This window comes from Salvelinus namaycush, chromosome 14, assembly GCF_016432855.1.
Source record: "Salvelinus namaycush isolate Seneca chromosome 14, SaNama_1.0, whole genome shotgun sequence".
Lineage (NCBI taxonomy): Eukaryota > Metazoa > Chordata > Actinopteri > Salmoniformes > Salmonidae > Salvelinus > Salvelinus namaycush.
In genome coordinates this window covers 5,718,716-5,789,632 of record NC_052320.1, presented here as the reverse complement: position 1 = coordinate 5,789,632, position 70,917 = coordinate 5,718,716, and the positions used below count along the sequence as shown (strand labels likewise).

The window sequence follows — 70,917 nt, the reverse complement described above, 5'->3', positions numbered from 1 at the left end:
CGTCTAGTCAACGAGACAAGGCTGCATAAACTCTTCCCTTTACTTGTCTGGCTTCCTATATTGATACTGATTAGTGAGAAAGGTCCTGACTTGTCAGCTCACAGGTCTGGCAATGTAAGCACATGGTCCAGCATGCTGTTTCAGGCCGCTATCTTGGGGGACCCAATGAGGCGGGTGCCCTGCTACCAGGCCGTGTACTCCACTTGGTACAACTAGATGATAATCAAGTAGCAAACCCATAGAAAGAATCCCAGAAAATAATTGAAAACGACTTTAATGACAAAATGTAATGCAACTGATAATTGACAAATGTAACAGTTTAACTTTATGGCATCCCCTCGCTTGACTCGGGCGCGAACCAGGGACCCTCTGCACACATCAACAACGGTCGCCCACAAAGCATCGTGACCCATCGCTCCACAAAGGCCGCGGCCCTTGCAGAGCAAGGGGAACCACTACTTCAAGGTCTCAAAGCGAGTGACGTAACCGATTGAAACACTATTAGCGCGCAGCACCGCTAACTAGCTAGCCATTTCACATCCGTTACACAAGCTATATACAGTACATTTCAGTTCTGTTTGAAACTAAATAAAAACATAAAACATCTGTAAATTCCACAATTTACAGTCACATTTCCAAATCGTTCAGAAAGCTTCCGTTTCTTTGCCCGTGGGAAAAAAATTAAACCACAAAAAAAAAATCTCTACGGTATTAAGTATCAAAGAAATTGTATAATACCTGTATTGATTCAATACAGAATGTGAAAACATACCTCAACGTCAGGTGTAACCGCAGCGAGGATCCCAAATCTTTCTTTCCGCTTCTTCAGCTTTTCATCTTCCTCAACCTGTAACACACAAGCATTTTTCTACACCCACAACAACATCTGCTAAATGTGTATGTGACCAATAAAATGTGATTTGACATATGGTCTTAAATATTTAACTTGGAGGTGGCTTAATCAGAAATGCTGAAGTGTAATAATCACAAGGTTTCAATTGAGTATTTCTTTCAGGATGCCCTGTAGTCAAAAATACACACTATACAGTTCATTAGGTAAACCACCCCATTCACGAAAATGGATCGCCCCTACAGACAGTGTGTTACTTGGCTGTGGCTTGTTATATAAAGCAGGCAGAGGCATTCAGTTACTGTTCGATAGAATGTTAGACTTGTCAAAAGGAGTGATCTAAGCAACTGAGTGTGGTATAATCTACGGTGCCAGGTGCACCGGATCCAGTATCTCAAACTTCCGCACTCCTGGGCTTTTCAAGCATGACGGTGTCTAAGGTTTACCAAGAATGGTGCAGAAAACAAAAAAACATCTGGTCAGCAGCACTCCTGTGGGTGAAAACATGTTGAGGTTAAAGGAGAATGGCAAGAATGGTGCAAGCTAACAGGCGGGCCACAAACAGGCAAATAACGGCGCAGAACGGCATCTCGGAACACACAACTCATCAATCCTTGTCACAGATGGGCTATTGCAGCAGACGATCAGACCGGGATCCATTCCCATCGGCTAAAAACAACAAGTGGCTCCAGTGGGCACGCCATCAAACACTGGACAATTTGAGGAGTGGAAAAACATTGCATGGGACATGACAGCGAATTCAGTTTACTTGAGTGGCCTGCGCAGTCCCCAGACCTCAACCCAGTAGAGCATCTTTGGGATGAGATGGAAAAGGCTGTCCGCAGCATGAATGTACCTCCGTACAATCTGCAACAACTGCGTGATGCTATCGCACTAACATCCCTGTGAAATGTTTCCGACACCTTTTAGAAAGCCCTGATGAATTCAGGCTGTTCTGGAGGCAAAGGGGGGGTCTAAGGCAGTACTAGATAGGTGTACCTAATAAGCTGTCCAGGGAGGATAGAAGCTGCCCTATCCCTAGGCGCTCACCTTCTTGGAAACTGAAGAAACGTTCCCGCCAAATCGCTCTGCTCGCTTTTTTAGCTGTTCAACGCTGACCGCCTACACAGAACATAGAGATAGATGTTTGATTAAATCTTCTGGGTCACTTATGGTTACATTATGTAAATGAGGGGAGGTCACTGTTTATCACATATTTGGATTACTCACAGTGGATTTATTCACAGTAACACCTTTGATAGAGAGAAACACTCATTAAAACCAGAGTGCAAATGCAGGAGAAAACATAATTACTTGTGATAATGAGGTTGTTCAACCCTTGTTTATAAACTGACTGCAGGTTATGGTTCTTGGATTTAAAAAAAAATAAAACCACACATGAGAACTGTGAAAATGACTGGAAGATTCACACTGACCTGGGCTGGAAGTTGGAGGTGCAGCAGCGGGCAAACCAAACCTGAACACAATACATATTTAATCAAATCAAAGTTTATTTGTCACGTGCGCCAAATATAACAGGTGTAGACCTTACAGTGAAATGCTTACTTACAGCTCTAACCAATAGTGCAAAAAAGGTAAAGGTAAAGTAAAAAGACAGGCTATATACAGTAGCGAGGCTACATACAGACAGGTTAGTCAGGCTGATTGAGGTAGTATGTACATGTAGATATGGTTAAAGTAACAATGCATATATATATGATGAACAGAGTAGCAGTAGTGTAAAAGAGGGGTTGGCGGGTAGTGGGACACAATGCAGATAGCTCGGTTTGCCAATGTGCGGGAGCACTGGTTGGTCGGCCCAATTGAGCTAGTATGTACATGAATGTATAGTTAAAGTGACTATGCATATATGAGAGTAGCAGCAGCGTAGCGTAAAGGGGGGGGGGGGGGGGGGGTTGGGGGGGAACACAATGCAAATTGTCAATATAGGTTAATAGATATGCCCAATCAATAGTGTGGGGAATATTTGTGGGATACTGACCGGGCAGCACGTATGGCCTTCTTGTCATCAGCTGACGCAGGGACATTGAAGCGTTCTGCTCTTTTCTGTACCCTCTGGGAAAACAGGATAAAACATTTTAATTATAAGGTTAGCACACCACCATTGCATTGAAAACTTGTCATGACTGGTGCAGCAAGCATCATATTACCTCATCCACAGACGCTGGGGGTGTGATTTTTACCACTTTCTTTTCAGCCGTCCTGAAACACATTAAAATCACATGAATAACATATTTCAATAGGGACATCAGATCATCAGGAAAATGGAGAGAAAATGTCACTCTTCAATGTGTGTTCACATAAAAGGAAAAAACGTACTCCTCAGACACTATGGGTTTCTTGTCATTATCCTCAGTGATGGCATCCTCTTTCGTGAGGTCCTACATGTTTAAATGCATAAAGCATCATCAAGAAATGCACCTACGATTTTACATTTATTTTCCTAGCAGATATTTCACCAAAGCAATTGCAGCATGTACAAAGTGACTTTATACTGTATGATCAAAATTCTACTGGACATGGTGGAACCCATCTAATCCATACATGAAGTGCCATTGCTGCTATAGTGGTTTAAAACCAGGCTTACCTCTGGCTCTTCTCCCAGAACATCATCTTCATTTAGGCCCATGTCATCCTCTGTTTAGGATGAAAATCAAAACAGACCTTTAAGCAATCCATACTCAGTGGGACCCAAAACACTGAGAAATACGTCTGCTTTCTTTTCATCTTTGATTTCATTTGCAGCCAGCCAACGCTCAAAACGCTCCAAATAGGAATCAAAATCCTCTTTTGTATTCTCAAACTCGGGTACTCGACCAATGGTTGCCATTTTCACAGTTAATTGTTCCGTTTCCTTATTCCTTAATTTTCATCTAATTCTTCACTTCAGAAGTTTCTGAAATTACTTCATTCACTGCACTCATTTGTAATAATGTACACACCGTGTTACGTTCCATCTTTTTCTTCACAAGATTTCTCCACTGAGATCGCCTAATTTCAATGGGTTCAATGAGTTTTTATTTATTTAACCACCAGAGGGCAGTGTCGCTATTCTGGACTCCAATAGTCTTGCTACTTGGCAGCTCCTGAACACTGTACCTGCTAGCAGTGCTTAGCCTTTTTTTACTGGCGAAAGAAAATAAAAAAATAACTGACGAATTAAATAATTATTTTGAGTTTCATTACTAACGCAACATTCTTCCCTTCAAGCAATGTCCGTTAAATAAGTTTAATCACCTCGTCGCCACTGTAATATTTGTGTTGTGGAGAAATGACCAGGCAGGAGACGGGAGTACAGTTAGTTTTCGTTAGTCAAAACCTCTCAAGCTCTACAGTTCCCGGGCACACTAGTGCGCATGTGCATTTCCTATTTGGTGTAGTAGTAACACTGTCGTAATACATCACCGCTTACTAACAGCATAGTAACTAATATAAACAGATGTAGATCCCAGATACTACATGAAAGAGCCGATAATTTGGCTTCCTGATTTGCATAGCCTACTGTTATTGCTTTTTGAGCCCCAGAATCCAGATATCGATTATCTGCTGACAAATTATAAAAATATTCACTGAAGATGGTAATTGCTCAGTGCAGGAACAATCTAGTGAGGAGCCTCAGTCTAGTTCGCGCTCATTTTTTCAGTGCATTACATTTCTTTCTCAATTTGTTTTTGCAGGATCTAATAATCTGGTCAGGTAAAAATGTATTTGAACTCAAATTTCACGATGTGGTAGGCAACTTTTTATGATTTAAATTATATATTGACAATTTTATCATGGTTTTAGGTCAATTCCTAAGAACTACTGAACGAAAAGCCCGTTGGGAGCAAAATTAAATGATACTAGTAACCGAAAAGACTCGGAATGCCCGTTACGACGATAATTAAATGCGGAATCTGTTTCATCCATCAGAAATCGACCCGTCTGCTTCTTCAGTAAAATCCCAACCGCTTTGAGTTGGTACATTGCTATCATAAATCTTTTTTTGTTTTTGTGTGTTAAATTCGTTGTAACTTTAGTAATTTGCTTTGACACAATGAAATGTATAGCCCAGTTTTTCATGTAAAATATATTTATTGATAGGCCTAAATCGTTCATTATATACATTGATCCTTACTCTTTTTATCCAACAGATTTAGAAGGGAAAAATTAAACAATGTGACTCCAATACATGCGGTATAATCAATGGAATTTCGGATATGCCAATGCGTTGCGTCACAGATGGTACAGTATTCTCACTACATTATGATGCATATGTATTGACAAATAATCATGTTCAGAGGCATTTTGCTCTTTACTGTCATGCTGTGCAATGGAGAACGACGTTTTTAAAAGCTGTCAGGTAAACACTTTTGCTTTCACCTTTGCATTTTGCTAAACTTGTAAACAATTGTCTAGCCTAAGTATTGTGTAATTGAAAAGGTAAAATAGATGATTCTGTACTCCAATAATATGAAGTCTGAACATAAACAGTAGGACTATGTGAATCAAGCCTAATTGTCATCAAAGTTTACAAGTCCCATGCTCTGAACTGAGCTACAAAGGACTACAAAGTGAACTATTCTTGTGTGATGAGTAACCTTGCCAGAAATGTGTGTTATCTGTCTGAGCTCATGCCTAGATTTAAGCTCAGTGGGCTAACACAGTCTTGTGACATGCAGATTGACCTCGATTCAAACCCAGTCAGTCTCATGGTTGATGCTAGGCGGTATCCTTGTGACATCCTATGGATCCGACCCCTGGCAACAACCCTCTGGCCAACACACACAGTGAGGGAGTTCTATTACGCTGGCCCGGGTTGAACCAGGCAATGGCCAGTCACATCATTGGGTGAAAGCAGGGAGGAAGGAGCACCCTTCTCAATACAACAGTAATCTGCGCCAGTCGGTCATGTTGTCAACAAGGCAGCATGGTGCATCTTCCAGAAACACATCTCTTTTGCATAAAATAGATGTTTGAATTTTCAAACTAGTTTTCATTGGAAAGGCAGATAAAGCGTTTTTATCAAAGCAATCACTTTTGCATGTGAAAACACATAATCCTACTCATCACTCCATGAGCTTAATAATTACGTCACTTTTGTTTTGAGCCGACTTCGCCTTCGGCCAGAGCGGGGCACCTGGCTCACCCCCGGGAGGCGGTGCGGTTCCAAAACGAATGCAATCACTTTTCACCCAGTTCAAACTCCTCCCACCGAGGTAACCCGGGCCACATAAACTAATCCCCTCAGTCTTGTGGTGTGGATATGATCTGGGTTCAATCACAGTCAGTCTCATTGGTGCCATTGGACCTTGATCGCACAGTTGATGTCGATCAGCTACTGGGGTGTTGTGAGAGGAGGTCAGGGGAGGGGTGAAGTGTAGCGGTGGTTCCGTGAACAGAATAACCTTGCCTAATACTTGAGCTGGAGCCTAGGCATTCGCTCAGCAGCATATATCCATAAACATCATGCCAGCTGATTCGTGATTTTGACTGGCTGAGAAATGCTGTCTGCCTCTCTCTCTCGTCCCAAAACCCGACCCCTACACGTTCATTACTATGGGACAGTTGGAGATCAAATTTGAATATTGAAACAATGTTGCAAATGTCGGAGAGACAGACAGCAAGGTTTATACAAATCTCTGCTGTTGAAAACTCACTGTTAGTATAAAATAATTGTTAAATAATGTCTAGATGCTTTTTACAGTGGAGATCAAGTTTTAACTTCCCTGCCTGGACTGACGAGACAAAACCAATCAGCATTCAGGATTAGATCCAGCCGTTGTATAAAGAGCAAATATCACAACATAGGTTGTAATATGGCTTTTTTACTGTCTTGGCTTTGTCGTGGAAAATCGTTTTACAAATATAACACTTACAAGAACTTGTGAATTCAATAAAGGCTTTTTAATACAAAATATCAGAAGTCGTCTCAGTCCGCGGAAAAGACCAACTTCCATAAGCACTGGCTCTGTTCTTATACACATACATCAAATGAGTCCATCCCACATGCAAATGAAGTTCCTTCCCTTAGTCCATCTGCCACCATTATCTTTCAGTTTAAACTTCCTGCTTGTTCACGCCCAATAACGCTCATATCTGCTTTCAGTTAGGTTATAATGGTGGCAGGACCCCTTCTTGTCCTAAAAATAATATATGTCCATCTATCCTATGGGCCTATGTCTTTGGCCTTCGTACTTATGTTTAGCTTGGTGTGCTCTTTGGTATGTTTGCCCTTATTAGGATCAGCAGACTATGTGTCCCTCTAACATTAGTGTGTCCAGCTGTCCTATACGCCTATGTGTCGCCTTCTCCTCCTGTGGTCTGATGTACAAATTTATATCTGTCCCTATATGTACCATTTACTCCCACAGCTTCCCCAGTGATTTTACACATGCACCGCTACTGGTCAGACACAGGTCACATAATTAGAATCTCTGTGGCAACAGTAGCCTGGGCCCAGATCTGTTTGTGCTTTTGTCAACTTCATTGCTCTTATAGCTAAGCCAAAAATCATATTTGGCATGACAGTGAGTGGCAGGGAGTTGATATAAAAACAAATAGACTGGCACTCAGGCTATGGCAACAGTAGTTCATTGGGCGTCAACCTATGATGACATATCAGGCTCGCCGCCATGTCATAATGGTCGGATGAACTATCACATGTGAGTTTGTAAGAAATACATTATTGCTATGTTGCTGTTTTCAGGAGAAGACCTCAAAGCCCCTGTGTCAGATACCCTCGCGATCAGAGAAGCAAACTCGTCCACTGAAAGGGAAGCCTCCTCAGATCATGATAGAAACAAAGCCGTCAGTGAGCAGCAGATTGCCTGCCATGACAAAGCTTCCGGTCCTACCTGGGGTCGCCTTTAAATTTCATAGAGCCAGCCTGGGTAAAAAGGTAAGCAGAACATATATTTAACAGGATACAGTATAACATTTTTTAAAAGAACATGCATACAATAGAATGGTGCAATAGAATAGAAGAAGGGTCCAGTAGAATGGTGCAGTAGAATAGAAGAAGGGTCCAGTAGAGTGGTGCTTTAGAATGGAAGAAGGATCCAGTAGAATGTTTATTTTTTTTGTTTATATCCTTGTTCCTTCAGTTGTATCAGCCTACATCTGATTTCAACCTCAGTGACCCAAACTGTCACATTATGAGGCCGACGTACAACAGCTTGCATGACCCAAACCTCAATGAATACTACCATCAGAAGGAAATGCATGAGAAGTTAAAGAAGCGAAACTTCATCACTAAAGAGGACAACGTAAGTTTGAAGTTAATATTATTGTTTCTGAACAGTGTAGTAGAAGACTGTAAGCTTTACCGATAGTTAACTCCAGGAGTATTATAGCAGGAAACATTTTGATTCTCTCTCTTCTCAAGGTTGTATGCTCATTAAAGGAGTATAACACATACAAACATTACCTGGATACGGTCAAGACTGACCATCATAAAACGTACAGCAAAAAGTTGGTATGTGGGCAGTATGACTGCGTTCTTAAATGTGAACTTCTGTGAAGATCACACGTGTGATTCATCACTCTAAAAACAATGTAACATGTATTTTATTAGGTAGATAAGTGTTTAAAATGTACAACATTTTTATTTATCCTATTTAAGAAGGAACAGATACTGAGAATGGTTCAGTTGCAAGAGGAAGGACATATACCTAAGGACGTTACCCTGGAAGATATGATAGAGTACTTACTGAATAAAGGAGCACAGAACCTGAAGCATCTGCAGTCAACCATTGGTTCCAGGTAGGCAAGAAGTGCATGAGGTAATAAAGTAGAGTTATATAGGCCTACTCTGTGTTGGCAATGTCATGACTCATCTGTTTAATGTATTGATAGGGACAGGGGACAGAAATATGGCCTGCAAACTGCGTTGTATGACCAAGAGAGAGAGTTTAAAGAGGATTGGGTTTCTAAGGAGCGATCTAGGCTGAAACTCATTGAAAAGGATGTGAGGCACGATTTGAACAAGGCCAAGTATATGAAAGAGGCCAAAGAAAAGCGCATCAGAAAGGTACAAATGTCACACTTTCATCATACTTCACAAAACTACCCACAATTATTTTCAAGTTTGAATAAATCATGAAAATTAAGAAATAATTTTACCTCAACTTTTGTGGATGCTAAGTTGCTATTTTTGGACTCTATGTTCTTCACAGAAAATCTGCATTATGGAACAAAAACAGGCTATTCAGTTGAGGAAAATGGAAGAGGAATTGAAAAACCTCCAGGAGTTTGAGAGGTTGAGAGAGGCCTCTATCAAACCAAATAAGCTGCTGGAAGAAATATTTGAAAAACCAGGTAAGATTTCATTTGAATTCATCACACAGTTAAGTAATGTTTAAATGACTATGCCAAATGCAACCTACAAGGAGCAGTTGAATGTGTTGTGCTGTATATCATATCGTATTTTGTATTTAAAAAATTTAAAAATCTATTATAGCATCTGCTCAGCCTGCTCTCAAACCTGCTCACTCCAAAACTGTAAAGAAAACAGTTTCTCTGTCAGGTAAGAACATTTCCTTACTAAAGAACCATAATTTCATTACGAAATATCTTTCAGAGTATGTTCATAGCCAGTGAATGCTATATTAAATCAAATTTTTAAAATGTGTGTGTGTTATTAATAGGGAAATCTAAGGACAAGCCAGCCATGCTACAGAGGAGACCAAGCCTTGCACCACTCCAGAGGAGACCATGCCTGGATGGTCTGGCACCGCTGAAGGGTTTCCAAGAACCTGTTTTTAGGATCTTCAAAGCCATCAAGGGACAAAGCATCCCAGACAGAGCTCAGCTGAAATCTGTCATCCTCGACCACTTAGGCTCCAAGCTTGTCAGGAAGCAGCTGGCGGAGTCAATCAGGGATGAGGTCAAACTGACGATTCCAGGGACTACACCAGCGGCACAAAGGGCTCTGAGTGCCAGAATTGCTTACGATGTGTTGAAGTGCGTCTCTCGAGCGGCCAATCCTAGCAATGAACCTGCCTGCAGACTCCGTGGGGGAAACACAATCAAACCCAATGCTCAAGCAGATGATCCAGAACCAGAGGGGCGGATGGCCAACGGAGAAGACATAAACACCTATGTGACAACGTTGATCACTGACGTTCTGGAGGAAGTCCAGGAGCAGGTTATCGTAATGATCCGAGAAGACTCCCCTACCCAATTCAGAGTTGTCTCTGCAAAGGCTAGCCAAACAGCCATTGATGTGGTAAGCAATGTTTTGGAAGACATTAGACACTTATTAAATGAGGAAAACATTGAAGAGCTTGCACTAGACTGTGATGCTGAAGAAGGCACCTCAGGTATAACAAACATTCAGCCACCTATATTGACTGCATTAAAAAAGGCAGACACCGAGAACCGCAGAGATTCCTGTTCAAAACTAGAAATTGTCGCCTGTGACCTTATTAGCACTGCATATGACAGCATCCTATTCGAGCTGGCTTTTCCTGAGCTTCAGGGTGAAAGAGATGAAAAAGCTCTTTCCCTGACTCTGGAAATACTTCCCTCGAAGCCAGTGATCTCATCTTTATCCAACTCTCCCAGTTATGGAATGGTGTTTTCATCTGACACTTCAGAGGTTGCAGAAAACAACAGTAAGACAAGCAGCTCAGAGACCTCCGCAGCTGCATCAACCTCGTCCCAGGAGACGACTGTGATGGCCAGTGTTCCATGTTCTTGTACTACTTCCAGAGCAGATATGGAAGGAATGCTCTCTGAGGCAACAGGCGAGCACCCAGCGAAATCAATGGCCTCTGCAAAAGTTGAGTTGATCGCTGATGATTTAGTGGAAGATGCCATCGATATGTGCAGTGAAATGATTTTAGATGACCAGCCACTAGCCCTACTACATGACGATCCTGAAGAAGGTACATCAAATGTTGTTGTTCCTGGACCAATTCAGAGCAGCCTGTCTGGATTTGATGAACGCCACACAAAATCACAGGTCCTTGCAGTAAAGATTGAAGACCATGAGGTAAAGCCAATTTTGATCCAAGACACAGCGCTCATATCTCCAGGTGAGAAGAATACGGATGAAAAAAGAGTCATTAGAGTAAGTTATGTCTTTAACTCATCCCCTAGAAGGAAAGCTCACCAGGCCACCAGAAGCACCTCTTTCCCTAACCTCTATGTCACCCTTGTGGATGGAGTTCTGGACCAAATTAGCACAGAACCTTTCAAAGAAACCCTGGCCCAATCTGTGAGGAATGAGGTAAGACATTCTGTCTCTTTGCCTCAATTTGGATCGGTGAACCTCAAAAGCGAGGACTGCTCAGAGAAAGAAATGATTGAGGATATGTTGAAAAGTGTATCCAGAAAACTCAGTAAAGACCAGGCCTGTCAGCTGACCGGGAAAGCCAGTGAGACCATGAATGCCAACGTAGATGCCATTTCACTTACCCCCAAACTACAGTCTACTGCCAAAGACCAAATCATCAAAGTTCTGGAGCAGGTCAACACTAAAATAATCAATATGATTAGACAAGATTCTCCCAACAGGACGATTTCCCCCAAGGCAAGCCAGACTGCCATCAATGCTGTCAGCAACATTTTGGATGCTATGGGAACCTCTCTCAAGGCAAGCAACACACCATTTGTTCCTAATGTGGCTGGACTCCAGCCTGACCTAGATGATGTAGCATCTTACTCAACTGAAGCTTTTGAGGGATATCCAGGGATCTGGATGTCATCCCTGAAGATAAAATATATTGCCTCAGGCCTCATGGACACTGTCTGTGATGACCTACTGGATGAGGATGGTTTCCTCAGACGGAGCGCTGGTGCAATATCCTCACAGGAAGACCTTGATCTTCAGAAGGTAATTACTTCAAAACCAGCATCCCCAGTCAATTGCATGCCCGTCAAAGGATGCCTGTCAATGTCCTACCTTGATGCTTTGAAGAATCCTGAAGACATTGAAAATGCTACTCACCTCAGTAGAAGCATTGACTCTCTCTCCGTAATTGGTGTGCCTACTTCGACCTCAAAGGAAGTTTCATACGGCACAGAATTGAAACTGACACAGTTGCAAAAGGATGTCTCTGCATCATCCTCACTTTATGCCATGAGCAACTGTCGGAGCTCATTGGAGTTTCCCTCCAGTCGATCCGATATCCCTATTGACAAAGAGGCCCAAAGGATTTCTTCCACAGATGAAGAAGACAGTCTGTCCAAATCCCTCCTGACCTCTTCCAAATCAGTCTTCAATGTCTCTGGCCTCGTCCCTACTCCTCCAGAGGGAAGGCCAAAGGTGAGGCTGCCACGGCACCCAGTGCTTCGCCTTAGGAAGGTTCCAGAGGAGCCCCCCAAAAAGATGCACATTACACAGTTTGCAGGGATGCTTTTCATTCCCAACTGAGGACAATGCGATTGACCAGTCCATCATCATTCGAGGGAGAATTCTCAACTCCAGAGTCCCAGAGGCCAAGGTAATACTGTCTTTCTCATAGTCCTAATCTGAAAAGCTTTTTAACACTTAGCCCACTGTTGATATTTGAACAGCCTTGATTCTAAATGTTTTTATTTTTGTAGAGCTTTCGTAGAGCTTTGAGAACTCTGTTATGAAAAGCGTTGCACAAATTAAATGTATTTTTTATTCATTAAGAGCGGTGGACAGCTCAGACAAGGAGTCTATCTTTAATATAGACTCATCCAAAAGACTCGTCGCAGAGATAATGCTGTCTGTTCGGGAGGACGTTGTTGAGGCAAAGCAGAGAGAGTTGGCCGCACATCTGGCTGCGCTGTCGTCTGACAATGAGATGCTCAGCACTTTGGCTCAGAGTGGGACACCCCGCGCCGATTCATGAACTGCCTCCAACACCTCTCCTCACAGCGAGAGTGATAACTGAAGAGAGATTCACATGTTTACTTGGACATACATGGTAGAAGCATTTGCTTACAATATTTTGAATCACATTGAGCTATTAAAGAATGCATTTATTTTCTAAAAAAGACAAAAGCATTTATTTACAATGTGTAGTTTTTCTTAGATGTAAGTGTTAAGTTAGGAATATTAAATAGAAAATTAGGAGAGAGTAATTATATATCTTTGCTCTGAATGGTGACATTGTTTAAACAGTCTCACAATTTGACCATAAAATATTAGTACACATTTTTTTTTACACTGACTTTTATGGTTCTAAAGGGAGAGAGGACAAAGCTGCGTGAATTTAGGAGTCACAAGCGCCCCAGTAATCTTTATTAACTTTACATTCCTGCCATTTTTCCTGCTTGTAAGTAGTCTCTCTTAACAGCATTGTATGACCTGTTGTTCTGTTGACACAGAAACGCTTCACTAATCAGTACAACTTCCTCTGTATTCCAGTTATTATACCTCAGATTGTTGAATTTATGCATCAAGAGTGTTGTGGTATTTTATTCACTGTTTATTCTGGCAAGATTTGATCATTATTGCTCGGATTGTCAGAATATTTTAATATTGAATAGCCTCATAGAATAGAGCTGCAACTATTTGAGGGTAAATCCCAGAATCATTAGGACTACTTTGGGACATATTGTGTCCAGATTGGCCTAAATGCAATGGGTCAGGTTGTATTTTAAGATGGCTATTCACTTATTAGCACGAGTTTTCACACGTGACTCTGTAATCACCAATGATTTATATATAGGCTATACTAGATGACTAAGGCGTTTTATTGTATTGTAAAAAATATTTTGGAAGCAATAGAAATTCATTTATTAATGACTACATTTGTTTATGACACGTTTATCATATTACAGACACCTTAATGCATACTTTTAAATTATATTATGTGAGCTAAACATACAAAACCATTTTTTCCCTGAAGTATAATTTTTTTAGAGATTACTGAAATCTATGTCCCCACTACAGAATACTTAAATACATGTCATTTAATTGAAATACTGTAGAATTCCATTCATTCCTATGGAGGAATGCTTTTACCCGGGGAGTACCAATATGGCCGACTGGTGTTTTCAACGCCTCTCAATAGCCAATACATAGCAAATACCAATCCAGGGTTTATATACATCACTGGTAATTACCCAATTTTAATAAAAGCTAGTAACATTCTCAACACTCCAGCAGTTTCACTAGACTTCTTACAGTATCCTATAAGAAGTACATCTACTGTACACACCATAGTAGATATTTAGTGGCGACTTTAGCATGTAAATCTTGGTGAGGCAAACTCCTGTCATGACGTTGGCCTGTGGGTAAGGTTTATGACCCCCCAAATAAATACCTTTCTCCCTTCCCTCTCTTCTCTCTCTCTCTGACTCTACTGAAGGACTCTTGAATAGCCTTTGTTAAACATAGAGAGTCTGGGAACATCAAACAAGTGGGGGGAAGGAACCATATTTCGGCAATAGAACCAGTTAAATATGATGTCAGCCGTTGAGAATGCTAATTGAAATTTCGATTATTATGGATTTATCGGTGGTGACCGTGTTACCTAGCCTCCATGCAGTGGGCAGCTGGGAGGAGGTGCTCTTGTTCTCCATGGACTTTACAGTGTCCCAAAACTTTTTGGAGTTAGAGCTACAGGATGCACATTTCTGCTTGAAAAAGCTAGCCTTTGCTTTCCTGACTGACTGCGTGTATTGGTTCCTGACTTCCCTGAACAGTTGCATATCGCGGGGACTATTCGATGCTATTGCAATCCGCCACAGGATGTTTTTGTGCTGGTCAAGGGCAGTCAGGTCTGGAGTGAACCAAGGGCTATATCTGTTCTTAGTTCTGCATTTTTTGAACGGGGCATGCTTATCTAAGATGGTGAGGAAATTACTTTTAAAGAATGACCAGGCATCCTCGACTGACGGGATGAGGTCAATATCCTTCCAGGATACCCGGGCCAGGTCGATTAGAAAGGCCTGCTCGCAGAAGTGTTTTAGGGAGCGTTTGACAGTGATGAGGGGTGGTCGTTTGACCGCGTACCCATAGCGGATACAGGCAATGAGGCAGTGATCGTTGAGATCCTGATTGAAAACAGCGGAGGTGTATTTGGAGGGCAAGTTGGTCAGGATAATGTCTATGAGGGTGCCCATGTTTACGGAATTAGGGTTGTACCTGGTGGGTTCCTTGATGATTTGTGTGAGATTGAGGGCATCTATCTTAGATTGTAGGACTGCCGAGGTGTTAAGCATATCCCAGTTTAGGTCACCTAGCAGAACGAACTCTGAAGCTAGATGGGGGGCGATCAATTCACAAATGGTGTCCAGGGCACAGCTGGGCGCAGAGGGAGTTCAATAGCAGGCGGCAACAGGGAGAGACTTATTTCTGGAGAGATACATTTTTAAAATTAGAAGTTCAAACTGTTTGGATATAGACCTGGAAAGTATGACAGAACTTTGCAGGCTATCTCTGCAGTAGATTGCAACTCCTCCCCCTTTGGCAGTTCTATCTTGACAGAAAATGTTGTAGTTGGGTATGGAAATCTCCGAATATTTGGTGGCCTTCCTAAGCCAGGGTTCAGACACGGCAAGGACATCAGGGTTGGCAGAGAGTAAAAGAAACTTAGGGAGGAGGCTTCTGATGTTAACATGCATGAAACCAAGGCTTTTTCGTTCACAGAAGTCAACAAATGAGGGTGCCTGGGGACCCGCAGGGCCTGGGTTTACCTCCACATCACCCGAGGAACAGAGGAGGAGTAGGATGAGGGTACGGTTAAAGGCTATCAAAACTGGTCGCCTAGAGCGTTGGGGACAAATTTCTGGGCGTGGTAGAATAGATTCAGGGCAAAACGTGCAGACAGGGGTATGTTGGGGTGCGGGTACAGTGGAGGTAAGCCCAGGCACTGAGTGATGATAAGAGAGGTTGTATCTCTGGACATGCTTGTTATAAAATGGTTGAGGTCTGTAGCTAAGAAAGTGTACTGTAGCTAAGAAAGTAATAATTTAAAAAAGTAAAATCATACTGACCTCAATCCTATAAAAAAAACTTTGTGGGCAGAACTGAAAAGGAGTGTGCGAGCAAGGAGGCATACAAACCTGACTCAGTTATACCAGCTCTGTCAGGATAAATGGGCCCAAAATTCACCCAACTTATTGTGGGAAGCTTGTGGAAGGCTACCCGAAACGTTTGACCCAAATTAAACAATTTAAAAGGCAATACACTCAATTAGTATTTGGTAGCATGTAAACTTCTGACCCGCTGGGAATGTGATGAAAGAAATAAGAGCTGAAATAAATCATTCTCTCTACTATCATTCTGACATCACATTCTTAAAATAAAGTGGTGATCCTAACTGACCTAATTAAGGGAATTTTTACTACGATTAAATGTCAGGAATTGTGAAAAACTGAGTTTAACGTATTTGGCTAAGGTGTATGTAAACTTCCGACTTCAACTGTATGTAATGTGGTAGAGAACACAGTATCCGAATATTGCAGTCTTACTTAAGAGGGTCCTTGTGGTTATTGTCAATGCTGTCAGCTTCACTGTCTGGTCAAGAGCGAGTGGTCCCTGCTCACCCTCACTCTGTAGATGAGGACAGCTGGACAGACAATCCTCATCAGCTCCCCTGGACTGTGACTTGGCTCAATGCAGTGGAGGAATGTACAGGAATGGGACCATGCACTTAATAGTAAATGCTCCAATTTACCTGGAATAGCAACTATTATAAAAAAGAACAGCTATCAGGACACCGGAGAGTAAAAAATGAGCTGTTAAATATGGTGCAACACATTTTGTTGTGCATGGTCTCCGATAAATAAAATAGGAGGTTAAAATATGTTGCCAATGCATATGTGTAGAAAGAAAAAAGATGGTGCAGAAACATTTCACACCTAGGATGAGGCTGGCTTCACTGCGGCCACTGTCCTGTTTGTAAGTCGCTCTGGATAAGAGCGTCTGCTAAATGACTTAAATGTAAATGTAAATGTCCTGCTCATGGGTCTCAGTGCAGTTGTATCCACTGAGCAGAGATAGGAAGGCCTCAGGAGAGGGACCAGATGAGGCCTTCCTCAACTGGGCCTGGAGAGCCATGGCATTCCACCTAAAGTGCTCCACGCAGAAGGTCACCCTGAACGTAGACATAAGAGTCACACTTCAGATAAGAACTAAGGTCACAGAGAATCACAGATGGCGCAGATATTCCCAATGTATTTATGGCAAACAAACTTGAAAAGGACTCTTCATTGATACACTTCAAGGGATTTCCCCAATTTAAGCCTACATACAACATGTAGTTGTTGTTTTGAGAGCTGGATAGAAGACATTTATATCCAAATTGCTTCACTCACCATTCTTTATTGTCAACCTTAGGGCTGCATTCGGGAAGCGCTTGCCATTCTTGTTAGACACATAACGACACTGTCTGTAGGGGCGTTCTTGTCCTCCAGGACGTGTTTTGATGCAGAATTCCCACCAGGCGGGGCTGGGAGCAGGGCCGCTGGGTGAAGGAACAGGCCTTGGGCTCTTGGGTACGGGCAGTCTGGGACAAACGGCCCCAGCTTGACGGCAACACGTGGATCCTTATCCTGTTCATTAGTGGTTCTGGAAGGGAAATACATACTTTAGGTGAGCAACAGGTGCTGAAGCAGCAACGATACAGTTAAGCGTCAACATGGTTAGTCAGCTGAGACTAGGGCAAAATATGTGATGGCAAGCAGAGAATACAGGGGGCACTAGAGTGCATCTTGCTACTACCACAGTACAGTAAACATGGGACATGTAAAGTTGATTTGTGTGTGTTGTTCACGGACCTGACCTTAGGCTTTTTTAGGGCATTTCACACAGTTTGACTATGAAGACTTTAAATAAATTTGAAAATTTGTAGCTACTTTAAGTTAATAACTTCAGTCAACACGTTAAGAGATAAAGCAGATTGCGTTCATTGCACCTGTCACATGACGAAGCTTACCGTAGTTCCCCAGAACAGTTGAGCCAGTCATGTGTGTTTGTAAACAGCACAACGGGAGAAAACGAGCTGGTGAGGCACAACCTGTGAAAGAGAATGTATTGGAGCTATGTCTTTTTCACAAAAGATATCAAGACCACTTCAAATGTTATCAAGAACTTTAAAGTCAAGTTGCATGAAATGTTATTGCTCCGTTTCTTGCCAGAACTTGTATCAAATAAAGCAATATCTAATCAAAAAAATAATAATCATATAACACCAACAGCCTGCAAGCGGAGAAATCAATATCAAACAGTTATGATGCAACTACCATCATGCATATTGACACAAGTACGTACTTTGGGTGTTTAAAAATACCAAAAAGGTAGAACACTGGATCTACACAATCAGTTTGTGGTCAGAGGATCCCACTGCAAGTGTCATAGTGAGTTTGAAGTGGAGTGGTCAGACCATGGAGACTTACATCACTGCGGACGTCTGGTGAAGGGTCCTGAGGGTTGAGGCATGCATGGGTCACCTTGATAACATGCTCCAACTTGCGGGGCTGTTCCTCAACCTTTGCAGCCAGGAACAGTGTTGCTGGAGCTATGACCTAGGGGTAAAAAAAAAAAAGTTGTACATTTGATCAAAACTGGTGTCTTGTTAGTGCTACGCATTATGCATTTATGCTGTCCATGGCCTGACAGAAAAGTAAATGCAAAGGGCCTACAATCAGCAGACAAGGGTGAGTTAATCTATAACATATTCCCGGTTTGGACGTGGGATAAAGAATATCGCCTCGTCTGGGGACTGTTTTGTATTATTGCAGGTGTGGTGGTCTGGTCGCTTTTACAGTCGCGGAATAACCACCCTTCAATCACCCTTCAGTAGTGGATAATTCAGCCTACCAATTGAGGAGCTGTGAACGTCAGACGACCATGTCCCCTATGAAGAACTCCGGGGCCTGCTGTGGAGTGTTTCTACCTCCCTGCCTGGCTGTATCAATGCTCCCTCCGCTCAAGATAAAGCCTTTCTGAACGGCCCATCTGAAGGTGTGGAAGACGTCGCCCAATAAATCACAAATATTTGTTTCCATTTTAAAAGCGACCGAGATTCTTCTTAGAAATTGCTATTTAAAATAAATCCATTACTATTCTTATTACTACTCAGCAGAATGACCCAATACTCACAAACCAACCCGGTCTCAGGACATTTCATATTATCCTGTATGTAAATCCGAGTCACTTGGTGTGTATTAATTTGTGGATGTCCATCATACATTTTATGGTATGAATTTGAAAAACATATGGTACGAATTATATCTAGGTGGCTAGCGTTAGATGACCGTTAGCTAGGTTAAGGGTTAAATTAGAGTTAAGATTAGCAAAAAATGGTTAAGGTTAGGGGAAGGGTTAGCGAGCATGCTAAGTAGCTAAAAAGTAGTTAAAGTTGCTAAAATGCTAATGTCTGAGATTTGAACTCTCAACCTTTAGGATGCTAGACATTTGCGTTTAACCTCCCACCCCACCTACTTTATTTTTGTTGTGGGGGGGGAGTCCCGGATTTACATTCACTATGTTGCGTCTAGTCAACGAGACAAGGCTGCATAAACTCTTCCCTTTACTTGTCTGGCTTCCTATATTGATACTGATTAGTGAGAAAGGTCCTGACTTGTCAGCTCACAGGTCTGGCAATGTAAGCACATGGTCCAGCATGCTGTTTCAGGCCGCTATCTTGGGGGACCCAATGAGGCGGGTGCCCTGCTACCAGGCCGTGTACTCCACTTGGTACAACTAGATGATAATCAAGTAGCAAACCCATAGAAAGAATCCCAGAAAATAATTGAAAACGACTTTAATGACAAAATGTAATGCAACTGATAATTGACAAATGTAACAGTTTAACTTTATGGCATCCCCTCGCTTGACTCGGGCGCGAACCAGGGACCCTCTGCACACATCAACAACGGTCGCCCACAAAGCATCGTGACCCATCGCTCCACAAAGGCCGCGGCCCTTGCAGAGCAAGGGGAACCACTACTTCAAGGTCTCAAAGCGAGTGACGTAACCGATTGAAACACTATTAGCGCGCAGCACCGCTAACTAGCTAGCCATTTCACATCCGTTACACAAGCTATATACAGTACATTTCAGTTCTGTTTGAAACTAAATAAAAACATAAAACATCTGTAAATTCCACAATTTACAGTCACATTTCCAAATCGTTCAGAAAGCTTCCGTTTCTTTGCCCGTGGGAAAAAATTAAACCACAAAAAAAAAATCTCTACGGTATTAAGTATCAAAGAAATTGTATAATACCTGTATTGATTCAATACAGAATGTGAAAACATACCTCAACGTCAGGTGTAACCGCAGCGAGGATCCCAAATCTTTCTTTCCGCTTCTTCAGCTTTTCATCTTCCTCAACCTGTAACACACAAGCATTTTTCTACACCCACAACAACATCTGCTAAATGTGTATGTGACCAATAAAATGTGATTTGACATATGGTCTTAAATATTTAACTTGGAGGTGGCTTAATCAGAAATGCTGAAGTGTAATAATCACAAGGTTTCAATTGAGTATTTCTTTCAGGATGCCCTGTAGTCAAAAATACACACTATACAGTTCATTAGGTAAACCACCCCATTCACGAAAATGGATCGCCCCTACAGACAGTGTGTTACTTGGCTGTGGCTTGTTATATAAAGCAGGCAGAGGCATTCAGTTACTGTTCGATAGAATGTTAGACTTGTCAAAAGGAGTGATCTAAGCAACTGAGTGTGGTATAATCTACGGTGCCAGGTGCACCGGATCCAGTATCTCAAACTTCCGCACTCCTGGGCTTTTCAAGCATGACGGTGTCTAAGGTTTACCAAGAATGGTGCAGAAAACAAAAAAACATCTGGTCAGCAGCACTCCTGTGGGTGAAAACATGTTGAGGTTAAAGGAGAATGGCAAGAATGGTGCAAGCTAACAGGCGGGCCACAAACAGGCAAATAACGGCGCAGAACGGCATCTCGGAACACACAACTCATCAATCCTTGTCACAGATGGGCTATTGCAGCAGACGATCAGACCGGGATCCATTCCCATCGGCTAAAAACAACAAGTGGCTCCAGTGGGCACGCCATCAAACACTGGACAATTTGAGGAGTGGAAAAACATTGCATGGGACATGACAGCGAATTCAGTTTACTTGAGTGGCCTGCGCAGTCCCCAGACCTCAACCCAGTAGAGCATCTTTGGGATGAGATGGAAAAGGCTGTCCGCAGCATGAATGTACCTCCGTACAATCTGCAACAACTGCGTGATGCTATCGCACTAACATCCCTGTGAAATGTTTCCGACACCTTTTAGAAAGCCCTGATGAATTCAGGCTGTTCTGGAGGCAAAGGGGGGGTCTAAGGCAGTACTAGATAGGTGTACCTAATAAGCTGTCCAGGGAGGATAGAAGCTGCCCTATCCCTAGGCGCTCACCTTCTTGGAAACTGAAGAAACGTTCCCGCCAAATCGCTCTGCTCGCTTTTTTAGCTGTTCAACGCTGACCGCCTACACAGAACATAGAGATAGATGTTTGATTAAATCTTCTGGGTCACTTATGGTTACATTATGTAAATGAGGGGAGGTCACTGTTTATCACATATTTGGATTACTCACAGTGGATTTATTCACAGTAACACCTTTGATAGAGAGAAACACTCATTAAAACCAGAGTGCAAATGCAGGAGAAAACATAATTACTTGTGATAATGAGGTTGTTCAACCCTTGTTTATAAACTGACTGCAGGTTATGGTTCTTGGATTTAAAAAAAAATAAAACCACACATGAGAACTGTGAAAATGACTGGAAGATTCACACTGACCTGGGCTGGAAGTTGGAGGTGCAGCAGCGGGCAAACCAAACCTGAACACAATACATATTTAATCAAATCAAAGTTTATTTGTCACGTGCGCCAAATATAACAGGTGTAGACCTTACAGTGAAATGCTTACTTACAGCTCTAACCAATAGTGCAAAAAAGGTAAAGGTAAAGTAAAAAGACAGGCTATATACAGTAGCGAGGCTACATACAGACAGGTTAGTCAGGCTGATTGAGGTAGTATGTACATGTAGATATGGTTAAAGTAACAATGCATATATATATGATGAACAGAGTAGCAGTAGTGTAAAAGAGGGGTTGGCGGGTAGTGGGACACAATGCAGATAGCTCGGTTTGCCAATGTGCGGGAGCACTGGTTGGTCGGCCCAATTGAGCTAGTATGTACATGAATGTATAGTTAAAGTGACTATGCATATATGAGAGTAGCAGCAGCGTAGCGTAAAGGGGGGGGGGGGGGGGGGGTTGGGGGGGAACACAATGCAAATTGTCAATATAGGTTAATAGATATGCCCAATCAATAGTGTGGGGAATATTTGTGGGATACTGACCGGGCAGCACGTATGGCCTTCTTGTCATCAGCTGACGCAGGGACATTGAAGCGTTCTGCTCTTTTCTGTACCCTCTGGGAAAACAGGATAAAACATTTTAATTATAAGGTTAGCACACCACCATTGCATTGAAAACTTGTCATGACTGGTGCAGCAAGCATCATATTACCTCATCCACAGACGCTGGGGGTGTGATTTTTACCACTTTCTTTTCAGCCGTCCTGAAACACATTAAAATCACATGAATAACATATTTCAATAGGGACATCAGATCATCAGGAAAATGGAGAGAAAATGTCACTCTTCAATGTGTGTTCACATAAAAGGAAAAAACGTACTCCTCAGACACTATGGGTTTCTTGTCATTATCCTCAGTGATGGCATCCTCTTTCGTGAGGTCCTACATGTTTAAATGCATAAAGCATCATCAAGAAATGCACCTACGATTTTACATTTATTTTCCTAGCAGATATTTCACCAAAGCAATTGCAGCATGTACAAAGTGACTTTATACTGTATGATCAAAATTCTACTGGACATGGTGGAACCCATCTAATCCATACATGAAGTGCCATTGCTGCTATAGTGGTTTAAAACCAGGCTTACCTCTGGCTCTTCTCCCAGAACATCATCTTCATTTAGGCCCATGTCATCCTCTGTTTAGGATGAAAATCAAAACAGACCTTTAAGCAATCCATACTCAGTGGGACCCAAAACACTGAGAAATACGTCTGCTTTCTTTTCATCTTTGATTTCATTTGCAGCCAGCCAACGCTCAAAACGCTCCAAATAGGAATCAAAATCCTCTTTTGTATTCTCAAACTCGGGTACTCGACCAATGGTTGCCATTTTCACAGTTAATTGTTCCGTTTCCTTATTCCTTAATTTTCATCTAATTCTTCACTTCAGAAGTTTCTGAAATTACTTCATTCACTGCACTCATTTGTAATAATGTACACACCGTGTTACGTTCCATCTTTTTCTTCACAAGATTTCTCCACTGAGATCGCCTAATTTCAATGGGTTCAATGAGTTTTTATTTATTTAACCACCAGAGGGCAGTGTCGCTATTCTGGACTCCAATAGTCTTGCTACTTGGCAGCTCCTGAACACTGTACCTGCTAGCAGTGCTTAGCCTTTTTTTACTGGCGAAAGAAAATAAAAAAATAACTGACGAATTAAATAATTATTTTGAGTTTCATTACTAACGCAACATTCTTCCCTTCAAGCAATGTCCGTTAAATAAGTTTAATCACCTCGTCGCCACTGTAATATTTGTGTTGTGGAGAAATGACCAGGCAGGAGACGGGAGTACAGTTAGTTTTCGTTAGTCAAAACCTCTCAAGCTCTACAGTTCCCGGGCACACTAGTGCGCATGTGCATTTCCTATTTGGTGTAGTAGTAACACTGTCGTAATACATCACCGCTTACTAACAGCATAGTAACTAATATAAACAGATGTAGATCCCAGATACTACATGAAAGAGCCGATAATTTGGCTTCCTGATTTGCATAGCCTACTGTTATTGCTTTTTGAGCCCCAGAATCCAGATATCGATTATCTGCTGACAAATTATAAAAATATTCACTGAAGATGGTAATTGCTCAGTGCAGGAACAATCTAGTGAGGAGCCTCAGTCTAGTTCGCGCTCATTTTTTCAGTGCATTACATTTCTTTCTCAATTTGTTTTTGCAGGATCTAATAATCTGGTCAGGTAAAAATGTATTTGAACTCAAATTTCACGATGTGGTAGGCAACTTTTTATGATTTAAATTATATATTGACAATTTTATCATGGTTTTAGGTCAATTCCTAAGAACTACTGAACGAAAAGCCCGTTGGGAGCAAAATTAAATGATACTAGTAACCGAAAAGACTCGGAATGCCCGTTACGACGATAATTAAATGCGGAATCTGTTTCATCCATCAGAAATCGACCCGTCTGCTTCTTCAGTAAAATCCCAACCGCTTTGAGTTGGTACATTGCTATCATAAATCTTTTTTTGTTTTTGTGTGTTAAATTCGTTGTAACTTTAGTAATTTGCTTTGACACAATGAAATGTATAGCCCAGTTTTTCATGTAAAATATATTTATTGATAGGCCTAAATCGTTCATTATATACATTGATCCTTACTCTTTTTATCCAACAGATTTAGAAGGGAAAAATTAAACAATGTGACTCCAATACATGCGGTATAATCAATGGAATTTCGGATATGCCAATGCGTTGCGTCACAGATGGTACAGTATTCTCACTACATTATGATGCATATGTATTGACAAATAATCATGTTCAGAGGCATTTTGCTCTTTACTGTCATGCTGTGCAATGGAGAACGACGTTTTTAAAAGCTGTCAGGTAAACACTTTTGCTTTCACCTTTGCATTTTGCTAAACTTGTAAACAATTGTCTAGCCTAAGTATTGTGTAATTGAAAAGGTAAAATAGATGATTCTGTACTCCAATAATATGAAGTCTGAACATAAACAGTAGGACTATGTGAATCAAGCCTAATTGTCATCAAAGTTTACAAGTCCCATGCTCTGAACTGAGCTACAAAGGACTACAAAGTGAACTATTCTTGTGTGATGAGTAACCTTGCCAGAAATGTGTGTTATCTGTCTGAGCTCATGCCTAGATTTAAGCTCAGTGGGCTAACACAGTCTTGTGACATGCAGATTGACCTCGATTCAAACCCAGTCAGTCTCATGGTTGATGCTAGGCGGTATCCTTGTGACATCCTATGGATCCGACCCCTGGCAACAACCCTCTGGCCAACACACACAGTGAGGGAGTTCTATTACGCTGGCCCGGGTTGAACCAGGCAATGGCCAGTCACATCATTGGGTGAAAGCAGGGAGGAAGGAGCACCCTTCTCAATACAACAGTAATCTGCGCCAGTCGGTCATGTTGTCAACAAGGCAGCATGGTGCATCTTCCAGAAACACATCTCTTTTGCATAAAATAGATGTTTGAATTTTCAAACTAGTTTTCATTGGAAAGGCAGATAAAGCGTTTTTATCAAAGCAATCACTTTTGCATGTGAAAACACATAATCCTACTCATCACTCCATGAGCTTAATAATTACGTCACTTTTGTTTTGAGCCGACTTCGCCTTCGGCCAGAGCGGGGCACCTGGCTCACCCCCGGGAGGCGGTGCGGTTCCAAAACGAATGCAATCACTTTTCACCCAGTTCAAACTCCTCCCACCGAGGTAACCCGGGCCACATAAACTAATCCCCTCAGTCTTGTGGTGTGGATATGATCTGGGTTCAATCACAGTCAGTCTCATTGGTGCCATTGGACCTTGATCGCACAGTTGATGTCGATCAGCTACTGGGGTGTTGTGAGAGGAGGTCAGGGGAGGGGTGAAGTGTAGCGGTGGTTCCGTGAACAGAATAACCTTGCCTAATACTTGAGCTGGAGCCTAGGCATTCGCTCAGCAGCATATATCCATAAACATCATGCCAGCTGATTCGTGATTTTGACTGGCTGAGAAATGCTGTCTGCCTCTCTCTCTCGTCCCAAAACCCGACCCCTACACGTTCATTACTATGGGACAGTTGGAGATCAAATTTGAATATTGAAACAATGTTGCAAATGTCGGAGAGACAGACAGCAAGGTTTATACAAATCTCTGCTGTTGAAAACTCACTGTTAGTATAAAATAATTGTTAAATAATGTCTAGATGCTTTTTACAGTGGAGATCAAGTTTTAACTTCCCTGCCTGGACTGACGAGACAAAACCAATCAGCATTCAGGATTAGATCCAGCCGTTGTATAAAGAGCAAATATCACAACATAGGTTGTAATATGGCTTTTTTACTGTCTTGGCTTTGTCGTGGAAAATCGTTTTACAAATATAACACTTACAAGAACTTGTGAATTCAATAAAGGCTTTTTAATACAAAATATCAGAAGTCGTCTCAGTCCGCGGAAAAGACCAACTTCCATAAGCACTGGCTCTGTTCTTATACACATACATCAAATGAGTCCATCCCACATGCAAATGAAGTTCCTTCCCTTAGTCCATCTGCCACCATTATCTTTCAGTTTAAACTTCCTGCTTGTTCACGCCCAATAACGCTCATATCTGCTTTCAGTTAGGTTATAATGGTGGCAGGACCCCTTCTTGTCCTAAAAATAATATATGTCCATCTATCCTATGGGCCTATGTCTTTGGCCTTCGTACTTATGTTTAGCTTGGTGTGCTCTTTGGTATGTTTGCCCTTATTAGGATCAGCAGACTATGTGTCCCTCTAACATTAGTGTGTCCAGCTGTCCTATACGCCTATGTGTCGCCTTCTCCTCCTGTGGTCTGATGTACAAATTTATATCTGTCCCTATATGTACCATTTACTCCCACAGCTTCCCCAGTGATTTTACACATGCACCGCTACTGGTCAGACACAGGTCACATAATTAGAATCTCTGTGGCAACAGTAGCCTGGGCCCAGATCTGTTTGTGCTTTTGTCAACTTCATTGCTCTTATAGCTAAGCCAAAAATCATATTTGGCATGACAGTGAGTGGCAGGGAGTTGATATAAAAACAAATAGACTGGCACTCAGGCTATGGCAACAGTAGTTCATTGGGCGTCAACCTATGATGACATATCAGGCTCGCCGCCATGTCATAATGGTCGGATGAACTATCACATGTGAGTTTGTAAGAAATACATTATTGCTATGTTGCTGTTTTCAGGAGAAGACCTCAAAGCCCCTGTGTCAGATACCCTCGCGATCAGAGAAGCAAACTCGTCCACTGAAAGGGAAGCCTCCTCAGATCATGATAGAAACAAAGCCGTCAGTGAGCAGCAGATTGCCTGCCATGACAAAGCTTCCGGTCCTACCTGGGGTCGCCTTTAAATTTCATAGAGCCAGCCTGGGTAAAAAGGTAAGCAGAACATATATTTAACAGGATACAGTATAACATTTTTTAAAAGAACATGCATACAATAGAATGGTGCAATAGAATAGAAGAAGGGTCCAGTAGAATGGTGCAGTAGAATAGAAGAAGGGTCCAGTAGAGTGGTGCTTTAGAATGGAAGAAGGATCCAGTAGAATGTTTATTTTTTTTGTTTATATCCTTGTTCCTTCAGTTGTATCAGCCTACATCTGATTTCAACCTCAGTGACCCAAACTGTCACATTATGAGGCCGACGTACAACAGCTTGCATGACCCAAACCTCAATGAATACTACCATCAGAAGGAAATGCATGAGAAGTTAAAGAAGCGAAACTTCATCACTAAAGAGGACAACGTAAGTTTGAAGTTAATATTATTGTTTCTGAACAGTGTAGTAGAAGACTGTAAGCTTTACCGATAGTTAACTCCAGGAGTATTATAGCAGGAAACATTTTGATTCTCTCTCTTCTCAAGGTTGTATGCTCATTAAAGGAGTATAACACATACAAACATTACCTGGATACGGTCAAGACTGACCATCATAAAACGTACAGCAAAAAGTTGGTATGTGGGCAGTATGACTGCGTTCTTAAATGTGAACTTCTGTGAAGATCACACGTGTGATTCATCACTCTAAAAACAATGTAACATGTATTTTATTAGGTAGATAAGTGTTTAAAATGTACAACATTTTTATTTATCCTATTTAAGAAGGAACAGATACTGAGAATGGTTCAGTTGCAAGAGGAAGGACATATACCTAAGGACGTTACCCTGGAAGATATGATAGAGTACTTACTGAATAAAGGAGCACAGAACCTGAAGCATCTGCAGTCAACCATTGGTTCCAGGTAGGCAAGAAGTGCATGAGGTAATAAAGTAGAGTTATATAGGCCTACTCTGTGTTGGCAATGTCATGACTCATCTGTTTAATGTATTGATAGGGACAGGGGACAGAAATATGGCCTGCAAACTGCGTTGTATGACCAAGAGAGAGAGTTTAAAGAGGATTGGGTTTCTAAGGAGCGATCTAGGCTGAAACTCATTGAAAAGGATGTGAGGCACGATTTGAACAAGGCCAAGTATATGAAAGAGGCCAAAGAAAAGCGCATCAGAAAGGTACAAATGTCACACTTTCATCATACTTCACAAAACTACCCACAATTATTTTCAAGTTTGAATAAATCATGAAAATTAAGAAATAATTTTACCTCAACTTTTGTGGATGCTAAGTTGCTATTTTTGGACTCTATGTTCTTCACAGAAAATCTGCATTATGGAACAAAAACAGGCTATTCAGTTGAGGAAAATGGAAGAGGAATTGAAAAACCTCCAGGAGTTTGAGAGGTTGAGAGAGGCCTCTATCAAACCAAATAAGCTGCTGGAAGAAATATTTGAAAAACCAGGTAAGATTTCATTTGAATTCATCACACAGTTAAGTAATGTTTAAATGACTATGCCAAATGCAACCTACAAGGAGCAGTTGAATGTGTTGTGCTGTATATCATATCGTATTTTGTATTTAAAAAATTTAAAAATCTATTATAGCATCTGCTCAGCCTGCTCTCAAACCTGCTCACTCCAAAACTGTAAAGAAAACAGTTTCTCTGTCAGGTAAGAACATTTCCTTACTAAAGAACCATAATTTCATTACGAAATATCTTTCAGAGTATGTTCATAGCCAGTGAATGCTATATTAAATCAAATTTTTAAAATGTGTGTGTGTTATTAATAGGGAAATCTAAGGACAAGCCAGCCATGCTACAGAGGAGACCAAGCCTTGCACCACTCCAGAGGAGACCATGCCTGGATGGTCTGGCACCGCTGAAGGGTTTCCAAGAACCTGTTTTTAGGATCTTCAAAGCCATCAAGGGACAAAGCATCCCAGACAGAGCTCAGCTGAAATCTGTCATCCTCGACCACTTAGGCTCCAAGCTTGTCAGGAAGCAGCTGGCGGAGTCAATCAGGGATGAGGTCAAACTGACGATTCCAGGGACTACACCAGCGGCACAAAGGGCTCTGAGTGCCAGAATTGCTTACGATGTGTTGAAGTGCGTCTCTCGAGCGGCCAATCCTAGCAATGAACCTGCCTGCAGACTCCGTGGGGGAAACACAATCAAACCCAATGCTCAAGCAGATGATCCAGAACCAGAGGGGCGGATGGCCAACGGAGAAGACATAAACACCTATGTGACAACGTTGATCACTGACGTTCTGGAGGAAGTCCAGGAGCAGGTTATCGTAATGATCCGAGAAGACTCCCCTACCCAATTCAGAGTTGTCTCTGCAAAGGCTAGCCAAACAGCCATTGATGTGGTAAGCAATGTTTTGGAAGACATTAGACACTTATTAAATGAGGAAAACATTGAAGAGCTTGCACTAGACTGTGATGCTGAAGAAGGCACCTCAGGTATAACAAACATTCAGCCACCTATATTGACTGCATTAAAAAAGGCAGACACCGAGAACCGCAGAGATTCCTGTTCAAAACTAGAAATTGTCGCCTGTGACCTTATTAGCACTGCATATGACAGCATCCTATTCGAGCTGGCTTTTCCTGAGCTTCAGGGTGAAAGAGATGAAAAAGCTCTTTCCCTGACTCTGGAAATACTTCCCTCGAAGCCAGTGATCTCATCTTTATCCAACTCTCCCAGTTATGGAATGGTGTTTTCATCTGACACTTCAGAGGTTGCAGAAAACAACAGTAAGACAAGCAGCTCAGAGACCTCCGCAGCTGCATCAACCTCGTCCCAGGAGACGACTGTGATGGCCAGTGTTCCATGTTCTTGTACTACTTCCAGAGCAGATATGGAAGGAATGCTCTCTGAGGCAACAGGCGAGCACCCAGCGAAATCAATGGCCTCTGCAAAAGTTGAGTTGATCGCTGATGATTTAGTGGAAGATGCCATCGATATGTGCAGTGAAATGATTTTAGATGACCAGCCACTAGCCCTACTACATGACGATCCTGAAGAAGGTACATCAAATGTTGTTGTTCCTGGACCAATTCAGAGCAGCCTGTCTGGATTTGATGAACGCCACACAAAATCACAGGTCCTTGCAGTAAAGATTGAAGACCATGAGGTAAAGCCAATTTTGATCCAAGACACAGCGCTCATATCTCCAGGTGAGAAGAATACGGATGAAAAAAGAGTCATTAGAGTAAGTTATGTCTTTAACTCATCCCCTAGAAGGAAAGCTCACCAGGCCACCAGAAGCACCTCTTTCCCTAACCTCTATGTCACCCTTGTGGATGGAGTTCTGGACCAAATTAGCACAGAACCTTTCAAAGAAACCCTGGCCCAATCTGTGAGGAATGAGGTAAGACATTCTGTCTCTTTGCCTCAATTTGGATCGGTGAACCTCAAAAGCGAGGACTGCTCAGAGAAAGAAATGATTGAGGATATGTTGAAAAGTGTATCCAGAAAACTCAGTAAAGACCAGGCCTGTCAGCTGACCGGGAAAGCCAGTGAGACCATGAATGCCAACGTAGATGCCATTTCACTTACCCCCAAACTACAGTCTACTGCCAAAGACCAAATCATCAAAGTTCTGGAGCAGGTCAACACTAAAATAATCAATATGATTAGACAAGATTCTCCCAACAGGACGATTTCCCCCAAGGCAAGCCAGACTGCCATCAATGCTGTCAGCAACATTTTGGATGCTATGGGAACCTCTCTCAAGGCAAGCAACACACCATTTGTTCCTAATGTGGCTGGACTCCAGCCTGACCTAGATGATGTAGCATCTTACTCAACTGAAGCTTTTGAGGGATATCCAGGGATCTGGATGTCATCCCTGAAGATAAAATATATTGCCTCAGGCCTCATGGACACTGTCTGTGATGACCTACTGGATGAGGATGGTTTCCTCAGACGGAGCGCTGGTGCAATATCCTCACAGGAAGACCTTGATCTTCAGAAGGTAATTACTTCAAAACCAGCATCCCCAGTCAATTGCATGCCCGTCAAAGGATGCCTGTCAATGTCCTACCTTGATGCTTTGAAGAATCCTGAAGACATTGAAAATGCTACTCACCTCAGTAGAAGCATTGACTCTCTCTCCGTAATTGGTGTGCCTACTTCGACCTCAAAGGAAGTTTCATACGGCACAGAATTGAAACTGACACAGTTGCAAAAGGATGTCTCTGCATCATCCTCACTTTATGCCATGAGCAACTGTCGGAGCTCATTGGAGTTTCCCTCCAGTCGATCCGATATCCCTATTGACAAAGAGGCCCAAAGGATTTCTTCCACAGATGAAGAAGACAGTCTGTCCAAATCCCTCCTGACCTCTTCCAAATCAGTCTTCAATGTCTCTGGCCTCGTCCCTACTCCTCCAGAGGGAAGGCCAAAGGTGAGGCTGCCACGGCACCCAGTGCTTCGCCTTAGGAAGGTTCCAGAGGAGCCCCCCAAAAAGATGCACATTTACACAGTTTGCAGGGATGCTTTTCATTTCCCAACTGAGACAATGCGATTGACCAGTCCATCATCATTCGAGGGAGAATTCTCAACTCCAGAGTCCCAGAGGCCAAGGTAATACTGTCTTTCTCATAGTCCTAATCTGAAAAGCTTTTTAACACTTAGCCCACTGTTGATATTTGAACAGCCTTGATTCTAAATGTTTTTATTTTTGTAGAGCTTTCGTAGAGCTTTGAGAACTCTGTTATGAAAAGCGTTGCACAAATTAAATGTATTTTTTATTCATTAAGAGCGGTGGACAGCTCAGACAAGGAGTCTATCTTTAATATAGACTCATCCAAAAGACTCGTCGCAGAGATAATGCTGTCTGTTCGGGAGGACGTTGTTGAGGCAAAGCAGAGAGAGTTGGCCGCACATCTGGCTGCGCTGTCGTCTGACAATGAGATGCTCAGCACTTTGGCTCAGAGTGGGACACCCCGCGCCGATTCATGAACTGCCTCCAACACCTCTCCTCACAGCGAGAGTGATAACTGAAGAGAGATTCACATGTTTACTTGGACATACATGGTAGAAGCATTTGCTTACAATATTTTGAATCACATTGAGCTATTAAAGAATGCATTTATTTTCTAAAAAAGACAAAAGCATTTATTTACAATGTGTAGTTTTTCTTAGATGTAAGTGTTAAGTTAGGAATATTAAATAGAAAATTAGGAGAGAGTAATTATATATCTCTGCTCTGAATGGTGACATTGTTTAAACAGTCTCACAATTTGACCATAAAATATTAATACACTTTTTTTTTTACACTGACTTTAATGGTTCTAAAGGGAGGAGAGGACAAAGCTGCGTGAATTTAGGAGTCACAAGCGCCCCAGTAATCTTTATTAACTTTACATTCCTGCCATTTTTCCTGCTTGTAAGTAGTCTCTCTTAATTAACAGCATTGTTAAGAGACAAACCTGTTTTAGGTCAGTTAGGATCACCACTTTATTTTAAGAATGTGAAATGTCAGAATAATAGTAGAGAGAATTATTTATTTCAGATTTTATTTATTTCATAACATTCCCAGTGGGTCAGAAGTTTACGTACACTCAATTAGTATTTGGTAGCATTGCCTTTAAATTGTTTAACTTGGGTCAAACGTTTCGGGTAGCCTTCCACAATAAGTTGGGGGAAATTTGGGCCCATTTATCCTGACAGAGCTGGTATAACTGAGTCAGGTTTGTATGCCTCCTTGCTCGCACACTCCATTTCAGTTCTGCCCACAGATTTTCCATAGGATTGAGGTCAGGGCTTTGTGATGGCCACTCCAATACCTTGACCTTGTTGCCACAACTTTGGAAGTATGCTTGGGGTCATTGTCCATTTGGAAGACCCATTTGCGACCAAGCTTTAACTTCCTGACTGATGTCTTGAGATGTTGCTTCAATATATCCACATAATTTTCCTGCCTCATGATGCCATCTATTTTGTGAAGTGCACCAGTCCCTCTTGCAGCAAAGCACCCCCACAACATGACGCTGCCACCCCCATGCTTCACGGTTGGGATGGTGTTCTTCGGCTTGCAAGCCTCCCCCTTTTTCCTCCAAACATAACGATGGTCATTATGGCCAAACAGTTCTGTTTCTGTTTCATCAGAACAAAGGACATTTCTCCAAAAAGTATGATTTTACTTTTTTTAAATTATTACTTTCTTAGCTACAGACCTCACCCATTTTATAACCAGCATGTCCAGAGATACAACCTCTCTTATCATCACTCAGTGCCTGGGCTTACCTCCACTGTACCCGCACCCCACCATACCCCTGTCTGCACGTTATGCCCTGAATCTATTCTACCATGCCCAGAAATCTGCTCCTTTTATTCTTTGTCCCCAACGCTCTAGGCGACCAGTTGAGATAGCCTTTAACCGTACCCTCATCCTACTCCTCCTCTGTTCCTCGGGTGATGTGGAGGTAAACCCAGGCCCTGCGGGTCCCCAGGCACCCTCATTTGTTGACTTCTGTGATCGAAAAAGCCTTGGTTTCATGCATGTTAACATCAGAAGCCTCCTCCCTAAGTTTATTTTACTCTCTGCAAACCCTGATGTCCTTGCCGTGTCTGAATCCTGGTTGAGGAAGGCCACCAAATATTCGGAGATTTCCATACCCAACTACAACATTTTCTGTCAAGATAGAACTGCCAAAGGGGGAGGAGTTGCAAAGGGGGAGGAGTTGCAATCTACTGCAGAGATAGCCTGCAAAGTTCTGTCATACTTTCCAGGTCTTTACCCAAACAGTTTGAACTTCTAATTTTAAAAATGTATCTCTCCAGAAATAAGTCTCTCACTGTTGCCGCCTGCTATTGAACCCCCTCTGCGCCCAGCTGTGCCCTGGACACCATTTGTGAATTGATCGCCCCCCCCATCTAGCTTCAGAGTTCGTTCTGTTAGGTGACCTAAACTGGGATATGCTTAACACCTCGGCAGTCCTACAATCTAAGCTAGATGCCCTCAATCTCACACAAATCATCAAGGAACCCACCAGGTACAACCCTAAATCCGTAAACATGGGCACCCTCATAGACATTATCCTGTCCAACTTGCCCTCCAAATACACCTCCGCTGTTTTCAATCAGGATCTCAGCGATCACTGCCTCATTGCCTGTATCCGCTATGGGTACGCGGTCAAACGACCACCCATCATCACTGTCAAACGCTCCCTAAAACACTTCTGCGAGCAGGCCTTTCTAATCGACCTGGCCCGGGTATCCTGGAAGGATATTGACCTCATCCCGTCAGTCGAGGATGCCTGGTCATTCTTTAAAAGTCATTTCCTCACCATCTTAGATAAGCATGCCCCGTTCAAAAAATGCAGAACTAAGAACAGATATAGCCCTTGGTTCACTCCAGACCTGACTGCCCTTGATCAGCACAAAAACATCCTGTGGCGGATTGCAATAGCATCGAATAGTCCCCGCGATATGCAACTGTTCAGGGAAGTCAGGAACCAATACACGCAGTCAGTCAGGAAAGCAAAGGCTAGCTTTTTCAAGCAGAAATGTGCATCCTGTAGCTCTAACTCCAAAAAGTTTTGGGACACTGTAAAGTCCATGGAGAACAAGAGCACCTCCTCCCAGCTGCCCACTGCATGGAGGCTAGGTAACACGGTCACCACCGATAAATCCATAATATTCTAAATTTCAATTAGTATTTCTCAAGTATTTCCCCCCCCCCCCCCCCCCGCAGCTACTCGCCCAAGACTCCCCAGCTTCTCCTTCACCCAAATCTAGATATCAAATGTTCTGAAAGAGCTGCAAAACCTGGACCCGTACAAATCAGCTGGGCTAGACAATCTGGACCCTCTCTTTCTAAAACTATCTCTCTTTCGTATCGTCCGAGATCCCTAAAGATTGGAAAGCTGCCGCGGTCATCCCCCTCTTCAAAGGGGGTGACACCCTAGACCCAAACTGTTACAGACCTATATCCATCCTGCCCTGCCTATCTAAAGTGTTAGAAAGCCAAGTTAATAAACAGATTACTGACCATTTAGAATCCCACCGTACCTTCTCCGCTGTGCAATCCGGTTTCCGAGCCGGTCACGGGTGCACCTCAGCCACGCTCAAGGTACTGAACGATATCATAACGCCATCGATAAAAGACAGTACTGTGCAGCCTTCTTCATCGACCTGGCCAAGGCTTTCGACTCTGTCAATCACCGTATTCTTAACGGCAGACTCAATAGCCTTGGTTTTTCTAATGACTGCCTCGCCTGGTTCACCAACTACTTTGCAGACAGAGTTCAGTGTATCAAATCAGAGGGCATGTTGTCCGGACCTCTGGCAGTCTCTGTGGGGGTACCACAGGGTTCAATTCTCAGGCTGACTCTTTTCTCTGGTATATATCAATGATGTTGCTCTTGCTGCTGGTGATTCTCTGATCCACCTCTACGCAGATGACACCATTCTGTATACTTCTGGCCCTTCCTTGGACACTGTGTTAACTAACCTCCAAACGAGCTTCAATGCCATACAACACTCCTTCCGTGGCCTCCAACTGCTCTTAAACGCTAGTAAAACCAAATGCATGCTTTTCAACCGTTCGCTGCCCGCACCCGCCCGTCCCCCTGACTAGCATCACCACCCTGGACGATTCCGACCTAGAATATGTGGACAACTATAAATACCTAGGTGTCTGGTTAGACTGTAAACTCTCCTTCCAGACTCATATTAAACATCTCCAATCCAAAATCAAATCTAGAATCGGCTTTCTATTTCGCAACAAAGCCTCCTTCACTCACGCCGCCAAACTTACCCTAGTAAAAATGACTAGCCTACCGATCCTCGACTTCGGCCATGTCATTTACAAAATAGCTTCCAATACTCTACTCAGCAAACTGGATGCAGTCTATCACAGTGCCATCCGTTTTGTTACCAAATCACCTTATACCACCCACCACTGCGACCTGTATGCTCTAGTCGGCTGGCCCTCGCTACATATTCGTCACCAGACCCACTTGCTCCAGGTCATCTATAAGTCTATGCTAGGTAAAGCTCCGCCTTATCTCAGTTCACTGGTCACGATAACAACACCCACCCGTAGCACACGTTCCAGCAGGTATATCTCACTGATCATCCCCAAAGCCAACACCTCATTTGGCCACCTTTCCTTCCAGTTCTCTGCTGCCAGTGACTGGAATGAATTGCAAAAATCGCTGAAGTTGGAGACTTTTATTTCCCTCACCAACTTTAAACATCACCTATCTGAGCATCTAACTTATCGCTGCAGCTGTACATAGTCCATCTGTAAATAGCTCACCCAATCTACCAACCTCATCCCCATACAGTTTTTATTTACTTTTCTGCTCTTTTGCACACCAGTATCTCTACTTGCACATCATCATCTGCTCATTGATCACTCCAGTGTTAATCTGCTAAATTGTAATAATTCGCTCCTATGGCCTATTTATTGCCTACCTCCTCATGCCTTTTGCACAAACTGTATATAGACTTTCTTTTTTTCTATTGTGTCATTGAGTTGTTTATTGTGTTATTGGCTTGTTTATTGTTTATTCCATGTGTAACTCTGTGTTGTTGCCTGTGTCACAATGCTTTGCTTTTTCTTGGCCAGGTCGCAGTTGTAAATGAGAACTTGTTCTCAACTAGCCTACCTGGTAAAATAAAGGTGAAATAAAAAAATAAAAAAATATCTCCCTGGCATATTACATCATTTATGCACCAGTATACAAGACATTTTTGGAAGGGAAGGAAGGTGGCGCGGCGGTCCTTGCTTGCAAATTTTGTCATGAAACTTTGTCATCAAAGTCTGGCATTCTCTGGATGTACGGTGCTTTCAAGACAACTGAACTCAGAAAAAAACTGTGTTAAATCATGACGTCAGGTCGGAGCTCTAGAAAGAGGTCTGAGTTCCTGACTTGGAATTTCGAATTGGATGACCGCTCAAAACGTATTTTCCTAGTTGGAGCTTGTTCTTTTCCGACTTCCCAGTTGTCTTGAACTCACTGAAATCTGAGATTTCCCAGTTCTGAGTTCCCAGTTGTTTTGAACGCAGCAGAAGTCACACCGGATTGACAGCATGACCAATGTATTCAACCTTTTCTGGCCCATGGTGTTGCTTGTGAATGTTTATCCTTTTAAGGTAGGAAAAGTGACCCTTAAATTAAGAATTAACAGCCGCTGACAGATACTCTCTATATTGTTTGGAATTAATGTAAACTGCTGATTGGTGACAAATGACACTCTTGATTTTTAACAATTAATTTAAAGCTCATGCCCTATTGACCCCCTTGACCTATGTTGAAGATAGCATGCATTACTGCATTGGATCTTCCTAGAGGCCCTATGACTGCAATGATGCTTCCCCATAAAATCAAGGATGTCAACAGGTTTAATTCAGATTAAACTGAACTGACAGTTGTGGCTGTTTTGTGTGATGTATTGTTGTCTCTACCTTTTTGCCCTTTGTGCTGTTGTATGTGCCCAATAATGTTTGTACCATGTTTTGTGCTGCTACCATGTTGTGTTGCTACTATGTTGTGTTGCTACCATGTTGTGCTGCTACCATGTTGTGTTGCTACCATGTTGTGTTACTACCATGCTGTGTTACTACCATGTTGTGTTTCTACCATGTTGTCCTGCTACCATGTTGTGCTGCTACCATGTTGTGTTGCTACCATGTTGTGTTGCTACCATGTTGTGTTGCTACTATGTTGTTGTCATGTTGGCTGCAGTCCAAACACTTAAAAGACACATCCTATCCCCTCAGCCCTCAAATTAAGTGGACACTTCAGATGACATATCATGACGTCTGACGAGTATACACTTGCCAGGGAGGAAGGAATGATTTTTAAATGGACCACCCTTGGCCGGAAATTCATCACTCGTTCATCGCCCGATGATTGTATGGGTGCTTTATATGCGCTACTGTCAATTATGAGTGCATGTTTACTTATATTAAATATATAATTATTAATATATGCCTACTGTATGATAGATAGCAAATTAATTGCCTAGCTGGAACTTCTGAAGAAGGAAAATGTTTTATTTCTACAATTTCCAAAAGATAACCAAACGAAAACATGTTTACGAGACGTGTTTGTGCCGTCATGTGCATTAGTAGCACAATTTATAACTTATTTTCATTTGTTTTTACTTACACTTGTATTGTAAATAAGAATTTGTTCTTAACTGACTTGCCTAGTTAAATAAAGGTGAAATAAATAAAGAAAAATTACCTCCCAACTAATCCTGTATTCTGACTGATGTCACAGAATGCTTGCTACTGATCACACACCCCTTGACTTATTCCCCCAAAATACACAGCCTGAATTCAAAATGGATCAAAAAAAAAAATTCTCTCTCACCCATCTATACACAATACCCCTTAAAGAGAAAGTGCAAACATGTTTTTTGTAATTTTTGCAAATGTATTGAAAATGTTCATACAGACATTGGCGAGTCAAATTCAAGGGCTTTTTGGGACTTTTTCAATAACTTAAATTGAAATTTTCAAGAACCTCAATGTTATACAATTGTATAATTTATATATTTGTACATATAGTGCCTAATATAGAACCCCTTCCACAAAAACATCATGCACAAAATGTAAAAAATAAATAAAAATAAAGAATATTTAAAAAAGTAGGCCATTGCCACTTCAGGAATCATTTATTTGTTAGGCCTTGTATTACCAATTATTATTACATCATAAAATATGTGAGAGTGATGTGGACATTGAATGACTAAATAGATGAGATGCATGTATGACAATTTTTCTGTAGCCTACAGTATGTGGCCGATGCAGGCACACATAATAAAGCCATGAATAGTAGTAGCATTAATCACACCATCGCTGTTTTATAATGAGAAAGAGATCAAAAACTAGGTTCCTCTTTTAATGGAAGGAGTTGTATGGCAAGCCAAGTTGAAACCAACATTAGACGTTTGTCATCCTCATAATAACCGCATGTGGTTTTACCGCAACAGAGTAGCAACACCCTTCAATTGAAGCGGCAGGAAACAAAAGTGTCCACATCTCTCACAAAAACAGATCAAAAATGAACTCACAGATAAGGGACCAAGAGAACTTATAATTTGGCTACAATATTTTGCCCAAAATTAGTCGTCCCATTTTGGGCTCTTTAGTCCGTCCGTTTTGGTCCAAATTTAGCCGAAGATCAGCCTGACCGTTAGCTTGCTGTATGTGGGAACTCCTTCAAGACTGTTGGAAAAGCATTCCAGGTGAAGCTAGTTGAGAGAATGCCAAGAGTGTGCAAAGCTGTCATCCAGGCAAAGGTTGGCTACCTTGAAGAATCTAAAATATCAAATATATTTTGATTTGTTTAACTTCTTTGGTTACTACATGACTCCATATGTGTTATTTCATAGTTTTGATGTCTTCACTATTATTCTACAATGTAGAAAATAGTAAAAATAAAGAAAAACCCTTGAATGAGTAGGTGTTCTAAAACTTTGACCGGTGGTGTACATCACAGCATGTCAGAGAATTGTCCACAATGTACAAGAATATATACATTTTTTGAATAACACATCATGCTTTTAGACTTTCCCTTAAGTAGTATTTTCCTGGATGACTTTCACTTTACCTGAGTCATTTTCTATTAAGCTATCTTTACTTTTACTACCGTATGACAATTAGGTCGTTTTTCCACCATTGCGGAACATAGGCTAGTCCTTTTTGGACTAGGCCTAATCAAACATTATTTTCGGAAGAATCATTTGACTCCCCTCTTGAACTGCCACCGTAGGCCTACACAGCATAGCCATTGGCTAGGCAGCACACAAAGTACTTGATCAGCGAGAGCAGGCCGAGGCTCAGATTTGGAATATCCATTGCAGTGTGTAATGCAACCTAGTTGTACTTACACCATCCCAGCAGCTATTTTAGAAATGCATGCATGCATTTAGTAGCATATAGGCTATGGATAATTTGATTGAGACCACACTAAAATAGCCTACAGGCGCACTTGATATTGCGCGCCTAGCGTAGAATCCGAGAGGGCACACATCGATATAAAGCCTAATAAGCAACTATTTCTAAAACACTGAGAAAGACATTTAATAAATTACATGACCCTCCCCAGGACTAGATTTAAAAAATACTAAACCCTCCCCTTGGCTGAAATTGAAAAATAAAAAACCAATTTAAAAGAGACATTGGCGTTTTTAAAAGTGAAAGTAATGTCCGGGATTTCATCGAGAGTTGTGAATTGTTTTGCTCTCTAGAAAAGGGCGCCATTGAAAGGAGTTGATTATCTGGGTAGCGGTAAATGTGAAAGTTGACCAACTGAAGGGGAAGATTCCTGCGTTGGAAAAGCAGACCGGGGGGCGTGAGTGGTGAAACGCTATAGTTGTCTGTTCTTTTGAGTTTTGATGTTGTCTTTGCCCGACAAAGTGATGTTTGGATATTTATCGGGTATGAGCTTTTGTGCTGAATACATTGCGTTGTTACAGGTATCAAGCTTATCGGCACGTGGCAGCAGTGTGTAGGAAGGGGGTTCCTAGGTGTGAGAAGTGTGCAGAAGGGCATAAGACAAATTAATGTGTAGCATTGGGAAAGAAGCGGTATGCGTTAATTGTAGGGGTGCCGATGGGGATGGGGATTAGAAATGTCTGCTGCGATAGAGGCAGGTTGATGTTTGTACCAGTACAGAGGGATAGGCCAACAAGTGATATATGCTTCAGAAAGATTGGAATTTTAGCGTTTATAGCAATGCTTATCAACTGTACTGCAGGGTTGGAACATACGTCGCAGAAAATTGAGGTTGTGGTGGCAACTGCAGAGAAGTATTTCGGTGTATGAGAATTGACGAGTTACTGGGTGTGTTGAGTGGTGGTGTCCCGTCCTTTCAGGCTGTTGGCCAGAGGTAGTACTCGATATATTTAAATAGTGGAGTAGGGTGGTGGGTTTTTAATGATGGTAGGGTATTTGTTGATGTATTTCTTTAAGCACCAGCTGTCAGAGCAGCTCATAGATTACTGCACCTGTACATAACCCATCTACAATTTAGCCCAAACAACTACCTCTTTACCTACTGTATTTATTTATTAATTTATTTTGCTCCTTTGCACCCCATTATTTCTGTCTCTACTTTGCACTTTCTTCCACTGCAAACCAACCATTCCATTGTTTTTTTAGTTTTTATTTTACTTGCTGTGTTGTACTCACTTCGCCTCCATGGCCTTTTATATTTTTATTTATTTATACATATATTTGTTTGCCTTCACCTCCCTTATCTCACCTCACTTGCTCACATTGTATATAGACTTATTTTTTTTTCACTGTATTATTGACTATATGTTTGTTTTACTCCATGTGTAACTATGTGTTGTTGTATGTGTCGAACTGCTTTGCTTTATCTTGGCCAGGTCGCAATTGTAAATGAGAACGTGTTCTCAATTTGCCTACCTGGTTAAATAAAGGTTAAATAAAATAAAATAAATAAATTTCCTTTTTTATTTTTTTAAGCAAAGTATAAGGGAGTTATACTCCAGTCTAGTAGGTGGCGGTAATGCAACATTTATTGGATGCCAACCACCGTTAAACCTCACCGAAGAAGAACACCGCCGCTTTCGAAAGTCCCTCAAACAGGGTTGCCATGTCCGTAATTTTCCTGTAAAATCGTGCAACTTTTAAAACAATGTCGTGGGTGAATATGTATTGGTCGGGGTTTTTTGTTCTACTTCTAAATTACTAATCAAATAAATGTATATTTGTCACATGCGCCGAATGCAACATGGGGTAGACCTTACAGGGAAATGCTTACTTATAAGTCCTTAAATAAATACAATTATACATTTTTCTAGACCTGGCAACCCTGCCCTCACACGAAAGGGATAGCAAACTAGTCGTTAATCAGGTAAGACTGCACTGTGTGGTAAAGTTATTCAATACTGATTGAATGTGCATAGTGTCGTGTTTTGCAGCATGATTTTTGTTTGTTAAGTCGTCAAACACCGCCATACAATAATTGTGTGAGTTGCCTGGATTTAGGGACGTCGAACGTTCAGGCTTCTGCGTATACCGTACAGCAGTGAGTGAACGCCTTTCACTGTTGACTACAGTATACGTATGGAGGCTATAATCTAGAGCGCCTTAAATTGGGTTTGAGAGCATGTTTTAACTCAAAATGGTTAAGGGATACTTCGGGATTTTGACAATGAAGCCCCTTTATCTACTACCCGAGTCAGATGAATCCGCGTATACGACAATGTTTATGTATCTGCGTATAGCAGGAACTAGTATGGGTAGCTGCAGCCCAAAATGGCGATCGAGTATGTTCGTCAATAGTTAAAAGTTACTAGTGCCGCTTATTTCTACAATGTATATTCTAAAATGTGATTGTAAACATAACCTTAACCACACTGCTAACTTAATGCCTAACCTTAAATAAAACTGTTGTTTCTTATATTGATTTTGTGGCTGTGGAAACCCCGGAGTATAAACTAAGATTCAAAAAATAATGTTTTATCTGCGGTATATGCGCCATTTGAAACGAAAGCGAGCGGGCTGAGGTGGGAAACCCCCGAATGTCGCCAGTCTAAACAACAATGGAGTGGACTTATAGTTTAAAACTGTTTCCGGCTACAATTTTTTTAAATGTTTTTTTATTTTTATTAACAACAAATCAATACAGAAAGTACACGAGGGAATTTCCGGCTGCAATTTATATCGATAAATGGGGAGATGAAGACGTCAGTCACACTGTCCAAGTCAGTCCAACTAAAAGGTTACAGTAACTGGATCGAGGGTTACATTCACGATGTAACGTTACAAGGTAAGATTATGCACACAGTATGCGTTTTATTACTAGCTAGGTAACTAAGTTACTGTTAGTTAGCGAACGTAACGTCGTAGGTTGACAAAAGGTGTAACGTTGCTATTTTAACATTGTCAAATAAAGTATGTTACTGAATCCTTTCAGCTATTGCTACATACAACCTTCGTAGCCAAGTAACGTGAGTTAGCCAATGTTCCATGCTGTGGCTGTGCTTGTCATCTTGGTTCAATGTGAGGCAAGCAGGTGTAGTGCGAGGGCAAGGTCATTTTGCTCAATTTGAAAGAATGGTCTTTACATAATTCAGGTAGTTTGCTGGTCAGTTAGGTAAGTAGGGGTGTCAATTGAGTCTGGCTGCTTCTACGTGCAAATTAGGATGATTACTTTTGAAAAAGCTAGAAATGCGCTTGAATGCACGACTCAAATGGCAAGCGTGGTGGTATGCGTTCTAGTGGTGCTCTAGGATGCCACGACCGCGCAATCCACAAATGGAAGGTATTGACCCAATTGCCATTTTCATCCAGAATAATAACATGTTACAATAGTCAAGCCACTTTCTCTGAAATGACATCCCTTTATTTTCAAGTTTAGCCTGTTTTAGTTACCGACATGATTTCAAATCGGCTTGCTAAACGCACTGATGAAATGCAAATGGTTTATGGGATTTTCAGTTCATTTAATAGACGCAAATTGAATAATTTGGGCCCGTTTTACAATAAAAATACTTTGTAGTATAAAAAAACAACGAATCACTACTGAAAATCCACAAGTCTGCAATAATCAAACCTCTAAGTTTTGTTTTTAATATCGTTACGGTGCCTTTGCATTGTTCTGCTTTGTTTTAGCCTAAGTTAATAAATTATGGAATTGTATGGACAATCCATATCATTAGCTTTTCTTTGTGTTTCTTATGGTGTATTGAAATACATATTAGATCTACTTGTGTTGTCTAACTCACTTCTCTTATGACTTTTTTCCCAGGTGGAGTTCTCTGAAAGTCCATCATGGAGACTAAATGCAATGCACAGCTGGCCAGGGACAGTGCAACCATGCCATCGGTTTACTGTAAACCATAGCTCATTACATTAAAATGGGCTACACGTCTGTTCCACCAACAGAGCTAAACATCCTTGCCTCAAACATGGCACATTCCCCCGTGTACGTCAGGCCTGAAGTCAAAACCTGTAAATACAGTTAAATTATCAAAAGTAAAGCCATTGAGGAATGAAATGCACCTGCCAACTTGAAGGGATTGTGCCAAATACGTATTGTCCAGTCCCTACACAATTGCCCAGTAAATAGTTTGCTAGTAGAGCTGACCCCATTTAGTCGACTGGTTGATTGTTTGGTCGACCAAGATTTCTTAATGTCGAGCAGTAGCAAAAACATTTTATTTATCATGGTGTACAAGACACCTGTCTGATTCACGCTTGTCTGAGTGGATTAATCCATTGTGGAGGCCGTGGGGATGGCACAGTCCATCACTCTAAGACATCTGCTACTGAAATTGTACATGGTTACATTACCTAAGAACAATGGTGCAATGCTAATAAAAAATAATGTATTTTATAACAAATGCGCCTTCTCTTGCGTTGGATAGTGGTCCTTGTCCGGTGTTCTGAAACACACCAGTGCGCTGTTGAATTGGCGCCTTTTCCTAGACCATGTTGCTATGTGCATAATAGAAAAGGTAACCAGCATATTGGTGTTGAGAACAAGGTGGCGGAGGCAGCAGCAGAGTTAGGAGACGAGGAAACAGCCCTTGCCTTATTGTCTAAGAAAAGAGAGGAGAGAGGAAACCCCAACTTAATTAGGTATATAATCAATAGCATAACTGTTAAATGTGTCTGGCTTTATAAATCATCCATGTATATCTACAGAAATAAGACAAATCCTGCTTTTGTTGCCTGTTTTGGTGTTTGTTGTTTATCTTTGCTTTGCTGTAATAAAGGCTTTACACTTTTTCATTTGACCAGCCTCTGGTAATATTTATCATTTATTTAGTGTTCCAAATTGTCAGAAAAATAATAACCCTCTTTTTTGTTGTTGATCTCCTTATTGTTATTACTATTGTTATGATCATCATTATAGTAATAATAAGTAAGACACTGCATCTCAGTGCTAGAGGCGTCACTGTAGTACCTGGTTCGAATCCAGGCTGCATCACACCCGCCCGTGATTGGGAGTCTTATAGGGCGGTGCACATTTGGCCAAGCATCGCCCGGGGTAGGCCATCATTGTAAATACGATTTAGTTCTTAAATGACTTGCTTTGTTAAATAAATATATATTTAAATCATTAGTAGTCTTAGTATAGCTGCCTTGTATAGACTCTATTGAGCTGTAGGCCTAAGAGCACTTCCTGTTTAGTCTTAATACTGTAACTTACTGAGGCCTATATTTCAATACTTAAATAGGCTACTGTATCATATTCATTCGTTCATGTCATCACACAGCATACGAGTCATTCATGATTTGAAATGCAATCAAGCATTTTGGTTATCAAATAAAGGAAGCCTTGAATAATTCACTTCAACAATAAATAAACCGTTCCATTTTGGAAATTACATTCACAAATGAATGTGACTGTTTTTAGTCTTTTCTGTAATAAAGGCTCAACAAAAAAAGTTACAACAGACAAAATGATATTGTAATCTAACAGCACCTACATGGCACATAATATGCACTCAACGCTTGCTCCTTACCTTCTTTTTCTTGATCTCCAGTATTTTCCACAACTAGTCACATTTATTGCACACATTTGACTTCCCCTTCACTTCATGAGCAACCAGTAAACATTCCCTCGTTTTGAGTTCATTTGTAACGTCCTCTGTATCCATTTTGCTGTTATGGTGTTCAAAGTTTGTTATAACCAATTTATGGATGTGATTATGATATGCTTATATGTCAGGCCCTATTGGTCATGTGCATGCGATGCGTACATGTCACATAAAGAGAGCAAGGGTTTAAGGAAGGTTTTTCCTAAACAAATGAATGATTTCGGTAACAGAACATTTAATTCAGAAATGTCTGTAATTATGTTGCAGCTTCAGCAACACAAACAGCGCGATAAACACTGGTGGTCGCTGCAGCAGAGAGGAGAGGGAGACAAAGGGTGTTAGTCACAGTCACTCGCTGTTTTTTTTTTTTTACACATTTGCAGCAAGTCTGAGCCAGGCCCGGCACAATCAAATCAATTGCTGGTCGGACTCTCTCATTTGCATCTTAATTATTTCATCAAACAGTGCGCTTAAAGGATCAGACAAGCTCAGTGAATATAAAACATGTGTGATTAAAACACATAGGATATGTCTATATTTGGAAAAATACACGTTTTAAAATTCAAACCAATCGATTGGTCGAAAGAACAGACGACTCTTGGTCGACCAAGATTTTGTTGTTGTTGGGGACAGCCCCAAACTTAAGTCGCGTCTGCTAAGAGCATCTGCTAAATTTCAAACGTAAATGTAAGGTGACTGGTCATGTTATTACGTTAGGTCATATTGTTATTACGTTGTGATAGAGTTGTGGTTGCCACAACTGTTTTTGGGCCAGGAACAATAAGCCCTCCTTTTTGGGGGACTGCTTACGAAATGCTGCCTGGTCGTGGAAACTGTGTTTAAATACTGTAGGCATATTTGACCCGTCTTTAAAAAAAAAAAAAAAAAAGAATAAACGTTTAACCTTGTTTTCAAAGTTGTTAAAGGAGGAAGCCTGCGCCATTGTTGCAGTCTGAATGTTGCATAGACTGTAATGTAGCATGTTTAATGTACCCGCTGGCTCAAGGGTTGAAATGCATGTGCTAGCCGATGTTCGTTCAGACGATAGTGATTCGTCAAAAGACAGGTAAATAGAGGCTGTCCAGGCTGAAAATGTTGGCTCACATTACACTGAAATACAAGAACATTACCATCAAAGATGAAGTTGCATTGAATCGAATTAATCAGATCTTACCATTCGTTTGTTGTGCTGTGTATTTAAATATGGTCTATTAAACATTTTCCCTTGTCTTCCAATAGTTGTATTAGTCTGTGATTCAAGGTCTACGTTAAGATTGAAGACAACAGGGATGGTGCCATTGTTATAATTCAAAACTCCTAAGAATCCAGAGTGGTGGCCCTTATTCCAGTGAGATGGTGAGGATTGGAGAACCATGGTGCAGTTTCAAAGCAAAATGGATAGTATGTTAAACATTTCGGTTGTGTAAACCTAGTGGCTTGGCAACCTTTCATACCACAGCTGTAGGCGCATTTGGCACCTGATAGTATGCTCAGAGTATTCACAATTTCTGTCAAATTCTAACTTTAATTATAAACCCTGTTTTGAAAATTGTCTAGAATTTTCTTTAGTCTTTGAACATAGTCACATCTTCCAGAAGGGAGATGGCCTTGACAACGCAAATGGAAACATGGAAAACATTAAATATGATTTATCTCAACTTGAAACTGTCAATCGCAAGGCTCATCTCCACCCTAACCCCAAACTCTTCAACCCTGCTTTGTCCAAGTGTGACCCCCCCCCCCCACCCTGCCGCATTGACTCGAATATACTGGTTTTATGAAACCATTGCTGTAGAAAATAGACGAAAACATATTTTTAAACAGTGATATGTTTTCATTTTCTCTATTTACAGATAGATCTACCAATCATTTTGGTGTTTCTAAACATTCAGCTCACTAGTGCATGTGGTAGAGCAGAGTACAGAACAGGTGTTGAATGCTGTCCTATGTGTTCTCCAGGTAAGGACCAGCTCTGTATACTATATGGATTATTATCAAGAAAATACATTCCAATACCAATCAATCCATGTCACTGATCTTCTATCCCACAGGAAACCGGGTACATAAACACTGTACAGAATTTACAAGTACTTCCTGTGTCCCCTGTACCGACTCCACTTTCCTTGATGAACCCAATGGTCTTACGGCATGCATACTGTGTACAAATTGTGACCCTGGCTTTGGTTTGACGGTAAAGCAGTCATGTAGACCTTCATCAGACACGGTCTGTGGGACACTGGAGGGGTTCTACTGTCATGACCCAACTAAGGATGGTTGTAGAGCAGCCCAGAGACACAGCAGCTGTAAACCTGGTCAATACATCAGTCACACAGGTATGTCTTCATGCAAATCTTCCATTGACATCAGTACATGATTTATGCAGTCGTGAGTTAAGCACATCTCAAGTTAGAATCCTTAATTAGTTTCACCCTGTGTTGGTGCAGGAACAACATCTACTGATACTGTGTGTTCTGACTGTACTGGTGACACCTATTCAAATGGATCATTTACATCCTGCCAGTCATACACACAGTAAGTGTGTCTCATGTATAATGGTTATTTCCCCCAAAATATAAACTAAATACGACAATAATATGCTCACATAGAAATGTAAAACTAAATGTTGGATGACTAAATTGTTGATTATCAGTGGTCTATCTCTCTTATTATAGATGTGATACCTTGAAGCTTCAGCAAATTAAATCTGGAACTCATTGGTCCGACTCTGAATGTGGACCACAGACCTCCCTTCCCATAGCAATAATATCTGCTGTGGTGGTGGTTCTAGCTGTGATAGCAGGAGTGATTGGAGTATCTATTTTTATAAGAAAGGGAAGAAAAAAACTATCTGGTAAGATGATTTTGGTGGGAGGGAATTGTTTTAATTAATTGCCTAGATCAGGGATGGGCAACACCCCCGCCACACACACATTGTGAGCAACATATTTTAGTGGCCCTCCTCTTGACACCGGAGAGGCATTTGTTAGGTTTTAGGGCGTAGAGAAAATGAAAAGCAAGTTTGCTGTAATTCTGCACATTTTGCCATGGGTCAGAGGGAAATGTTTGCAGTTTTTAATATGATATCTGAGTGAGACTAACAAATTCAATGAGGGCCCCCTGGCCGGTAATTCGACCATGATACGTTTAGATAGCTGGCCGCTAAACTAACTTAGATGTCTAAAAATGTTTTGCTGACATGGGATAACTGACTGACTATCAGTAACTGACATAAGAGAAACTGCTGATGCAAAACAAAATTTCAAAATTGCATCTTGTGTGTTCTACTATTCTAACTTGCAAACAGTAAGTTGAGACCCTGACTGAGTTTCAGAGAGAAAAAAAGGTTGTTTTTTGGGAATATTGGTCCGAGGGCCTTCAAAAGCACGAGGGCCACCAGTTGCCCATTCCTGGCCTAGATGAACAGTGAGAAATATCCAGTTTTTGTCAATTCTGACAATACCACTGCCTACTGGTCATATGACGATATTGAATATTTTGTCTCAACGCTAATGCTTCTATTTCTACAGAGACACAAAGGCCAACAGATGTACATAAAGGCCTACAAACACCTATAGAGGTATGTTCATGTGCACCCTCCCTCTGTATTTTATAACATACTTACTGTGGCAAGGAGATAGATGACAGAAATTGTTCCGTTATTTCTACTGACTCGAGAGTTCCACTTTTTATGTTTTATTGAGTTGCGGTTTCATTTGAAGGAATCAGACACTGAGGGAGCAACGCTGTTTGTGGGAACAAGAACAGGTAAAGGTTCTGTTAACATATGTACAGAATGGTATGCATGAGTTCTCGTGAACTTCAGCCAAAAAAATGTATGACTTAGTACCTGTCATCTTTTTCATGTAAACTTGACATGTTATTAATATTATCCTTACCAGATTCATGCCCCTAGGACATTCTTTACAACAATCCAGTTTGAGGTTCATTGGCCTGAGACGTAGTAGGGTCCAACTTCTGTCCACTACATGGTAAATGTGATCTAAACTCCATTTTTAAATAAAAGTTGGGGCTGACACATTTGTTTTGTGGTGTACTGATTAAACCAACTATGACCTTAATACATGGCCTAAAACCATAAAACACAATTCCAAGGAAAAAACATTTCTGTAAAACCTTCCAATAGTGGGGACGAAGATGTAAACCCTAGTAGGAGCTAGGTCTGTACTGTCCAGGGTAAGGTCAGATGGCCTTCATTTTAATGGTCAGTCCAAGTCATTGCGCGTAACTGTAACTAAAGGAGTTTTGGATGACACTGCACCTGGTCTTTGGATGATGGTGCAGGATACAAACGCATTTTGGAGCAATTGTCCTTGAATTGAGGAAATCATCAGATAATCCCACAACATCGACATGAAACTTGTGCTTCTGGTAATGGTGTACTGTAGATTCTGTTGATACAAGCTGTGCAAATGACCTTTGAATAACATGGCCTGGACACTGGTTTCGAAAAAATGGACTTGTTGTGTGACCATGGATTTGTATAATCCCATTCCCCACAAAGGCAATGGTGCAAAGTGAAGGCTATGTCCAGTGTGTGACCCTGATGCATCCCAATAGGACTCCAATTAATAATAAACACTTCATGACTTTTACAGTCCTCCATGATTGTATAGTTCCTTTGCTTTTGATGCATATTTTGTACATATTGTGCTATAGTGTTTAGCAGATTATTCACGTAATATAGATTTTGCATTGGTCATGACTTGTGCTTGTTTTACCACCATCAGTGCTCAAGTCTCTCTGATGTGGTTTTTTTTCTGTGTAAATATGGTGGCAAATCCATTGTCCCCTCGTGGGATTAATAGAGGGTCTGCAGTAAAATGTTATGTTCAAGTGTTCCAATGACCTTACATTGTAAAAATGTATTAAAGCAAAATGTGAACTGCAAGGATGTGAGTGACCCAGTTAAGTTTATTTGTACAATGCACCTCCTAATATTTCAGACCTATTATAGACTAAATTCAATGTTTTTTAGTTATACTTCAGGGAATATATGCATTTAAGAATTTGAACGGGGCCAATACGTCATATCCGGTGTCATATGTGAACGCACCCTGCTTGCTATACTAGCTAAACAAGAGGCACAGATAATTGACTAATAATAGTGCTTTAAAAGCATATGTGACATATAATAGTTGGCTAGTATCAGTATTAATGTATCGTCACAACGTTCTGACGTCTTTATCAAGTGAAAATGGTTTACCTGTCGTCTGCACAGTATTTCCTCATTGGTAAGTTAGCTGGTTGAGCTACATTTAGGTTTTACAAAATTGTGATATAAAATGGCGTCCTGCTAAATTAAATAGTCCAACTATCACATTTCAGATTGAATCAGCAAACTTGCGTTATCGATGCTAGTAACTGACTTTACAACCACAACCATGTGCATGTTACCAAAGCAATAAGACGTATGCAAGCTATGTTGAAACCAACGAGTTTAATTAATCCTTCCTTGCCTAACAGTTGCACCACAGAATAATTCATATTTGATAGCACTATCCCTTAAAATAGTCTATGTATAGTTAGCTACAACAATCTGTTTTTACGACATTAACTAGATAATACGAGAAGAAAAACATTAAAACAAGGTTGTGGGAGCAGCGGAAGTCAAGCGCACATTCATTAGTTTCAATCTGACGAACGCAAAATCTCAAATGATAATTATATTAACGTTTTATGACGGATTTAGATAAATATTCAGACTTACTTTGTGATTAGTCTAGCGTACTCATCTGATGTCGTGGTTACAGTATTTCGGAACCAAAATGAATTGTTCATCCTGCTACGGTAGGCTACATGGTCAGGTGTGGGTAAGGTTTGCGGCGCCTGGATTTTTTCTTCTTTTTTTTTAACCACGCCTGACGCGAAGTCGATATGTTGATGTTGTCTTAATCAGTCTGACAGTCGTTGCCATCCGGCCACCATCTTGTGGGTTTCCACTTATTAGGGGGAGGAAGACACGAAGTTATAATTTGTTTTAATTACAAGTTCCAGTCTGTTTATTTTCAACTCCAATGTCATTGTTAAGTGCATGGCATGGCAATTAAGGAGTTGTCAAGAGAGAACAAACAGACTGGCCCTTAGCCAATGCATCTTTTTTTGTCTGTTTCAGGTTTGAATTTTATGCATGTATTTGGAAGCGATTGTGGTCCAGCAGAATACAAAAAGTCTGATGGGCAGTGCTGCCCAATGTGTGGTAGAGGTAATGTTCATTTATGCATTAGCTTTTTCAATGTTGCTGAATTGCACGTTACCAGTAAACAAGGGGCAGGCACATTTCTACATGTAGCCTACAATATCTCATACACTACAGTGTTTCAGAAGGATTTATGCAGTAAATGGGAGACATTGTTTGTGTCCGAAGATCCATACTAGCGTACTACATGCTTAAACTGCAAACTATGTACTCATCGTCGCATACTATTTAGCACGTACCGTTTAGTAAAAAGTGTGCCACAATACAGTAGCGGCTCCTGACTGCGTTCCAGTTCCATTAATTTCTCTAAACTCTGAATAGAATGTAGTGATAGGCCTACTCAGGCTGGTTATAGGCAGACTATCACACTCAACCTATACCGTAGCCAATAAAGTCCATCTATCCTATTTAAAGAGGACAGAAACAGATCATTTGGTTCCATTTCAACATATTTATTAGTGAAATCAAAGTGCTGTAACATGTATAAATTATATCAAATAGCCTAGTACACACACCAAAACTTTTAAAACATTCAAATCAAAAGGTATTGCACAGAAAAACGTGGACAGTCGTGTGCATCCCAAATTCAGAACCGCTGGACAGCAACATAATAAACTAAAGCACTCATCTTTGGGAACGAGATCAGAATGACCGCTATGGCTTGATCCATAACTTCAATAATTCAAAAGGTAGCCTAGATTACAAAACTAAAACAATCCATTCAAATCAAAAGGCCTGATTTAACATGACATCAATAACGCAGCCACATCCAGAGTCCCCGGTGCAGACACATTCAGAAATCAAAGTTGGTTTAGTATTTAGTTTAAAAGCGCTGATGAAGGCCAAGAGAACAAGAAACACTTTTCAATGAGAAAACAGAAATCCACTTTGGGTAAAAAACTAAAAAAGACCAGGATGCAATACTCATGATCATTTTAAGGAGAACAAAAACTACTTGGGCTACATTTGAACACCACGGCAGAAGCTTGGCTATTCAGCATGTTCCCAATTAAAGGGTGACTTTTTCACATTTTAACATATTTACTATCTCCAGAACCATACCAGTATGTAGTGAAAAAGATAGAAGATCAGGTCCTGAGAAAACAAACCCCTTGGATGTCACCGGGGGCCAAAAAAACCTTAATGGTGCAGAGAGCTGTGTTCCTTGAAACACTGGTTCTGTCCGAATACCCATACTTGCGTCGTAAATAGTCGGCCGTCTGAGTATGCGAAAAAGGATGTGATATTTAAAAAATCGAGTATACTTTAAATGCACCGATGTCACTCATTTCGGCTTTGACAACATCTGATCAATTAAATATGGGGATACCCTACCGAAATCAACAAAGAGCGGGAAACATGTAAAAACATGTTTTTATAGCAGATACATTTTCGAAAATCGAGTATGGTTTAAATGCCAGGATGTTATACTCGATGTTCGATGCACACTTTTCCTTAATGCATTGGAAGAGGTAGGCGGTGAGTGATAGGCCCTAGTTCTCTTCAAGTAGCCAAACAACAAAACTAGGCTACTTAAAGAAAATATGTAACATCTCAATAAGTTACTTTTTTTTTTTTTTTCTATGATTAGGCTTGGTGGTCCGCAGAGATTGTACAATAGAGTCCAGCACATCTTGCATACCCTGTATCAGAGGGACCTTCATGAACGAGGCCAATGGTCTAACCAAGTGCTTTCCCTGCAGTCCCTGTGACACAGGTACATTTACATTTATTCCAAACCTTCCCATCTTTCCTTTTAGCAGTACACATCATACCCTTTTCACTGCTGAGCTGAGTTGTGTGGCACTGGCTTGGTTCTGCATCCACCAACTGGAAAGTACAATGTAAAAAAAGAAAATATCTGAGTCAGTGTCTTACGTTTCAGGTCACCACAATAGTGTGAAAAGGGTATAAGGTGCCTTCTCATAAGTAGTCCTCTGACTGAAATGAATCAACCCTGATATTTTTCCAGGACAGGGCCTGTTCACTCAGACAGAGTGCAAACCAACAAGTAACACAGTCTGCGACGTTCTAGATGGATTCTACTGTAGAAGCTACTCATCCAACTCTAAGTGTAGCTTTGCAGTAGAACATACACACTGTTCAGCGGGACAGAGTACTAAATCACCTGGTAAGTATGAAGTAGAGGCTAAATATTGTACAGGACATAATAATTCTGATGAATTTAACATGGGCTCTAGATAGCTTAGTGGTTTTTTCTCTGGTTTCTTTTTGAAGTGAAGCCATACCTCAGGTGATTTTGACTTCTCCATCACCTCAATTGTTATCTTTTGAACATGATAACATTGTTTATTCTCACTTTATAGGAACAAAGACAACAGATACCATGTGTGAGGATTGTCAACATGGCTTTTACTCACAACATGATGTGAACTGCACTGCTTGGACTGAGTAGGTCATCGTTCGTGTACTAGAGTTTCTTAAATTGCTTTAGGTTTCTTTTTTCTTAAAAAAAATTATTGGGACATTGATGATATTACATTTCAGATAGCAGGATCAATGCTCTGATAGTAATCTATAAATTCAGTTCTGGCAACCAGATTTTGGTTGACAATATAATTACAGGCTGGCTTAATGTTAAAACTATTTGAATTCATTCACTTTTTGACTGCACCCCTTTTGATTTGAACGGAACCTTCCATACATATTTGCCCATTGTAGAAGTGCTCAGAAAGTGCACTTTTGGGTCCCGAATGCCAAAACATTCAAGAGATAAAGGTGCTGACCTATTTTGTGTACCCCACCATACCATGAGACATCCATGTCTTCATCACTGGAAAAGATTAATTGTTGAGATGGATATAATTTAAAAGCTTACAAATAGTTAGAAAACCCTATTTTAATAATTTCTTAACAAAAATAAATAATCAAATTAAATGTCTATCTAAAATCTCCTATTTTAGGTCATGAGATTTTTGTGTTGTGCCACCATCGGTTGAGACACAACATGCTCTTGAATACAGGGTGAGTAATGTTTTGGATAAAAAACTAAAATAGGAATATACAATTGAAATGTAAACTTTCAAATGGTACCACAAAGATGATTGGAGGTCCACACATCAGTGAATGTTGATTTTAATGGGAATAACTGTTTTAAATTACACTCTCAATCCTCCATAGGAAATAATAGAAATATAGATGATAGAATTAACATGACCATTTAAGTTGACATTTAACTGTGGGTGAACCGGCGGCCATCTTTGTGGTAGTAATTAGTACTCATCACTGCATTCTCTATCAGAAAGTTGGTTGGCCATCTTTGATGTCACGTAGGTTGATATCTTTTCCAGTGATGATGCCATGGATGTCTCATGGTATGGTGGGGTTTGCAAAATGGCAAAAATTCAAGCACCTTTTATCTCCTGACTGTTTTGTCATTCAGGTCCTAAAATTAAAATTATTAAACCTGACATTACAATATGCTGTAGTTGACCTATCTAGTTAAATACAACTTTATGTGTTGCTTACTCTGCAGTTGTGCAGCAATGGGACACGTGAAGACTAAAGATGGAAATTCCAGTGAAGATGTTATTTGTAACAAAGTGCCACCAAGGAGTCATGTCACTATAATAGCTCCAATATTATTATTAGGCCTGACAGTAACTGTACTGTTTTGTTTCTACCTGGCAAGAGGTCAGTCCTTTGTTTATGTCTCTATTTAATGAGTCACTTCTTTAAAAGCATGTAATTGTCATGTAACTTGCTATTGTAATACATACACATGCAATTCATGGTGAGTTGTCTTTACCCCAACTAATCTGATTACTCTTGTTGTGTTTTCAGCTAAATGTAAGAAAGGTCAGTCTCTATTTATTTACATTAATACCTTTCTCACCATGTTAACTAATTTGTTTTGCCTCTATTAATCTGACTATTTCTACTGAACTTTCAGAGTTGCATGTTATCTCTGAGGTAAGTCATTCTATTTCAACTTCTCTATTCATTTGAAGTTTTAATATAAACCCTCATATTACATTGTTATGCAAGCAAATCCATTGTCAAAGTTAGTTTTTCCTGGTAAATTGTTGCTAGTGAGTGAAATTCTGTTAATTTTATGGATTAAGATGTTCCAATGTTATTGTCATTTAGTCCGTTTTAGTTGCTGTAGCGATCCTAACTTGTGTAATACCTCATAGGTTCCTGTGCAAGAAACGGGACATGTACAAGTCACCAGTAACTCCCTGTAGGTCATCCATTTGGATTCAATATTTCAGACTATCATAGTAATAACTGAATAAACAGATTACTTTATACTAGGGCTGGGACGATACCACTATTATGACAATGAAACAAAAGACAAAGCTGATTTAACTTCTTTAGGAAAACAGCCCTAATGTTGGAAACAAACATTATGTCATGCAGTCACGTGTATTTATATTCCAAGCTTTAGCAGACATTATTTTACATACAGAAGGTTTTTAAAGGACCAAAGAGTTCGGTCTGCTTCATGGTTTAATTTTTGCCATGGACAGAATATTTAAATACTGGTATCGTGCCGGCCCTACTTTATACTATTACTAACTTAATGATTGACTTGTTTGCTTCTTGTTTTCCAGAGTGGAAACAGCAGAAAATGTGCCTGGTAATGTTGTAACTGATTGACAGTCAGCATCCACTAAACTCAGAGGAAGTGCCATGAATGCATGCAGATACCCAGAAGGCTGTAAAACTAGAGTACTAATGAACAGCAATGCATTTGCTCCTGCATTTTGACTAATAAGCGCACTTATCTGGAGTGGACTGTTAAATACAGTGACAGAAATTGGTTAACTTTATCCACATGTTCTTATATTTACCAAAACATTGTTACTTTTTACTTAAACTTTTTATATTAACAGTACCTGTGCATTTAACAAAACAATTCATATTTCACTGTTTTGATGATTGTTTGAATAACATTTCAATTGTATTCCCATGTTTTAACACACTTGTACATTTGTCAATATTGGCAATAATGATCAACATCAGAATACAGTGGTGCCACAGGTGCACCATGGACATGTAAATAGTACACACATGTAAATAGTGCCATACATGCACCCAATTGTATTCAGTCGGCTCATATGACTTTTGTTTGCCTTGATGTTTTTTGCATTGTTTTCCTTGTATTTTTCTCTTTTGTTCATGTTTTGTTGTTGGTGGGGGCTTGGGGGTGTATAATGATTTAATTGTATTTATTTTTTGGCGGGGGGTTGTTAAAGAGCAGCTCTCTGGGAACTGTGGGGGGGATCTTGGAGGGCTGGGGGTTGAGAGCTTGGGCCGGTGGCTGATAGGTTGCTGGAGATCTGTCGACGTGCTCTTGAGCAGGGCACTGCCCCTGGTTGCTTCTGTGAGTCGCTCTCAATGGGAGTCCGTTAGATGACTGAAAAATGTAAACGTAACATAAACAAACAAAAAAAGAGCAGATGCAAGTAGATTGTATGTTTAATATTCAATTATAAAAAATACACTACCGGTGTATTCAAATAGCCACGCTTTGCCATGACAGCTTTGCACACTCTTGGCATTCTCTCAACCAGCTTCATGAGGTAGTTACCTGGAATGCATTTCAATTAACAGGTGTGCCTTCTTAAAAGTTAAGGTCTGTCAATACAGAACATTTCAAGAACTTTGAAAGTTTCAAGTGCAGTTGCAAAACCCATCCAGCGCTATGATGAATCTGGCTCTCATGAGGACTGCCACAGGAAGAGACGACCCAGAGTTACCTCTGCTGCAGAGGATAAAAAAAGTGAACTAGGCAAGTCAGTTAAGAAGAAATTCTTATTTACAATGACGGCCTAGGAACAGTGGGTTAACTGCCTTGTTCAGGGGCAGTAGTTTGGGCTTAGTCCCGTTATTGTTTGTTTTTCAACAGGACAATGACCCAACACCCCTCCAGGCTGTGTAACGGCTATATTACCTAGAAGGACAGTGATGGAGTGCTGCATCAGTTGACCTTGTCCTCCACAATCCCTCAACCCAATTGAGATGATTTGGGATGAGTCGTACCGCAGAGTGAAGGAAAAGCAGCCAACAAGTGCTCAGCATATGTGTGAACTCCTTCAAGACTATTGGAAAAGCATTCCAGGTAAAGCTGATTGAGAGAATGGCAAGAGTGTGCAAAGCTGTCATGGCAAAGGGTAGCTATTTGAAGAATCTCAAATAAAATATATTTTGATTTAACACTTTTTTGGTTACTACATGATTCCATATGTGTTATTTCATAGTTTTGATGTCTTCACTATTTTTCTGCAATGTAGAAAATCGTAAAAAACAAAAACACTTGAATGAGTAGGTGTTCTAACACTTGACCGGTAGTGTGTGTGTGATATATATATATATATATATATATATACATACACAGTGGTGCCTAATTTGTTGCTAGGATCAATTTCTTAAATCCAATTTGTTAGTAATAAATGTCACTATATGCATGAATACAAGTTAACTGTTTCCAGTAGTAGCCTAATGGTTTGGTTCTCATAAATGAATTTACACTGTCAATCCATGAGATGGCGCACAAATGTAACAGTTACAGCAACGCTCAAGAACTTCTCTGTTCTCGTTCTCAGTCACAGAACCCTGGAGCCGAAATAGAATGGTCTAATCAGAACCTAATAGCCCAGTGATCAGAATAGGTGCAGGTCGGTCTCGGTTTGGTTGTAACATTCTGATTAACGATTACAAACACAAATTTATTTTTAAAAAGCCCACATTTAATATTCTCTTCAAATTTAGGCTAATTAAGAAAAGGTTATTGCTAAAAATGTCACAGAGAAACTCAAGTGCTTTGATTAAATGTGTTAATTTTATTAATTTGTAGCAGTAATTTCATAAGGCCGATCATGGCCCTTCAAATGTAAATGGTTGCCATATTTTACTTAGTAAATGTCCTAAATCAACGGGCATTGGTGTAAAGTACTTAAGTAAAAATACTATCTTACAGAGTAGCTATAACTAACTAGCCAGCTAGCTTTGTAGCCATGGATTGTGCACCTTCCATTGTTTAGCCAAGTAGCTATCTGGTTGATGTTTTCCTTTTGTTAACAGAGCAGATGAAAGCAAAGTTCACCCCCACAAATGCTGTTTACATCTTATATCCATACTGAATGAAGCAGTTAAGGGACCTCATTGGCACCCTTAACTTTTTCACTTAATTTAAGACATTTTGTGCAACTGACTTAAAGTTAAGGAAACTTTAAGGCAAAAGATAAGGGGGGAAATTAACTTACGGTGTTTTATGCAACTGGGCCATGTACTTTACTATTTATATTTCTGCCAAATTTTACTTCACTACATTCCTAAAGAAAATAATGTACTTTTTACTCCATACATTTTCCCTGAAACCCAAAAGTACTTGTTACAGTTTGACAGGAAAATGGTCAAATTCACGCACTTATCAAGAGAACAACCCTGGTCATCCCTACTGCCTCTGGAGGACTTACTAAACACTCATGCTTATTTGTAAATTATGTCTGAGTGTTGGAGTGTGCCCTGGCTATCCGTAAATTATTATACTTTTTTTTAAATTTGGCTATTCTGGTTTGCTTAATTAAAGGAACTTTAAATGATTTATACTTTTACTTTTGATACTTAAGTATATTTATAACCATTTAAAAAAATGTTTTACTCAAGTAGTATTTTACTGGGTGACTTTCACTTTTACTTGAGTCATTTTCTATTGAAGGTAGTGTCATTTTGACCCAACACTGTCAACAGGTGATTTGGGCCAGGCCAGCCAGCCCTGGTGGTGCGGTTTCTCCGCTCTCTACGGTCGGTAACCATAGCGAGACCCATATCACCGGAGACGCGTGTCCAGAATTACGAATATAAAACGTTGCGAGGGAATTCCATGCAAGGCAGGTAGTAGGATATTTCATGTTTGACACGTTGCATAACATTATAGTTTATATCGAGTAGTCAATTCCAAATATTCCATGGAAACCTTTATCTTCAAGTGAGGCCTGTTGATACAGGTTTGTTTGGTAGTTCCCATCCTGGATTACAATGCCTTCTAGATACGGATCTCTGGTGGACCTGGGCTCGGAGTACGTGACTATTAAAGCGCACTAGCGGGTAGCAGTCGTTCAATCTTCTCGGTGTAACAGTTGGGATAGTAGGATTTAAAGAGCATTACATCTGATGCTTTGTCAAAAGTGACTACCTACAGCGTGATATTTGCAATGATTTCAGAAGCATCTATTTAGCCTAATACAGGGCTTATAATGGCTTCATAAAGCCTTAAAAGTTATAGTTTCTTAAATGTTGGACTGGCGGAATGGGACCAAGTGCCATTATATAATAAATGGGACTGGGGATATGGGACAGTTACAAGGGTGTGTGTGCACATACATGTACATATTTGGACAACCCTGTTTGACCTCTTCACATTATGGTCATATTGGAGTGATCCTCGCTATATGAGCAACATTACAATTCCCACCAAGTGGGTTAACACTATTGGCGCAATGCGTAGAGTGTTTGCCTTTAATGCCAGCGACCTGGGTTTTCTTCCCTGCCTCCCTGTTCGCTACATTGGTGTCAGAAGTAGGATGGCGGCTGTGAGGCCGTCGGAACGCACGGCCCGGACGTGTGAGAGGACCGAGTAGTCCATTATTATTTGACCATGCTGGTCATTTATGAACATTTGAACATTTTATAATCTCCACCCGGCACAGCCAGAAGAGGACTGGCCACCCCTCATAGCCTGGTTCCTCTCTAGGTTGCTTCCTAGGTTTTGGCCTTTCTAGGGAGTTTTTCCTAGCCGCCGTGCTTCTACAGCTGCATTGCTTGCTGTTTGAGGTTTTAGGCTGGGTTTCTGTACAGCACTTCGAGATATTAGCTGATGTACGAAGGGCTATATAAAATTAAAATAAACTTGAGTAGTCGAAGCACAGGGACGTGCCTTCAAGTTCGGTGGTGGCAGTGTAGCGATCCTTACTACATGAGTCACGTTAATCATATTGGTGCAATGCATAGGGTGTTTGACTTTCACGCCAGCGACCTGGGTTCACTTCCCTGCCTCGCCGTTCACTACAATATTATCAAAATGTCATGGACATACCATGTTTGATAGGCTGATAAGACATTTCTTATTCACCTCAGGCCTAATCATCATTACAAAACACATTCAGGTACTTAGACCGCCATGTGTATTCAACTACATTGCATAATTCAGGTTCATAAATTGCTTCCTTGAATCAGTGTCACTGGAGAATCATCGTCACATTCCAGGATTGCAAAATTGCTGTGATATCTGTGCTTTTATTGTAGGTGGCTGATGCTGTTATCTAACCGACGTGTGTGTCAAGTGTTGCTGAGACGGGCAGTCAAACAAATCTGGGCCTGGCTGTTGACATAACAGTAAGAGGGAGCTAAGGTGATGTACGTACTAGTTTGCTCCATGCAAAATGAGGCTTGTCTACAGGCAAAAGGTTCTTGTAGGTAGATTTAAGGCTTGGTGGTTTCGAGGTTGAGATCTGCAGTGGTCATAATAATGGTGAACGACATTGCCACTGAACAACTTGGCAATAATTCCTGTCAGAATAGGATGCGGTCTCATATGGCCAAACACCAGTGTTCCGTATTCACAAAACTTCTCAGACTAGGAGTGCTGATCTAGTGTCAGTTTTGCCTTTACAATCCTAATGAACAAGAGCTGATTCATTGATCCCAGACCAGTACTCCTATGAGATGTAATGTAAATAGGGGTCCATATTCTCTTCTGCATTCTGTAGATGAACCCTGGAGGCTATATTCGTAATAACATGTTTTTGGTTGCTGAAACAAACTAATGACGCCCTTAATTGTCTTAGGGTAAAAATATGCAAATTTACAGTCTAGAGGTTGTCCGATTTGAATGAATGCGATGCAAATGTTATTGACCTTGTGATAAGGACGCTCATTCAATGTAAAGTCCTGATCAGTCACACTACAGAGGATGGGAGTCGAGCCAAGCACAGGATATACTTGGATGTTTAATAAGCCGTTTTTAAATATGCAAAATGTCAGCCTCCTTGATTTGCGGAGGCTCTGATGATCCCACCCCATCCTAAACAAATCATTGTGCCAAAAAGAGAGGCAGAGAAGATGACAGCATCCCTGTATGGCCGAGGCTAGCGGGCTGGCGCTATATAATGACAGCATCCCTGTATGGCCGAGGCTAGCGGGCTGGCGCTATATAATGACAGCATCCCTGTATGGCCGAGGCTAGCGGGCTGGCGCTATATAATGACAGCATCCCTGTATGGCCGAGGCTAGCGGGCTGGCGCTATATAATGACAGCATCCCTGTATGGCCGAGGCTAGCGGGCTGGCGCTATATAATGACAGCATCCCTGTATGGCTGAGGCTAGCGGGCTGGCGCTATATAATGACAGCATCCCTGTATGGCTGAGGCTAGCGGGCCGGCGCTATATAATGACAGCATCCCTGTATGGCCGAGGCTAGCTGGCTGGCGCTATATAATGACAGCATCCCTGTATGGCCGAGGCTAGCGGGCTGGCGCTATATAATGACAGCATCCCTGTATGGCCGAGGCTAGCGGGCTGGCGCTATATAATGACAGCATCCCTGTATGGCCGAGGCTAGCGGGCTGGCGCTATATAATGACAGCATCCCTGTATGGCCGAGGCTAGCGGGCCGGCGCTATATAATGACAGCATCCCTGTATGGCTGAGGCTAGCGGGCCGGCGCTATATAATGACAGCATCCCTGTATGGCTGAGGCTAGCGGGCCGGCGCTATATAATGACAGCATCCCTGTATGGCCGAGGCTAGCTGGCTGGCGCTATATAATGACAGCATCCCTGTATGGCTGAGGCTAGCTGGCTGGCGCTATATAATGACAGCATCCCTGTATGGCCGAGGCTAGCGGACTGGCGCTATATAATGACAGCATCCCTGTATGGCCGAGGCTAGCGGGCTGGCGCTATATAATGACAGCATCCCTGTATGGCCGAGGCTAGCGGGCTGGCGCTATATAATGACAGCATCCCTGTATGGCCGAGGCTAGCGGGCTGGCGCTATATAATGACAGCATCCCTGTATGGCCGAGGCTAGCAGGCTGGCGCTATACAGTAACACCACAGCAAGTCTAACCACCCTTTGCCTTGATGACAGCTTTGCACACTCTTGGCATTCTCTCAATCAGCTTCATGAGGTAGTCACCTGGAATGCACTTCAATTAACAGGTGTGCCGTTTTAAAAGTTAATTCGTGGAATTTCTTTCCTTCTTAATCCGTTTGAGCCAATCAGTTGTGTCGTGACAAAGTAGGGTTGGTATACAGAATATAGCCCTATTTGGTAAAATACCATATCCATATTATGGCAAGAACAGCTCAAATAAGCAAAGAGAAACGACAGTCCATCATTACTTTAAGACACTAAGGTCAGACAATACGGAAAATGTCAAGAACTTTGAAAGTTTCTTCAAGTGCAGTCGCAAAAACCATAGAGCGCTATGATGAAACTGGCTCTCATGAGGACCGCCACAGGAATGGAAGACCCAGAGTTACCTCTACCGCAGAGGATAAGTTAGAGTCACCAGCCTCAGAAATTGCAGCCCAAATAAATGCTTCACAGAGTTCAAGTAACAGACACATCTCAACATCAACTGTTCAGAGGAGACTGTGTGAATCAGGCCTTCATGGTCGAATTGCTGCAAAGAAACCACTACCAAAGAACACCAATAAGAAGAAAGACTTGCTTGGGCCAAGAAACCCGAACAATGGACATTAGACCGCTGGAAATGTGTCCTTTGGTCTTGAGTCCAAATTGGAGATTTTTGGTTCCAACCGCAGATCTCTGCATGTGTGGTTCCCACTGTGAAGCATGGAGGAGGAGGTATGATGGTGTGGGGGTGCTTTGCTGGTGACACTGTCTGTGATTTATTTAGAATTCAAGGCACACTTAACCAGCATGGCTACCACAGCATTCTGCAGCGATACGCCACACAACACACCTCCAGCTGTGTAAGGGCTATTTTACCAAGAAGGAGAGTGATGGAGTGTTGCATCAGATGACCTGGCCTCCACAATCCCCTGACCTCAACCAAATTGAGATGGTTTGGGATGAGTCGGACCGCAGAGTGAAGGAAAAGCAGCCAACAAGTGCTCAGCATATGTGGGAACACCTTCGACTGTTGGAAAAGCATTCCAGGTGAAGCTGGTTGAGAGAATGCCAAAAGTTTGCAAAGCTGTCATCAAGGCAAACTCAAATGTAAAATATATTTGGATATGTTTAACACTTTTTTGGTTACTACATGATTCCATATGTGTTATTTCATAGTTTTGATGTCTTCACTATTATTCTACAATGTAGAAAATAGTTAAAATAAAGAAAAACCCTGGAATGAGTAGGTGTCCTAAAACTTTTGACCGGTAGTGTATGTACAAAAGTATGTGGACAGTACTTCAAAGTTGTGGATTCGTCTATTTTAGCCACACCCGTTGCTGACAGGTGTATAAAATCGAGCACACAGCCATGCAATCTCCATAGACAAACATTGGCAGTAGAATGGCCTTACTGAAGAGCTCAGTGACTTTCAACGTGACACTTTCATAGGATGCCAACTTTCCAACAAGTCAGTTTGTCAAATTTCTGCGCCGCTAAAGCTGCTCCTGTCAACTAAGTGCAGTTATTGTGAAGTGGAAATGTCTAGGAGCAACAACGGCTCAGGCATGAAGTGGTAGGCCGCACAAGCTCACAGAACGGGACTGCTGAGTGCTGAAGCATGTAGCGTGTAAAAAGTGTCTGTCCCCGGTTGCAACACTCATTACCGAGATCCAAACTGCCTCTGGAAGCAACGATGGCACAATAACTGTTTGTCGGGAGCGTCATGAAATGGGTTTCCATGGCCGAGCAGCAGCACACAGGCCTAAGATCACCATGCGCAATGTCAACCGTCAGCTGGAGTGGTGTAAAGTTTGCCGACTCTGGAGCAGTGGAAATAAGTTCTCTGGAGTGACCAATCACGCTTAACCATCTGGCAGTCTGATGGACGAATATGAGTTTGGCGGATGCCAGGAGAATGCTACCTGCCCCAATGCATAGTGCCAACTGTAAAGTTTGGTGGAGGAGAAATAATGGCCTGGGGCTGTTTTTCCATGGTTCAGGTTCCTTAGTTCCAGTGAAGGGAAATCTTAATTTTACAGCATACAATGACATTCTAGGTGATTCTGTGCTTCCAACTTTGTGGCAACTGTTTGGGGAAGGCCCTTTCCTGTTTCAGCATGACAATGCCCCTGTGCACAAAGCGAGGTCCATACAGAAATTGTTTGTTGAGATCGGTGTGGAAGAACTTGACTGGCCTGCACAGAGCCCTGACCTCAACCACATCGAACACTTTTGGGATGAATTGGAACGCAGACTGCGAGCCAGGCCTAATCATCCCCAACATCAGTGCCCGACTTCACTAATGCTCTTGTGGCTGAATCGAAGCAAGTCCCCGCAACAATGTTCCAACATCTAGTGGAAACCCTTCCCAGAAGAGTGGAGGATCTTATAGTAGCAAAGGGGGACCAACTCCATATTAATGACCATGATTTTGGAATGAGATGTTCGACGAACAGCTGTCCACATACTTTTGGTCATGTAGTGTATTTCTCTGTTGATGACTGAACGCTTTGAGTGTTTTTAAACACATTCCTCTCTTTTGCCCATTGTATTTACTTTGTGTATAACATCGACCTTACAAACCCGCAAATGAACATGAATAAGGAAGTGTGCATGCACAGTTAGAAAGTGCTGTGCAAGGTTTGAAGATTACAGCTCGACACTGCCTAGTTATGCAATGGATATGATGGAGTCTGTACTAATGTGGGGGAGTTGACTTAGGTAGAATTTGAATATTCTGAATTGCATCAGCCGTCTTTCTGAGCTCTATGGATGCATTGTAATTCCCCAATTCTAAACATATTTAAAGGGGTGGGGGAGGTAATATTGTGTGGCCTCGTGGGCTGAGTGTCCGTTTGCTGACAGCCTAATTCTTTCAGTTGCCTAGCAACCCATTATGAGCAGCCATATTAGTTCTTCTTAAAGGGATAGTTCACACTGAAGTCAAAATTAAAAGGGAAGATGGGGCCCATGTAATCTATTTACATGGTGACTATCTTTTATTCCAGTTTTGTAGCCTGTAGATGTCTCCTAATGCATATAGGAACTATAACCACAGATTGTTTGGTATATGGGTTCAGCTTGACTCTAGACCACCTTTGTGGTATAAAAAAAGTATTAGATTTCAGGTGAACTGTCCCTTTAACTCAGTGGGCTCTCGTGTGCAGAGGAGCTGTCTGAGACGGTGTCTAAGTAGTGAGACATGCAGTGAGTCTTTACCTGCTCTTAGAGATTCCCATGGGCTTTGATTTGTCATAGTGAATCATTCCTACCTCGCTCACTGCCAGGCTTTTGGGAATCTTTTCAGGCCTAGGATAATGCTTTGACTTTCCTGACGTTTGACTCTAACCTAAGCATTTTTCTAAGAGATGATGCACACTATACATTGAGTATACAAAACATTAAGAATACCTGCTCTTTTCATGACATAGACTGACCAGGTGAATGCAGTTGAAGGCTATGATCCCTTACTGATGTCACTTGTTAAATCCACTTCAGTCAGTGTATGAATGGGAAGAGACCGGTTAAAGGATTTTTCAGCCTTGAGACAATTGAGACATGAATTGTGTGTGTGTGCTATTCAGAGGGTGAAGTGACAAGACAAAAGATTGAAGTGCCTTTGACTTGTTTTTCTGGAAAACGGTCCTTTTCGTCCTCATGCAAAGTAGCACAAAACACAGCAGTCATTTTGGAATCATACCAAGAGCTCATACCGGAGCTCTGAGGCTTGCGTCGAAATCCCTAAGCAGTGTAAACCAGTGGATGCTGGTGTTCCTAATGTTTAGTATGCTCAGATACATGTTCACGTAGTTACATCGAAGTGCCTATGAAGTCACGCTAAAGAGTGGTCCCAAGGTAAGTGTTTACATGGGACATGGTTATGCCATTAAAGTCCCGTGTGGTTCAGTTTGTAGAGCCTGGTGTTTGCAACGCTAGGGTTGTGGGTTCAATTCCCATGGGGGACCAGAATGAAAAAAGTATGTAAATCTATGCACTCCCTACTGTAAGTTGTTGTGGATAAGAGTGTCTGCTAAATGTAAAAATATAAGTATTTCACTTCATACCTGCTGTATCCTGTGCACGTGACAAATATACTCTGATTTGATTTTTACAATGATTGGTCAATAGGGTAATGGATACATATAGAAGTACCCACAACCCTATTCATTAAGTTCTTACAAGGCATTAGGCTCTGAATTAGCTACAGATTGTAACACCAGATAATGTGATTTAACCAAACATTGGCATGCTGCTTTGAAGTAAGCAGTCGTTCAATCTTCTCGATGTAAAGGTTGGGATAATGGAACAATTCAGAGTACTGCGCGTTCCTCATCTCTGGATTGAGGTTCCTTTTTCCAAGACATATCTCGCGCTGGCTCTGCAGTTTCTTAATGTACACAGGAAGCCTGTCAGACTAGTGCAGCTGTAAGAAACCAGGTCTGCTCTGCTGGCTAGTGCATATTGTAGAAGTGCCAGAGAGCTGCTTCCTACCTGCACATGCCCTTAGTAACGGTAGCTGCCACACCCAACCTAAAACATACCTCTACAATGGTCGTGGCAACAACCCTGAAGCTCATAAATGAAATGCTGGAACTAACAGTAGCTAAACGGATGTTGGACAACTTTAGTGTGTTGTTGTACTTGTGTTCAAACAAAATATTGGTATTGAAACAAGGCTGCCCAGTCATGTGAAATCCATAGATTAGGGCCTAATGAATTTATTTCAATTGACTGATTTCCTTTCCTAACTCAGTAAAATTGTTGAAATTGTCGCATGTTGCGTTTTATATATTTTTTCAGTGTATGTTTATATATATATATTTTTCTTCCCTCGCATCTAAAGCTGCCTGATACAGCTAGCCAGTTGATAGTAAAGTAGGATGGATGATACAGCTAGCTAGCTGCAATGGCTAGCCAGGAGTTTGTCTGAAATGTAGACTTACCAATGAACAACAGTGTGCACTTCGTCCACTACTAGTCCTATCAACCGCTTGCTGAACACGGTGGTTTGAAGAACTCAATTATCTCAAGGCTTAAAAATCCTTCATTAACCCGTCTTCTCTCCTTCATCTAATAGTTGACATCAATAAGGGATCATAGCTTTCACCTGATCAGTCTATGTTATGGAAAGAGCCCTCTCCTGTACTCCCTTTTCACCCAAGACTGCGTGGCCATGCACGCCTCCAACTCAATCATCAAGTTTGCAGACGACACTACAATGGTAGGCTTGATTACCAACAACGACGAGACGGCCTACAGGGAGGAGGTGAGGGCCCTCGGAGTATGGTGTCAGGAAAATAACCTCACACTCAACGTCAACAAAACAAAGGAGATGATCGTGGACTTCAGGAAACAGCAGAGGGAGCACCCCCCTATCCACATCGACGGGACAGTAGTGGAGAGGGTAGAAAGTTTTAAGTTCCTCGGCGTACACATCACAGACAAACTGAATTGGTCCACCCACACAGACAGCGTGGTGAAGAAGGCGCAGCAGCACCTCTTCAACCTCAGGAGGCTGAAGAAATTCGGCTTGTCACCAAAAGTACTCACAAACTTTTACAGATGCACAATCGAGAGCATCCTGTCGGGCTGTCACCGCCTGGTACGGCAACTGCTCCGCCCACAACCATAAGGCTCTCCAGAGGGTAGTGAGGTCTGCACAACGCATCACCGGGGGCAAACTACCTGCCCTCCAGAACACCTACACCACCCGATGTCACAGGAAGGCCATAAAGATCATCAAGGACAACAACCACCTGAGCCACTGCCTGTTCACCCCGCTATCATCCAGAAGGCGAGGTCAGTACAGGTGCATCAAAGCAGGGACCGAGAGACTGAAAAACAGCTTCTATCTCAAGGCCATCAGACTGTTAAACAGCCACCACTAACATTGAGTGGCTGCTGCCCATATTAAGCCACTGCAATGGTTGTGCTTAAAAATGAAACGTCTTAACATGTAAAAAATGTATCACTAGCCACTTTAAACAATGCCACTTAATATAATGTTTACATACCCTACATTACGCTTCTCATATGTATATACTGTACTCTATACCACCTACTGCATCTTGCCATCTTTATGTAATACATGTATCACTAGCCACTTTAAACAATGCCACTTAATATAATGTTTACATACCCTACATTACTCATCTCATATGTATATACTGTACTCGATACCATCTACTGCATCTTGCCTATACCGTTCTGTACCATCACTCATTCATATATCTTTATGTACATATTCTTCATCCCTTTACACTTGTGTGTATAAGGTAGCTGTTGTGAAATTGTTAGGTTAGATTACTCGTTGGTTATTACTGCATTGTCGGAACTAGAAGCACAAGCATTTCGCTACACTCACATTAACATCTGCTAACCATGTGTATGTGACAAATAAAACAATTTATTCGATTTATTCCTAATGTTTTGTACACTCAGGGTATCTACTGTCTCTTATGAACTTACAGTGGTTGAAAAAGAACATTAACCTGCTAAATGAATTGGCTTTGTTTTGGTTTCATATGCTGTGGCTGTATTAATTAAATGGTTATACAGTATATTAAACTTTTGCCATAGCCAGTTGGCAAGCATGTTAAGACGTTTCATTTTTAAGCACAACCATTGCAGTGGCTTAAACTACGGGATGGAATGGACACTGCTAAGATTCTAAATAATTGTGTTGAAAACATGGACACTGCTAAGATTCTAAATAATTGTGTTGAAAACATGGACACTGCTAAGATTCTAAATAATTGTGTTGAAAACATGGACACTGCTAAGATTCTAAATAATTGTGTTGAAAACATGGACACTGCTAAGATTCTAAATAATTGTGTTGAAAACATGGACACTGCTAAGATTCTAAATAGTTATGTTGAAAACATCAGAACTCTTCCATGTGTACTGCGTCACACATGTATCCACACGGATCATACACACCGGAGAAATGAGCTGAAGGCAGGGGTCTGGCCGACACTTTGCTTCCTTCACACAACGGAAATCCCAATTATTAATGTCGTTCCCCCCAGAAGTTAAACGGGAAGTGACAACTTTCGCGAGAATATACATTCTGGGTAACCGAGATCAGTCGAATACTAACCATATCACCACTGGCTGCCCTAAAATGATCCTCTGGAAATATAAATACTGAATTATGTCTGGCTTAAGTGATCCTGAACATATCTGCCTATTTGTCCCATTGGTCAATGCCCATATTCTGAATTGGGTTTGTGTGTTGTCAACAGTAGCAGATTCAGACAGGAGGGGGTTAGGTTGGCCTAATGAGGTGTGATGTTGAAAATGAACACACTACAGTTAACAATGTCCATATCAAAGGGTGCCCACAAGGTCACCTATACATTTATGTAGAAGCGTAATCTCAATTTTCATAATTTTAAATGACTGTTTAGATTTGAATATGAAAAGAAACCAACATTTTCAGTGATGGATGTAGGCCTATGGATTTGGAATGGATTACAAATGCAGTTCATCAGTTGATGCTATTGTGTGTTGATGACGATATTAACCTATCCATCAAAATGTAGCCTGCCACTGGCCTGGAGATGCAGGGTAGGTAGCCATTTTGTGCCAACAAAGAGCCACTCTGAATCCGGCAGATGGCCGCGGTACCAACCATGATGTAGTCAACAGCTGAGACCTGGCATGGTTTGAGACACAAACAAGGAGCAATCACGGGTGTCCATGTCCACATCAATAGCCGAGAAACCTGCATTATAATGAATGGTTTGCTCACCACATGCCAATGAATGTGAGTTGGATTTGCAATTCACTCCCAATTAGGCTCGCCGTCTCATCAGTGCAGCCAACCTTTTCTGTATATGCTGTGCCTCTGATATTTCATGGAAATATCCTACTACTTGATAGCTTGGTGGGACCAGCCTGATCACATTTAACTTCTAAACAGAATAGGGAACGCAGCTATCAGGCTGGTTTCATCAGGCTAACTACTACACACCGGTTGCCTATTTTGCATAATTGTTTGTAGCTGTTAGCTATTTGCATTAGCTGTTTGCTAATAGCTTGTTGATTT

General features: G+C 41.3%; 4 protein-coding genes and 4 long non-coding RNA genes across 11 annotated transcripts; 3 read left to right on the top strand and 5 right to left on the bottom strand.

Moving 5' to 3' along the window:
* Positions 1-771: 771 nt before the first annotated feature.
* Positions 772-2,122, bottom strand: LOC120058794. Its single transcript, XR_005478058.1, has 3 exons — positions 2,081-2,122; positions 1,901-1,972; positions 772-847 (listed from the first exon to the last, which is right to left on the bottom strand). It is a non-coding gene; the product is annotated as an uncharacterized LOC120058794 (long non-coding RNA).
* Positions 2,123-2,818: 696 nt separating this feature from the next.
* Positions 2,819-3,828, bottom strand: LOC120059571 (SAP domain-containing ribonucleoprotein-like). Its single transcript, XM_039008704.1, has 5 exons — positions 3,822-3,828; positions 3,459-3,508; positions 3,191-3,252; positions 3,022-3,073; positions 2,819-2,926 (listed from the first exon to the last, which is right to left on the bottom strand). Exons 1-5 carry the CDS (start codon positions 3,826-3,828, stop codon positions 2,819-2,821), a joined length of 279 nt encoding a protein of 92 aa, XP_038864632.1.
* A 13,430-nt stretch (positions 3,829-17,258) lies between these two features.
* On the bottom strand, positions 17,259-18,305 carry LOC120058792. The gene is made up of 3 exons (XR_005478057.1): positions 18,176-18,305; positions 17,716-17,796; positions 17,259-17,348 (listed from the first exon to the last, which is right to left on the bottom strand). It is a non-coding gene; the product is annotated as an uncharacterized LOC120058792 (long non-coding RNA).
* Positions 18,306-20,042: 1,737 nt separating this feature from the next.
* Positions 20,043-21,393, bottom strand: LOC120058791. Its single transcript, XR_005478056.1, has 3 exons — positions 21,352-21,393; positions 21,172-21,243; positions 20,043-20,118 (listed from the first exon to the last, which is right to left on the bottom strand). It is a non-coding gene; the product is annotated as an uncharacterized LOC120058791 (long non-coding RNA).
* Positions 21,394-22,089: 696 nt separating this feature from the next.
* LOC120059570 (SAP domain-containing ribonucleoprotein-like) lies at positions 22,090-41,578 on the bottom strand. The gene is made up of 5 exons (XM_039008703.1): positions 41,530-41,578; positions 22,730-22,779; positions 22,462-22,523; positions 22,293-22,344; positions 22,090-22,197 (listed from the first exon to the last, which is right to left on the bottom strand). Exons 1-5 carry the CDS (start codon positions 41,576-41,578, stop codon positions 22,090-22,092), a joined length of 321 nt encoding a protein of 106 aa, XP_038864631.1.
* Positions 41,579-41,760: 182 nt separating this feature from the next.
* LOC120059054 lies at positions 41,761-44,727 on the top strand. 2 transcript variants are annotated; one of them, XR_005478086.1, is made up of 3 exons: positions 41,761-41,837; positions 42,615-42,755; positions 43,737-44,727. It is a non-coding gene; the product is annotated as an uncharacterized LOC120059054 (long non-coding RNA). The 2 variants fall into 2 exon arrangements; XR_005478085.1 differs by lacking the exon at positions 41,761-41,837 and having other exon boundaries at positions 41,844-42,755.
* A 1,415-nt stretch (positions 44,728-46,142) lies between these two features.
* LOC120058790 (tumor necrosis factor receptor superfamily member 14-like) lies at positions 46,143-49,515 on the top strand. Its single transcript, XM_039007530.1, has 8 exons — positions 46,143-46,890; positions 47,388-47,493; positions 47,586-47,867; positions 47,979-48,066; positions 48,207-48,385; positions 49,062-49,111; positions 49,254-49,299; positions 49,434-49,515. The coding sequence occupies exons 1-8, from the start codon at positions 46,888-46,890 to the stop codon at positions 49,445-49,447; spliced, it is 768 nt and encodes a 255-aa protein (XP_038863458.1). The 5' UTR covers positions 46,143-46,887; the 3' UTR covers positions 49,448-49,515.
* A 1,075-nt stretch (positions 49,516-50,590) lies between these two features.
* On the top strand, positions 50,591-57,331 carry LOC120059053 (tumor necrosis factor receptor superfamily member 14-like). Of its 3 annotated transcripts, XM_039007827.1 has the most exons (10): positions 50,591-50,786; positions 51,668-51,757; positions 53,343-53,468; positions 53,724-53,882; positions 54,079-54,163; positions 55,248-55,405; positions 55,556-55,570; positions 55,665-55,684; positions 55,909-55,955; positions 56,329-57,331. In XM_039007827.1, the coding sequence occupies exons 1-10, from the start codon at positions 50,750-50,752 to the stop codon at positions 56,372-56,374; spliced, it is 783 nt and encodes a 260-aa protein (XP_038863755.1). In that variant the 5' UTR covers positions 50,591-50,749; the 3' UTR covers positions 56,375-57,331. The 3 variants fall into 3 exon arrangements, with proteins under 3 accessions (XP_038863755.1, XP_038863759.1, XP_038863756.1); XM_039007831.1 differs by lacking the exon at positions 51,668-51,757; XM_039007828.1 differs by lacking the exon at positions 55,909-55,955.
* Positions 57,332-70,917: the final 13,586 nt, after the last annotated feature.

Excerpts from the sequence above, each read along its gene's own strand:
- LOC120059570 (XM_039008703.1), bottom strand. The coding sequence starts at position 41,578 with ATGGCAACCCTGTTTGAGGGACTTTCGAAAGCGGCGGTGTTCTTCTTC. Across the intron at positions 22,524-22,729 it reads TTCTGGGAGAAGAGCCAGAG|GACCTCACGAAAGAGGATGC; the intron begins GTAAGCCTGGTT and ends TTAAACATGTAG. Across the intron at positions 22,345-22,461 it reads AAACCCATAGTGTCTGAGGA|GACGGCTGAAAAGAAAGTGG; the intron begins GTACGTTTTTTC and ends AATGTGTTTCAG.
- LOC120059571 (XM_039008704.1), bottom strand. Across the intron at positions 3,074-3,190 it reads AAACCCATAGTGTCTGAGGA|GACGGCTGAAAAGAAAGTGG; the intron begins GTACGTTTTTTC and ends AATGTGTTTCAG. Across the intron at positions 2,927-3,021 it reads CCCCAGCGTCTGTGGATGAG|AGGGTACAGAAAAGAGCAGA; the intron begins GTAATATGATGC and ends CTGTTTTCCCAG.
- LOC120059053 (XM_039007827.1), top strand. The coding sequence starts at position 50,750 with ATGGTTTACCTGTCGTCTGCACAGTATTTCCTCATTG. Across the intron at positions 50,787-51,667 it reads TGCACAGTATTTCCTCATTG|GTTTGAATTTTATGCATGTA; the intron begins GTAAGTTAGCTG and ends TGTCTGTTTCAG. Across the intron at positions 54,164-55,247 it reads AACTGCACTGCTTGGACTGA|TTGTGCAGCAATGGGACACG; the intron begins GTAGGTCATCGT and ends CTTACTCTGCAG.
- LOC120058790 (XM_039007530.1), top strand. Across the intron at positions 47,868-47,978 it reads TCAATACATCAGTCACACAG|GAACAACATCTACTGATACT; the intron begins GTATGTCTTCAT and ends GTGTTGGTGCAG. Across the intron at positions 49,112-49,253 it reads GCCTACAAACACCTATAGAG|GAATCAGACACTGAGGGAGC; the intron begins GTATGTTCATGT and ends TTTCATTTGAAG.